Source organism: Fulmarus glacialis, unplaced genomic scaffold (genome assembly GCF_000690835.1).
Source record: "Fulmarus glacialis isolate BGI_N327 unplaced genomic scaffold, ASM69083v1 scaffold28934, whole genome shotgun sequence".
Taxonomy (NCBI): Eukaryota; Metazoa; Chordata; class Aves; order Procellariiformes; family Procellariidae; genus Fulmarus; species Fulmarus glacialis.
In genome coordinates this window covers 1-52,655 of record NW_009209181.1, presented here as the reverse complement: position 1 = coordinate 52,655, position 52,655 = coordinate 1, and the positions used below count along the sequence as shown (strand labels likewise).

At 41.7% G+C, this 52,655-nt stretch overlaps 1 protein-coding gene across 1 annotated transcript; it reads right to left on the bottom strand.

Moving 5' to 3' along the window:
* Positions 1 to 7,942: 7,942 nt before the first annotated feature.
* PTPRB (protein tyrosine phosphatase, receptor type, B) lies at positions 7,943 to 45,603 on the bottom strand (the record flags this gene model as incomplete). The annotated part of the gene is made up of 30 exons (XM_009576751.1): positions 7,943 to 8,013; positions 9,073 to 9,193; positions 12,311 to 12,446; positions 13,703 to 13,866; positions 14,082 to 14,204; positions 15,300 to 15,434; positions 16,239 to 16,315; positions 17,531 to 17,621; positions 18,082 to 18,163; positions 18,269 to 18,286; positions 18,404 to 18,487; positions 20,169 to 20,268; positions 20,835 to 20,941; positions 21,834 to 22,077; positions 23,332 to 23,481; positions 25,422 to 25,700; positions 26,917 to 27,198; positions 27,529 to 27,792; positions 28,625 to 28,888; positions 29,520 to 29,789; positions 30,688 to 30,951; positions 31,673 to 31,936; positions 32,874 to 33,137; positions 34,130 to 34,393; positions 35,718 to 35,984; positions 38,152 to 38,412; positions 40,187 to 40,456; positions 42,865 to 43,128; positions 44,722 to 44,979; positions 45,325 to 45,603. Coding segments are annotated over 30 exons (5,669 nt in total), but the record flags the coding sequence as incomplete, so codon positions are not given.
* Between the last annotated feature and the right edge of the window lie 7,052 nt (positions 45,604 to 52,655).

Below are 52,655 nucleotides of genomic sequence, written 5' to 3'. Positions count from 1 at the left end.
GATCCAGCCTGTCCAGGTCCCTCTGCAGAGCCTTCCTACCCTCGAGCAGATCAACACTCCCACCCAGCTTGGTGTTGTCTGCAAACTTGCTGAGGGAGCACTCGATCCCCTCGTCCAGATCGTTGATAAAGATATTGAACAGGACCGGCCCCAATACCGAGCCCTGGGGAACATGTATAACTAATACTGTCTAGGTGCCTGGCTCCCACATCCAAGGGGCAAAGCAATCATTTCTGAGCTGATAGAAATGCTACAGCTCCACTAGAAGTGGAGACAAGGACTTAATGAACGTACGTTGTTCCCCACAAGAAGGAAGGACCAGTCCAAAGCCAAATTTATGCTCCTAAAAACCCATCAAAGTGTTTTTATGGAGGTGTTATGTTAACCTGATCATCAGCTTTTTTTCTGCCCAGGTTTTGGACCTATGCAGGAGGGTGCACTTGGGCATCACTCAGCAAAACAAGTTTAGTTTCAAGGCCTGGTCCAAACCAGCCCAGCTGAGACAGGTACGTACAAAAAGCATCCATGAGAGCCGTCCTGTGAAACAGGGCTGCTGTGAGACATGTGCCTCCAGGAGGGCCTCACTCCAGCTCACCCTCTATGCCCGTGCCCTGTCTTTCAGAGAGAACAGTGCCTCTCCTTGAGCAATGGGTGAAGATCTGTAGAGGCAGAAATACCTGGTTTCGGGCCCCTTCTTGTCCTGAGAGGACTCAAATTGCAGGTCTCAAGTGGCACCAGACGACAAGGTTGTGTGGCCTCACTGCTGCAGGGAGAGCAGGAAAACTGTGCCTTTACCCTTTGTAAGAGGTAGCTGCTCCAGCTGCTCTCCACTATTGATTTGGCACATAAGCAGGCCTGGGTGCTTGGACAGCAAAGACAAGCAAGGACACGACGTGTAACTTGGCAGGGATTTTGGCATGAGCGCAGGGAAGGCCCTGTACAAAAATGTCTGGTCCAGCCACCGCAGCACTTGCCAGCAACGCTCGGTGCCCGGCATTCGGCTGCTGCACAAGGCCACGGCTGTCGCCCTCTCGGCCCGGCTCTTGGCAGTGGTCTCATGCTCTCGGCCCTCTGGCGCGTGCAGATCCCCACCGTCTGGGGATGGGGGCATGTGGGGGGGCCACGAGGTGTGCCCCCGTGGGAGGGGAGGGAGCGGTCGCACAGCACTGCCAGTGGGCAGAGCCGGCAAGTCCCCATCATGCGCCTCTGCAATCACCCCCATGTGCCGTGGCCCCATAGCTCAGTGGTGGAAGGCCTCAGCATGGAGGGAGGAACTGTGGTGGTGCTGAGCCCCAGCTGGCCTTCCTCGTACTTTCCTCTCTCTTTGACCCCTGAAGCTGTGTGCACCCATCTGGAGCATCTCCAGGGGCTAGGACATGCTCCTGCCACCCTTTCCAGTTGGGATTTGGGTCAGGAGGGGTGGGAAGGGCAGCCAGCAGCTGGGCTCGGCGTGGACCCTCCCCAAGCTGACCCGTCCTGGTCAGTGACAGCCCTCAGGGTGACTTGTGCCTCCTTTGGGTCCCCCGGGACCTCTGCAACAGCAAAGCTGTAGGTGCCAAGGTAATGTTTTGCCTGGAGACTTAAATACTTTGTGGTCAGCAAAAAGCTTTGCCCTCTTGGACCTTGGTGCCTCCACGCCTGCTCAGCGCTGCTGGCTACTCCAAGCCTCTGGCCGCAGGGACCATCCCTCGCGTGAGGAAAACCAGCAGATCAATTCAAAGGGACGGCCATCGGTGGCTCAGCGATCAATACAGCCCAGCCACTGCGGCGGGGACCACGGCATCACCGCCGCCTCCCTCCCAGCGCTCGGGGGGCCGCACGTGGCCCCTTGGCAGCCGCTGCAGAGCACACACCCCCAGCCCCACATATCACTGACACTGAGAACAGGAGAAGTGGGTCTGGCTTTTGCAACTTCTCTGAAACGCGACATTTTCCACAAATTAATTGGAATGCTGTTTTTTTTCTCTTTTTCTTCTTTTGCTGCTGGGGGTTTTTACACAGGTCAGGACTGGTATTGTACCTGAGTGACGTGCAAAGGCTTGGTTAATAACACTTGAAATTTTCACTTGTGGTATTTACTTACATATCAGTACCGCCACGCCACGCCTGCCATAAGACGTCTGACACCAGCAGCTATTTCTAGGGCTTAGGAAACCAGCTGATAGTGAAGATGGGGACTGGCAGAAAAAGGAAGTTATTATCTAGCACTGGTATAGGAAATAACCTACCAGACAAAACAGCCAGCTCACAGGTATGAAGCCCAGGTAAAAATCAGGTCCATTTTGTAAAATTAACGAAGTTAAAAACCTGATTCTGGCAATATTTTAACAGGAACCAACCACTGTGTTCTTGCCAAACTAGAAGAGACCCTGTGTGTTTCAGTTTCCTTGCTGTACCTTGTAAAAACATTTGTATTTCTTCTTGTCTGCAATGCTGGCCATGTTTCTCCTGTGTGGAGATATTAACTGTACATTGTTTTATCTTTATTTCTGCTCTTCTGTGACTACGTTGGCTTCAGGACAGAGCACGGCTCAGAGGTAAGCTTTTATATCACAACCCCCCCCCCAAAACCTCCCTCAGTACACATCCCCTCAGCAAATAGCTCACAGTACAAAATATAAGCTAATAAATCACTCTTCCTTTTAAATAAACAGAATTAACTTGTCCTAAACACTTCTGATGACAAAAAAGGAATAACTGAGACACACAGTGTTGGCAATAAGCACGCTACTGCCCAGCACCCTGAACCCACAAGAATGCTAATGGTTTTTAAGCATTGTGGAGAGCGGGAGGGGAAGAAATATATTTGTTAAAAAACATGGTTCAGATCCTTGGGTGGTAGGCAGTGATGGAGCTCCAGTGCGGTGTTAATTGGCACAACTGTGTGATGAAATGTCTCTAAAATAACAGGCATTCAAATTCAAGATGGCTGTTGTTTCAAATACCCATTGTATAACCCAGATAGTATTTGGTTTATTAGAGGAGGAGGGCAGAGCACCAAGGAGACGAAGGGAACGACGGTATCTTTCCGCATGGGCACTAATCTGGCCAGTGGGCAACAGCAGAGCCCCCTTTCCCCCAACAGGCTGAGACTTCTGATGAATTTAATGTTCTCTGAAGACCGTCTCACTTGAAATCAAACTCACTTATGACCTTTTCTCAGAGCAGCAGGACAGCAAAATCCATAATGCAAAGGCAGTCAAACAGAAGACGAGGCTATGATTCTTTTTAAATGAATGTTTTATTCATTAACTATTTATAAAAATGTGTAAAATACACTCAAATATATTTGATTTGTTGACTGTAGCTAAAAATATAAAAATATACTTAAAAATGCATAAATTAAATTGACAATAGTGGCACAATTCTGTGTTCACCCAGTGTTTGTTAGGAACACAAATATAAGTAATTATAGAGCATATGAGAATGGAGTATGTGCTGAAGATGTTTTTCAGACACTTTACTCCAGGCACCAGCAAAGAATTTATGGCTAGCCACATTTCAAAATGGTGGGTTTTTTCAATACAACATATTGCCCTGCTGTAGAGCAATATATATTTAGCTACTTGACGTTACTTACAGTATTTCTTTAGCTTTCAAATAAACCAAGAAACAACCAAATCATCATGCATATCAATCTACCAGCATCATTGACACTGTATGTGCCCAAATTCCACAGTATGTGCTAAATTTAGCTAGTCCCTAGTCTCCAGTATTTCCTGTCAGTCTTAAAAACCAAATCCCAGTCCGAACTAGCTGTTGATCTGCGAGGTCACTGATAACAGACCAGTTTGCTTTGGCCATAGTGGTGCGACCAACAGGTCAGGAGTTTGACTTCGTCAGCCTGAGAAGGACAGTCGAGGGCACGGGGTCCACAGCGAGCTGCCCTAAGTATGGGGCTCATCTTCTATTCAAAGTTCCAGCCTCCTGGGTCCCAGAGCTCACAGCTCCAGAGCCCGAACGTCTGCGACAGGACCATCAGGAGAGTGGTTGTCATTTTATATTGCATTATATTCACACAAACTGCATGTCTGAAGTACTGAAAGAAAACTGAATAAATGTAAGCACCTGCCATGCCACTCCTTGGTAGGGAAGCTGTGGCTGCGGTAGGCTGTATCTCTGAATGCCAGATGCGTTTCTCCGATCTGTGGCCCAGGGAGGAGATGCTAATGCAGTGATTAGATGGTTATTGTTCTCATCCCTCTAGCCCATATATTAACTCCCAGGCTGAGTGCTCATGTACTCCTATCTGTCTAGTATTTAACTTTTTGCTTTCAAAGTCAAAGCGCAAATAACCGTATATAATACATAATATAAACTTAAAGCTCACACATTTTCTTTTCTTTGTTCTACAACTGAAAGGAAATTCATAGTATATTGTGGCATAAAATAATATTTCTGGCAATTTTAGGCACGTGTATAAGCTGTATAAATAACTATAGCAGCAGAGAAAAATGTATAAAGTTGCACTTTTATGACATCTTCACAGTATGCCTATTTCTCTCACCCACTTTTGTGTTCCATTAGTAACAAAAAATATCATTTATCAACTCCAGCTATGCAAAATCTCCCTACAATCGGTAGTGGATCTTGTAATTGTATTGCACAGATTAAAAAAACATTTATTACAATTTTTTCATTATTTAAATAACTTTCAATACAAAAATTTGAATTAACCTAAAAGCCCAACCCTGCAAGTGCTTCAGAAGTGGAATGATATTCTTCAGGCAAGCGTTCCAGTTGACTTTCATGGAAGTACTCAGGTAGCTTTGTGGACAATGCAGAGATTCACAGGACTGGGCTCCAAGTGTGCAAATCTTAGCTTATGGATCAGCGGCAACACTAGCCTTGCTTTATAACATTATTATTGGGAAACATCAAGAAGGCAATTCTGAACATCATTCCTGGACATTCAAAAGAGAAACATCCTCTTCAGTGGAGGATGTCTTTTTCCTTAAGAGCTCTCTTTGTTCAGTACATAGGCTCCTTCAAGTTCATTCTTATTATATTAACAACTTCCCATCGGTCCTGTTATTCAGCTTAGAGGCACAGTAAATACAATTAATTAAGTAGGTGTCTTATATTAACAAAATGCTACATAGATACTTCTTACTTATTCTCAGTGAATTTACACTGGTTTCATACGACCAGAATTGGCTAGAAAATAGAACCAAAGCGATAACGTGTGTGTACAGTCTCACGTGTGACCTGGCTAGGCAGAGATATGAAGCTGCTCAAGAGCATTGTGCCAGAGTGTTTAAGGTCATCTGTCATGTTATTAAGTGATGAGGAGGAAGAGGCTTATGAACTGTGTCCATTATCAGCTGAGAGAAAAGATGAAAATAGCTGTCTGCTACAACATCATCATTTTGGGTGCAGATTTGTGAACTGTGTGGGTGCGGAGGACGGAGCTGAGAAACAATGATGTTAAAAGAAAGTGCAGAACGATGTGTGTCTTTCTGAAAACGATGAACAACGTGCATACATAGTATACAATCAGACTTTTGCCCTCAGATCATATATTATTGAGCGAGTTCCATTTCCCTCGGCATAAAAAATGACACAGTAATATATAGTGTGAGATAATTTATAGGGTACATTTGGTACGTCTTCACAGTGTAATTGTACTGCTGGTAACTAACATGGTGATCTTCATTCCTCAGCTACCGCTGCAAAAAGAAAGGACTAAATGCAGCGCACATAACACAATGGCAATTTTCATGATGCCCTAAGTTCAGCTGTTATTAGCAAGGTCAATGATCGATTTAAAGCTGCCACGCTTGTATGTCCTTGCTTGCTAACCTACCATCTATCTAGCACAGGAAACAGAAAAAAGGGGCCTGCAGAAAATTCGTACATTTCTTTGTGGTTTTGCTTAGATTTCCCTCTGTGGAAATGGCTTCCACTATAATGCTAGTTCCCTCCTTCTTCAGATCCCATTAAGGGTGGTGAATCTTGAGGTTTGTCTGGGGCCAAAGAGGATGTACAAGAGGAATGAGCAGTATTTTCATACAGAGACACCTAAAAGGTTAACCAAGCTTACACGTCCTGAGTAGCTGTGAAAGCTGATATGAAGGGTGGCTTCTGAGGCACGTGAGGATATTGGGTCAAGAAAGGATTAGACTCCAGATGGAGTAGGAAGGAAGAGGGACTATCAGGATGTTTCCTTCTCTCTAGGAAAACCAGAGTGACACGGATGTGCATAGTCCTGCTGGTTCTGCTTTGTCAGAACTGCCTTGCAGATTTCTTCAGAAATCTGTCAGAACTATGTCAGAGCTGCCTTGCAGATTTCTTCAGCTATCATCAGGCAGATGTTCCTACTGCAAGGAGAGTGTGCCTCCAATAAGTCATGGTGAAATCACAGTAGTCTTGGCCCAGGGCCACAGCAGTTCCTTACTTAGGCACTTAAGTGTATTGGCTGGTTCTCTGGAGGCCTTCAGAAATATTTATTTTTCTCCAAAATAAAAGTGGACTTTAGGCACTTGTCTTCAGCAGCAGGCTAAGTTTTCTCTAGGTAAAGTATGTGTAGATATAGAAAAGGAGAACTATCAAGCACTTCCTCCTTTTTGTGATGGAGAAGAACTGTGTACTGCCTCTTCTCTATTTGTCTGAAGAGCATTTTATAAAGACAAAGAATATCTGAACAGTGTTCAAATCAGTCCCTTGGATGAGAAGTCTCTCTGCAGAGGAGAGACGATATGTCTAATCCGCTTGGCTGGGCAGGATACCCGGTGAGTGCTTTTCGATTGTACTTCTTGCTAATCACTAAATGCTTTGAGTCATCCGATGATTAGCACAGCCCTGCCAGCCTACATCCCCTGGTTTACTGATGAGCCTTTCTCTATTTCAGCTGCCCTTGTGGTGGTGACATCAGGCAACGTCTAAGTGGAGGAGTCTTTCTATGCGGGCATGCTGGGGCCATGCTTTCCCTTTGTGAAAGCAAGTGGTATTTGAAGGAGACCCCAAGGCAGCTATGCTGCAAGCAGCTTAAGGCCGAAGCCATTCGTGTAAACTGTGGGATACATACCTTTATATGTCTTTATTTCAATACATTTATAATCTCTCTATTTTTTCAGCTGTCATGGTACAGCATTGTTTTTAATCAGCTATGGAAGTTGCCAGACTTCACATCCTTACAGGTCTGTTAACATGAATGTCTGAGGTGTTTCCTTGAACACCTTTCTTATTATAATTGTACGCAAGTGAAAATGCACAGACACAGGCTGTGGTCTGATTCTGCTCTCTTAAACCAGTGTAAAGAAATCAGAATGTGACCTGTCTCCCCTCAAAGCATGTGTGTGGGGGAAAGGTCTGCTAGACTTCACGGCAGCGTGTGTTGTTTGATATTTTTCTACTACGTCACATTAGACTGAAAGAGTTGCTTCCAGTGAGGTGGACCCTGTTTTGCTTGGCTGTTAATGAGTTCTGTAAAAGGTATGTCATTGTGTTATGGGTTATACCCATTTTTGTCAGATCACAAGCAGTAAGTTTAAAGTGTAGAGTAGCATTGTAATTCCTATACAGGACTACTGTTCCCTTGCTTAATAGTAGCTTATTTCATCTCACAAACACTGAACTAGTTAAAAAAAATGAGGTTCTCCTTATAGGATTTTTCCTGTGTGTTACATGCCAATACATAACCTGCCCCAAACGCAGCAGTCCTGTTAGCCATACAATTTAAAAAAGTTTATGTAGAACAGTTCATAAAAACTGTGATAAGAAAAAAATAGTATTATCTGAAGCTTAATATTAATATAAACAATATAGAAAAAATACATATTTACATAATGCCAAAATACAATTATATACATTAATATCTATTACACTTAAATTATGTATCTTTAAAAAAAATCACCAGACCAATAAATTATACACAGTCTCAACAGAAAGGTCTGGCACCTTTCTAGTGCATGAAATACATACATAAAAAACCCCAAACAAAACCCCTAGTTAACAAATGTGGTCACAAAAGCAGTTGCCTGTAACATTCTTAGTGCCTTGAATAAACAGCATCTGAAAGCAAGGAAAACTGAGATTAGAAAAAATAAAACAACCCATGTGGCTTCACGTTCAGCTCTGCCAGCCGACTACAGTGCTCTGAAAGGTGGTTGTGTGGCAGCAGCGCTGGCTGGTGACTGATGTGACAGCTAAAGAGCAGATCCCACCTCTGCTTTTGCTAGCACTCCCAACTTGTGGAACCCCGGTTATTTCAGTCCCTGGCCTCCTCCAATCCTGCTCTACCTGTTGATGACAACTCTGATTTCTACGGGCTAGATCAAGAAAATTTTTTTGATCTCTCATCATATAATCTCAATTCCCAATGTCCAAATTTTGAGGAGCTACTGAGATTCTGCTGTCTGACTCTGAAAACTTCTACAGGCCTTAGGAATCAGCTCTACCAGGACACACAGGCCACCTCTGCTTACAGCTTCTCCAGACTGGTCCTCCAGCCATGAGAACAGGAGGTGAAGGGCAGTGCTAGTGCCAGGTTTGCTACTCCTGCAATTCTTATCCCCAGGGGACTGGACACAGGCTAGGGAAAAGAACCTCTAAGGATGGAGAGCTGGGGGAGGAGGAAAGAGCACAGCCTTGGACACCTACACTACCCAGTCAAGGCAGATAGGAAGTCTCCTAAGGCTGCTACACAGTCAACAGAAAATGAGAGTGGTTCAGGACAGAAATGGACCACCACCAATGACGGAAGAGCCCAGCGAGCCCAGCCAGTGGCCTCAGCGTGCTTAAAAGTGGATGATGTAAACACTGGTGAGGTAAAGGAAGCCAGTATCATGATAGGGAAAAGGTTCAGTTCCCCCAACAGCACAGACATCATGAAGTGTGAGACAGGGAGAGCATGAAGGTAAGGTAGGAGCAGGAAGAGACATTATAATGACTACTAATGGAGGAAGTAAAGATGCAATTGCAAGAGTGACAAGAGCAAAGCAGTGAAGAAATGAAGGTCCAGGAAGAGAACAATTATTGACAGCAAGGGATAGCACAATTTGCCCCCTCAATTGCATTGTTAATGAGCTATTACATTTGAAACACTTTCGAATTTGATAAACTTGCACTTACCTCTGTGATACTCTGGATTCACATTTTCATATATTGGAAACAAGGGATTTTCTTGTTCACTGCGAAGTTTTCTGGCTCTTAACACATCTCTCACACATTGATGTAGATACACATATTGACACTGCAAAAGAATTTTTTTTAAGTCACTCTGGTAAATTTTGTAATTTAATTTTCTGTACTGTGAAAAATCATTACAGGCTAACTCCCTCACACAAATCAGAGTGGTGTTAAAAATGAAAATATACTTCTAGAATTAATCTCCTTTTCACACTAGTAATATAGTAAACTTTTGTGATCACCTGTTTTTAGAAATGCTACCAGTAAAACATAAATGAATATAATATGTTTTGACGGATCGTGTCATGAGTGAGAGCTCTATCAACTGTAAGGCATAATTTGACATGATGCTGTGTTGGATAGCTACTACTTCTGAATGCCTTGGTATAAAGTACGTGTAACAGAACTAATATGTACAGGAAAGCACACAGAGGAGACAAACAATTTCCTGTTTTTTTTTTCTGAAAACAAGTATTTTCCACAGAATTTTATCACAATATATAAATATTTCACAGAACTTTGATGAATCCAAATTTTCTGGCAAAACCAGTATTTTTTTTTGATCCAACGTACGTTATAAGATTGCTTCTGACTATGCGGCAAATGACAGACTGCCTTTTCAGAACAGTGTCTTTCATAGAAGGGAGCTGGGATGACATTCGCAACCAAAGTAGGGAGGGTCAGCATGTTATTGACTATTTATCAAACTACCTTGATAGAATAGATTGTTAAATCTCTAGGCTTTGCTACTTTTTGTGGTTTATGACATGGGTCATTATCATTTTTTGATTAGTGTAGCATGGTAACCCAAAATGAGGCTGAGCATCTTTATATATCAAGGTGTACCTTTTTAGTATTACTGTATCTCAAAGACATAATTTCTCCAATAAGCATATGCATTTTCTCCCCCCACATCTTCTACTTGTTTTTCACAAGAGCTATTGCTCTGTGTATTTTTCTTAGTGCTCTGGGAAAGTGAGGATGCCTGCTGTTATGCACATATGGCTGCTGTCTCTGGGGAGCAGAATCCTGCACCCCACCCACCAATTCAGTGGAAAGTTGGCCAGGGCATGGAGACTTCCTTTGGCAGAGACTATTTGGGACTGAAATGGTGGACAGCTTCTCTGCCCGTGTTACAGCTGCTGTGCTGAGCCCACTGCCTTTTGAGCTGACAGACAGAGTTTTCTGTTACTCCCCTGCATGTCTCCAGCTGCAGTCTCTTCTCTTAAACAGCTTTCAGCCAAGTCTGAAGCAGGGGCAGTGTTTTGTTGCTGCTGTTTTACTGTGACTGCATAATGTCAACCAGGATGGTGCTGTGACCTTTGGCTGGAGCATCTCATTGCAAACAGTCCTATCTGCTGGTCTGTGCTCCCCAGTGGGATTTGGCTTCCACCACATCAACAGATGGGGACCTAGCTTTTATTTCAACCCCCAAAAAGATTGTGGAAGCCAAGACATGAATGATAACACCAGAATTAGGGTCTTCACACACATCAAATGGAGTTTGTGGAGCAGATCTTTTCTTCCTCCTCTCCCCACCTCCTTTACTTTTCCTTAAAAGATGTGTACAAATTACTTCATAATTCACCGCTCATTGCAAACTTTGAATCATCATAACACTCCAGGATAAATTTACTTCATATTCTTGCAGAAGGATGAGAGATTGTATCGCTTGTGCTCCAAGCTACCTTGATGAAAGGCAGTTCCAAATCAGAAACCACGTACAGATGTAACTGACAGTTCAGATTAGTAAGACTTGCTGAGAATACTGCAGCTCAGTGGCTGTGCACTGACACAGCTACATGGTCAGTCTACAAGCATGTTACAGCTCAAGTGGGGCGAGTATGTGAGAGCTGCAAAAGCTTTCTGTCAACCTGCCTCTGGGATGCTGCTTGTGAATTCTTCCAGGGGCAGGACTGGTTACAACAGGGATCTGGGTAAGACTTGAGCCACTGCTGGTTCGGGGCAGAACTGCATGTAGTGCTGGTAGTGGCATAGTGGGGTGTTTCTCACAATTTGCTTGGGTCTGGCTGACTTAGATGTCATGTCAAGCTAATGCCAAACGTGGGTATCACAAAACTTTAGTTGCCTATAAGCCTGGTGTCAAATATAGGCTCTTGAGGTAGTTGCCTCTTTTTTCTAGCTAGGGAAAAAGAGCCACCCTCCTGAGACTGCCTTTGCTGACTACAGCTGATGGGCATGTAGAAGATGAGATGGATCTGTCTCTGAGGATGCCCAGACCAAGCTGAGAATCTGTCTCCCCTCCAACAGGAGGTCTTCTGTGATTAAGATAGTTCCACAAAATCTCTTTCCATTCCCAGTTGAGCCTCTCTTTATACCCATGTGTGACTTTTATATCTATCAGGAAGTGCTGTCACTGACATTTTCGTTTCCAAATTGCAACAAAGAGCTCCATTAGTATCAAGCTACAGGCAGACCCATCAAACTTGTTCTGATTCCTCTATTAACAGTTCACAGGGAAAATGTAAAGACTGCCTCCACAACTCGCCTTTTTAAATCAGCTCCTAAGTGTTTAGCTGCTAGTAGTGTAAAGTGATTTTCTTGTAGTTTTAAAAGCACAGAAGGAAATCCCAAACACATACTTTTTCTGCACTTTGAGAATAAATGTACTTGCTTTTGCACAGTATGTTAGGAGAATGCTGATCAACTTTCCAATACCATTAATGAAAATGACAGAGCAGCTCAATAAAAAATGAACTGCAAAGCCACAAGGTCACAGTGCTTAGAGTTTTAAAATTATGTACATGTAATTTTCTCTGCCCTCCATTCCTTTCCTCTATTATGTCGACCTATCTGTCTGGTTTAGGCTTGTCTTCCAAACCCATCCCTGAAGGACCTGTCTCTGCTCAGTCTCCATTTACTGGACACTGCACTAACACAACAATGTGCTGTTAAGTGCCTGCTGCATAACACTGCTGGGGTGATTGTGGGCTAGTGCCAATAGGAGAAATCCATAGGAAGCACTTGTTATGGTTTAGACCTGCTGCGTGAGAGCCAGTGAAAACAATCCTGAACTAAAAATTCTCACAGAGCTAAAATATATCTAACTAGTATTTCACAGTGGAGTAACTGTGAAGTGCTTTGAGAGCCTTTAAGATGAGAGACTGATTATTACATACTGCAACTGGTGTTGCTGTATTGTAGGCTATCCAGAACTTACTTCTGTCTGAACCATGTGAACCCGGTGAAGCCTTAGATCATGTACTGCTGCATAAATGTCAACAGTGTCCTTTGAATCCAGCTGCTGCAGAATTCGGTCCAGTGCAATGAATGTGCCAGTCCTGCCAACACCAGCACTGGAAAAGAAAACAACCCAAAAGATTTAAAAGGAGATGGATCAAAGTATTCACTATCTTCATGTGATACTTTCGTAAAGTTCAGATCTCCAGGGTGAGAAGCTCATTGTTCAAATGGCATCTCTGGGACTTCAAACACTTTATAGTGGAATTTGTTTAGGAAGGAGGAAAGGATGGCGATGGTAGAGGTACCTCTGCTACTGCTCATACTGCTTTCTGCTTTGGATTAACTCAGTCATCAAGATACACTGAGATTCTGCACCTGATTGTAACTTTTAAACCTCTTCTCTCCATGGATGAACCAGTAGGGTTGATTCTAAAAGATAAGTTGGCTTGTGCCTTATGGAAGGGCAGAGTAAGGCAAAATATCCCAGAGTCCCCAGTAGCTGAAATGCTGGGAGGTGGGGTTTAGAGACAGGAGGCAGGGAAGAGGAAAGTTGACCTGCCAGTAATACAGTAGACATCTGACATGTTGCAGCACATGATGTACAGGCAGACACCGGTGGGATCATGTAAGACACATGCCTCAGCCCATATAATGGGTGGAGGGGTCAGATACTACATTCAGGTAGTACCAGTGAGCATATGGCTTTATCAGAAGATACACACAGCACCACACTGCACTCTCTCTCTCGCTCTGTAACCCTATATTCTGCTGCAGCTGGCCAGTGGATCACGGGTCAAGCAGTCCGGTTTTGTCTCTTTTGTATACGTGTGTACGGGTGGATCACGGAGCAGAGGAAAAACTGCAGCCCTATGGCTGCCAGAGATGGCACAACAGCAGAAGAGCATAAGAAGGCAGTAAGGAGATGGAGTCTCAGTCAGAATGGGGGAAAGAATGGATCTGCAGCTAGTCTCAACATCCATATGCAGCCAGATTCACCCCTGGGTATATCTTACCTTTTCAGAACACCCCTTTGTGATGCAGATATTGGGCCACAACAGCAGCACACAAGCAATTTAAGAATGCAAAAGCTTATGAGCAGTAGCAGCTGCTGACACTTTTAGTGCTCTCTAGTGGTCCCACAGAGACACAGTGGTTCCGAGAATCATTTCTGGGGCATCTCCAGGGTGAGGTTATAAGCGAGTGCATGTGCTTCGGGAATGCTGCTCTGATGCCCATCAGCTCTTAAGCCCATCAGCTATCTCTCCCAGGTTCTGTGGCTGCTCATGGCCTAACAGGGATGAATATTTGGGATCTCCCCAAGGATACGCACAAAAGCTCTGTACCACTGACCTTTTGCTGCTGGACATACCTGCAGTGCACGATAGTTGGTCCTGTGTCTGGGGTCCTGTTGATATAATCCCTTACAGTTCTGACGAACTGGATCAGGGACTGGGTGGTCTCTGGCACACCATGATCTGGCCAGACAGTGTAGTGGAAGTGACGAATGAGCCTCGTTGAGTCAAGCTGCTCTTCCTGTTGGGATACAAGTCAGGTCATCAGGACAGATGAGAGAGGAGGGGACACACATAACACGCACCTTCAGAGCAAATGCTACAGCTGCCACCAGAGATGAGCTGGGCATGATGCAACTGTGCTACAGGAGAAGAAACCTTCCTAATTTAGCCTTGCAGGTGTTTTCAAGCCAATTAATTAAAAAAAAAAACCAACACAGATGAACGCAAACGTACACTGCAGATTTTAAACTCTCGTATTGTCCATTCTGGGAGCACTGATTCAGACAGCATCTCAACAATCAGGTCTCCATAGTACAAGGAATCCTGGTCAAGGGGCCAGTAGTGATCACACTTCACCTGCAGGGACACAGAGAAAGATAGATTCAGTGTCAGTAACAGCTGTAAACAATGCCTCCATCCAGCACTGGCAGAAGCAGACTTCAGACCTCCTGTGCCAGAGGATGAAGGAAGAACGGCAGCAGCTGAGTTCAGAGAGAGATGCCACCCCCTGCCATGTCAGCTCAACAAACAGGGCCTGGGATGGGAACGGGCTAGGATGGGGCTGGGAAGTAGAAGTTCTCATCATAGGTGTTTGTGATGGCGGGAACGGGAAGCACTTCACTGATGCTCTCTTGTGGATGCCACAACATTTTCTGCACCAGCTCTTCTCAGAGCTCTGCTTGGATGACAGCTAGGCTTCCAGTGCCTGCCTCCCCATCTCTTGCTGAGACATGACAGTGGGGTCCCACTCAGAGCCAGTGAGGTGCAGGGGGAGACAGGTGGCTGCCTGTCCTGCATCGGCTTTCGTCATCTCCTCAAGAATAAATGGTAAACTGAAAGGAAATATCCCCATATACGCCACTAGATGATCACTACTTAATCTTGGTTTAATTTTTTTACAGATCTAGTCCATGTCTTACAAAGGGTGCAGGATGTGGTCATATCTGGGGAGGTGGATTGCTGAGACAGCTAAATAACCTACCTACACTTGCACTTAGTAAGACTATTAAGTGCGTGAGTGGTCTCTTTGCTTACTACATCAGGGCTTATGCATCAGAGAGAATTCCATGTATTTAATGATCAACATTTGCTCTCTAGAGCTTATATCTAAAGTAGCAGTTGATTGGAATTGATGTGATAAACAGACATTTTTTGCTGGTGGTTGTCCTTCTGCATGCTTAAGTGGATTATGTTAGTACTAGTGAGCAAAGTGCTGGATTACAGACCAGAAGCTGTTCCTAACTCTATCCTTGACATGCTGCATGATCTTGGGATGGTCACTGTATCCTCACTTCACAGCCTTAATCTGTCTCCATTCTTTAGATTATACCTCTTATCTCTTACTGTATATCTCCTTGTCTGGGGCCTTTGGCATTAGTGTGATGCAAACAAGCATAAACTTTTAATAGATGTTAAAACAGTCATTAATAATAAAGAAGAGTCACTGCTCACCCGGCCCTTCTCAACACACTGGGTTACCATGACAATATTGTGAACATTTTGTTCCCATGCCATCTTCCAGAACTCATCTTTGGTACCAGGCAAAGGGCCCTGAGTTGCTATGTATTCCCTGCGGAAATTATTGCCCTGCAAGTAAAGAGAACTCCATTAGTTTCCATAAAGGCAGAAAAACCCCCAGATCTTCTAGCAACTGTATAAGCCATGGGGTTGCAGCCAGGGCTCTGCAGCAACAATGCCCTTGCTGGGACAATAGTTTTGAGAGCTAAATTGTTGCCTTGGACCTGGAAGCAGAAGGCTGGCTGGAGCAGAGAGAGAGGAAGAGACTGCGGCAGTGTATCGAAATACTGTTCCTTTGTGGCAGTCAAAGCTTTTCATTGTTCTATTGTGTTCAGCACAGTCTCAAACAATTTTGGAACTACTAGGGGTTTTTATTTACTGTATTTAATGAATTAGCTGAGTTCTGGCTTGAAATCTGGATTGCCACTGCTATTATCAATCACAACTCTCTGGCAAAGGGCATTATTGTAATCTCAGCCAGTTTCACCATCCTGCAAGGTGCCAACACTGTCAGGATGAGCTACAGCTCCACAATGAGGATGCCACCTGCAGTGATAGCTACGGTTGTTGTGGACACTGTATAAAATCAGTGACCTTTAAAAATGTGTCCTTGGCCAATTAGACTTGCTATCTTACAAAACAGCAATCCAAGAATGTGTCCTTAAGTGCTGGCTAAATCACTCACAGTTAACTTAATGGCAGTCAGACACAGCCTTTCAGCACACCCACAAAATGAGTTCTATGAGTTTTAGCTCAAGTGAATAAATGAAGCAGGATGGGAGCCTTAAGCAACCAGCTTTATATTCAGTTTTAGATGAAGGACAAATTACCACTGGAGGGAGGACTGTAAAATACCATCCTTGAGTCACTTACTGGTATGTAGCTTGCATTAATGTAGTCTGAGCAAGGGTCATCGTCCACATTGGAAAGCTTCACTCTTGATGTATCATCTAGGAAGAAATTGATTACAAGAGGCTTATGGCTAGGTCTTCAGTCCCTCTCCCATTTACAGAAATGCATTTGTGAAAGGACTGGTAGCATTATTACAAGGATTTTATATGGAGGGCTAATTTAGAGGAATAACTGTTTGTATTTGTACTGCCTCTTTCATCCACGAGTGCTGTGGAGTGTTCCAAAGACTAGGAGATGGATGGGTGGGTGAGAAGGAAGCAGTGAATATCCAAAAATTCCTCCGCTGAGTTGCATAGGATTTGTTATGGCAACGAAAGAGCCACAACAGCATCCTCCTTTGATCCTGACAGCAGTGTGCTGCTGCACTGGAGAACAGTCCCCAGCGCTGCCATTGAAAGAGCAGCAGCGCTTCAGTGGTCTGCACAGCTTCCAAGCTAACACATGAGAGCAGGCCAACTGTCTTCCCTGGGACCAGTGACATCTCCAGTATTACAGAGCGGTACAGAGTGCCTAAGCCACCAGGTCACTGATTTGCGAGATAATGCCATGTTGGATCTCAGTCAGACATTGTTTCATGTACATCACGGGCATGCTCCCCAGCCCGGCACGGCAGGCAGAACACAGGGGATGCTGTGAGGCTGTGCTCCAAGCACATACCACATCCAGCAGCAGGGCAGCATGTGGAGCAGCGGTCATCTGGTGTTCCTCCTTGATGCATAGCATGTGTTACCTCCAAAACTGGCAGATAGGAGATTAAAGGGGGAAGCTCTCAATGACAGGTCTTGCCTCAGGAGAATAGGGCTAACCTCACATGTGTGTCTTACCATGCAGAACCACACTAGGTCTACATTGTATAGGAGGTTTGCTGTGTCCTCTGAAGAAGAAAGATTTGGCGAGGTTGTCAAAAAGCACTGAATGGATGACACCCTATATGTAAACAACCCTACTGTTATTTCTACCATCCTTGTTATCAGCAGTGACTGAATGGCCATAACAGCTGGAGCTTTTTCTCTCTAGACTGAATGCTAGTCATTACATCTCTAGTGTGAAATGAAATTACTGGTCTGGGTGAAACCCTTCAGGGCCATACATCATCTCCCTCCAAGCACCAGAACCTGAGCTGGCAGAGGTATTTCATCTCTGACAGGATGGAGGGAAGGGATTGGCTGTGCTCTCTCTTCCAGTAGGCTTGCTGAAAAAAGTGAAAAATAGCTGTTGTGATGTAATATTACACAACCAAACCTAAAACTCACAGGGCAATATATTATTGTATCGATTTTTCCCTCTGTTCTCCGGCAGAAGTGCTATGTCACATGTCTGGTTTCGACCCACATCTTTTAAGTCCTGCAAAAAAAAGTAGGAGTAAAATGTGAGGTGAAAATAATTAAAGGACGTGACACCACAGGGGGACACAGTACTTAGCAGCTCTCAAAGGCCATGGACAGAGAATGGGTGTTTTTTTAAAAGAACAAACTGAAACTAAATAGTTAATCATACTGGTTTAAAGCAATCACATGGCTGGCAGGTGCTTTCCATGCTTTGTCACACAGATGTGCCACACAAATTGATGTTCCTGACCTCAGCCAGATAGGTATCAGGCAGAGGCTGCCAACCAGAAGATGCTATGCCAAATGAAGAGCTGTTTTCTGCATTAGGACAAGTGGAGTTCAGGTGAGACTCTCAAACCTACTTGGATTTGTGTGAGTAAGACAAACAAATGCAAGCCTTTCTAATGCATTAACCCATCGACTCAGCCAGCCCGCCCCTTCATAAAGCAAGTCCTTTGCCTACATTAGGATCCCACCTCATACTCCTTGGACAGGAGGTAGTTGGAGTCTGCTTGAAGTTTGGTGAAGTGTGCTTCAAAATGACTGACTTTGATCGGACTAAAATATTCAACAGGAGGAAGAAAATTACAGGATGAATCACAGTCATAATTTATCCAGTTGGTTATCAAGAAGCTTTTTTAGGTATTAATTTTTTCTTTTTACCTGCAAGTTTTCCGGTTCCTAGAAATTATTTCAAAAAGAAAAAGAAACACTTCATCAGTGAGTGACCAGATGTGACTGTTCATCCATGATGCCATGTTAAAATAGTGCTCTTAGAAACAAAACTTTTGATTTTACCCTTTTTGCCCCAAGTTCAGATGGACTGACAGTGGCCTGTCCCTGCGAATGCTCAGCCTTGCTGTAGGTCTTTCGTGGCCATTGCTGGAATAAAAAGGAAGGTATTCTGTTTTAGCATTATGTTCTGATACTGATAAGAGCTACCAATAACGTAACTTACATCACTAAGTTGAAATAAAAGAATTTGAGAAAGTCTGTTTTGATTTAAGGCTCTGATCATGTGACATTGCTCTTACCTGTGGCACAGAGTTTTCTTGCATTTTAGTTTGGTAATAGTGATGCGGAATGTATGCATGTGCACAGGCCGTAAGACTTTTTCTTGCTCTGAAACACTCACAGCCCAGCCTATCATTAAGGAGGCTGTCCTATGTTAAGATGGGCCCTAAATTGGTTGATTCTCTACATGCAGAGAGTAACATGTTGGTAGAATTTCAGACTCTGCAGACCAGGCTTCTAGGAAATGCCCAGGTTCATGGGAGGAGTAAGTGGCAGCAGCACCACAGTGGGCTTCGGGAAAGCCGCAGAAGTGGTACTGACTCCAGTTAGTGTTGCCTTTCATCCTTTCACTGCCATCTCCTCCTTCAACACACCTCCCTTAGAGAACACTTTCTCTTTACATATGATAAGGGAAAACCATACCGGTACTTGCAGTCCTGCTGGCTATATAACTCACCACAAGAAACCACACTCTATCTGAAGTTTAACTACACTAAAAAACCGCAATGAGATGTGCAAGGTGGAAAACACATCAGTCTGCACTCTATTCATGCTCTATATGTCACTATGTACTGAGACAGTTAGGAGTGCACAAGTCTATACATGCAAAAGCAGATTTTATTTACTACTGCTAATGATTTATGCCTCTTTTTTTTTGGATGCCATGTAGAGGAATACACTGAATTTGTTCACAGAGCCTAAGAATAGCATTGCTAAAGGGTAAATCCATTCTGGCTAAAAGCTAGAAAACAGGTCTTCTTCAATGTGAAATTCTGGCATCTGAAAAGCACATTCAATACAAAATAGACCTAACCTTGTATCAGTAAAAGAAATGAATTTCAGATTTTCAGAGTTTCCCATGTAATGGAAATGTTGAAATTTTTTTATTTCAGAAACCACAAGGAATTTCATATCAATAATGTCGTATCTCTTTCAGTCATGTAAAATGGTTCAAATGGATAAAGCTTTTTTCAAAATTGAGACAGAGTATTTCACTTTTAAAAAACATATTTAAAATTCACTATTTAAGATTCATCTATAATGTGAAATATACAACTATAATCGACAAAAAAATGAGAAGTAAAGTTTAAACTAATCTTTTGGACACTGAGGTAATGTCACACCTTAAGATTTTTGAACTGAAATGATAAAGTCTAAACGAACAGTTTCAAGAGCTTCCCATCTACATGCAGATGAAATTAATTTGAAACATTTCGTTTTTGACAAAAGATACTCAGTTTGAATGATAAACCAGTTTTTCAGAAATATTCAGACTCCTACTGAAAACTAAAAGTTACAAGGATCCTCTATGAGATAATTCTGACTAACATCAGTAGGTATTTGAATCAAGAATATATAGATCTCTTAATATGTAAGTCATTAGTTCTATACTTAGTGTGTACAGATGTTGGGGGACATAGATTTTATCTGTTGAATAGTTCAGTGCATTCCTCCAATTTTACAGCTATGCTTTAAATATCGTATTGCTTAAATTAATATAATTTGACCTGACTTCAATAACAGAGACTGACAAAGGGACTCAACTTACCTAACTTTTTGTCTGCAGACAAATAAAGCAGTAACAGCCACTAACATCACGATCAGAAACAAGCCAGCACTCACACCTTCAATAACTCCAAACAGAGGCTCTAGAAACAAAACAGTGTATTTATATACCTTGAGGAAAAGATATGAAGAATCAAAGAATCAATAACTTTCAGGGGGTATGTTATTATCAGCTAAAGAAAATGGTTAAATACAAGGAAATGTAAGGAATTTAAACACTTAGCTAAAACCTGGCCTTGATTTTCTGTCCTTATTTTTTCCAAACGTTATGCAAAATCTTTCACTCCCAACCACAGTAAAAGAAAGCACAGCCCCATTATATGGGAGTTTGTTCTCTTGCATTTTGAAGTTTTCTTGGTGTTAGGCTCACACTCATGGTTCTCTTGCACTTTGAAGTTTTCTTGGTGATAGCTTCACTGAGCGTTCACCCTTTCCTCTACTGTCAGCAGCTCCATCAAGCAGTTCTCTGAATTTTCAAACTAAGGCTGGATAAGCCATGGCTCCAGCCTCATTTCAGAGCAGCCTTCAGGACATGCACAACAATCTGTTTTTGTTCCACTCCTTGCAAATAGTTCTAGATACCAGAGTGTTCTGAGGCACAATATATAATCATGTGCTACAGTCACTGAAAAACAAGTCTGAAACTAACCTGCCTCTGTAGTGATCGGTAAAGAGAAGAAGGTGTCTGCAAAGAGTGGTTTAGGGAGTTCCTTCGGGTCTTCACTGAAGAGCTGGGTAAAAGCCCGTATGCTGATCCTAAAAACACAGTACTGTTATCATCAGAGCTCATCAGATATTCAGAAACAACAGCAGAAAAGTAAGAACTCATTTGCCACTCAGCGATAACTAAAACCTTTCCACTGACCACAGCCAGTTCTTAATACAGGCACCTGAGTTAAATATTACAGCTGGGAGAGCCCAGCTAGTACAGGTGGAGGGCTCTGAGGTACCCTGGCAGAGGTAACGGATGGGGCTCTGGCTGCTGGCACACATGATGTGCACTGCCTGGCACGTGCCTTCTGTCCATGTGGCTGTCCAGTGAGCAGCTTGCAGACCTCTTGGGAGAGTGTTTGCCTGCAGGAGGGGCCTAACTGAGCCGCACTGGTGCTCAAGTTTGGTCTCACAGTAACTGCTGAGCCTGGTCTTGGCAGTCACCCTCTTCCACAGCCTACAGCTAACCCGGGCCTAGCTCTGGAGCCTGGGGATGGTGCCACAGGTTAGAATAACCTCCAGGTTTTTCTAGCTTGTTCCAAAGAACTGGTGTGGGGTAGTGGTGCCAAACAGACTGAGTGAAGCATCCTTGCCTTCTCCTGTTAAGTACTCTTCTGACTTAGCTGATGGTCTTCAGTCTTTCCAAAGAAAGATTTAGCAGCTATAGGAGAGCTCCCCATCAAATTGAGGGAAATAAATAAACCTATTCACTGCACTGAGTTTTGTGCATAATTAATTGTATCATTCCCATGCCAGTGAAGGACTGGCTCATACCTATGGAATGGGGGCATGGGTAAAGCTTTTATAAATTCACAGTGAAACACAAAGAACATCGTACAACCCAGTTATTAATCTACAGAAGCTCAAGTGTATAAGGCATCCAGACAGCACCGTGCCTAATAATGTGACAGAGCACAACTACCAAGATAAATCTAACCTATAAGCAGTCCGAGGCTTTAGAGGTCCATCGCAGAATTTTTGCTGATCTGGATCACACCTTCCTCCCAGATTTTCCATTTCTCCTCCAAGCTTAATGTCAAAGCTTTTATAGTCGCTGTCAGGGTTTTCAGCACATCTACTGGCAAAATAATTTGTCTGGTAGATGCGTATAGAGTCATTGTGTTTGTACTCCAGGTAGGAAGGTAATGGGTGCTGCTCATCAGGCTTTGGTCCTTCACTACCTACATCATGTGCAGAGAAAGACAGAAGGTTTACCTACCACAGCCATTAATGTGATGCAGTTTATAGGCTCAAGCTGTTGACATATTCTTATCCAACTTTCCAGCATTCCTTGGAGGCTGCACAGGCCACCTTGTGAATACAAAGCTACACCGGTTGGGGTACCTTGTTTCTAGTACCAATCTTGCTATTATTTTTCTGGACAACTTCAGACAGATTTCCTCGCAAGACCTTAGCACAACTTTTCCAGATACAATGCTGTAATAGGCATGCACAAGTCGAATTCAATGCGAAGACGTTTTTTCCTGTGCTGTTGGTGGGAATCTCTGTGATCCAGAATTCTGGATGCTACCACCAGCTATCTCAAAAAGCAAGTAAAAAAAAATCCACACACTGACAAGTCTTTTGTATAGAGAGAAAAGCTGCAATAGGAAATGACAGGAGTGCCCTGAATGGAAATTCACAATAATGTGTAAAAGACTCAGGTAGGCAAAACCATGGCAATGAGTAGTCCCTTTCGCAAACAACTTTATAGTCTGCACAAACATGACAGAGTAGGCAGTGGAAATATTATCTATGCTTTTTTTCCCTAAGGGCTGATGGACAGAGAGATTAAGAAACTTTCTCAGGGGTCACAAAATATGTCCTGGCATGCCAGTAGATGAAGCCACTTCTAAAAACAAGGTATTGTTGAGACATCCATCTGTTTTGTCACATATAGGTCAACTGCAAAAAGGGAAGTTTACATACATGCTACAAGGGCAATTTCTGTTCTGTTTCACAGTGCTGTACGCAAAGTCATTTTCTTCAGTAAGCAAACACCACCTGGGAGATGCTACCTTTGCCTTCTCAACATGGCTTACTGAGGTTCTCCAAAAGAGTTGCCTTAGTGTTCCCACATAACATTTAAACTACCTTTTCAGATCTGTGCACAGAAAGGCAGTTTCTTCTGTGTCCACTGCCAACAGTATCCAATGTAAGTCTCCTACTGTGGAAATCTCCTGAACATACATGAGACCATAACCTAGAGTACAGAAGCTAACTACTGCTTCTGGCTCTGCGGTTGCTACTGACCCTTTGAGGAGAAGACTGAGTTCCTAAGTCCTCAGGCTAGGGAGCAGGTATAGATCCAAAACCTCTATGAAACTCAGCCACTAGATGAGGACAAGCTCCTTTGCTGTGTAGTGATGGGGGTGTACCTCTCCATGTAACTCCTAAAGGCTATAGAGAGAATGGTATTAAATCATGACACTTACCATCAGCCTCTCTCACAACCACAGTAAAGTACTTCACAGCTCCATTAGTATCACTAAACCAGCTGCAGTTAAAAGTAAAGTTAATGGAGGATTTGGTAATCAGCACCTCTTTTTTGTTCACTCGTATGTCTGGAGGTGGCTGAGGGGGACCTGAGTAATAAAAAAAAGAAAAAAAAGAAAAAAAAAAAAGAAGACAAAAGCATTATCTATGTATTTGCTGTGAGCTAGACCTAGTAAGGGAAATGCAATTCTTAATAAAGCTTGGACCCAAGTCTCTGATTCTATTCTCTTTGCAATCAAGGAAGTGTCTTCACCTCCCACAGGGAAACTGCCAAAGGACAAAACAAGCCAGCAGTGAGTTAACGGTAATAACACTGGCAGCTCCTCGGTAGGAATTCCTGCAGAAGTCCACATAGAAATGCATTAAAGTCTTGCTAAATCTACAAAATCAGAAATTGTAGCTGCTAAAAATGACACAGGTTTAAGCCAGGTATTTGGAGGCCACGTAGCACACTCACTACAGGAAGTTACCTATTTTAAGCATCTAAATTTCTGCTTCCTTTTCCAGAGGAACAGCCCTGAGTCAGCCAGACACAGCATTCAACTACAGAGTACCATCTTCCAAACTGACTGCAGAATTTCCATAGGAAATGTTCTTCGTATGATCGAAAGCTATACCTCAAACAGTGACACAGTAGAACTAAACCGGAAAGCGAAGTACATAAGGACAAACCTTCAGAGAACCAGTGCAGCAAAAGTGGGGATTTTAAGGACCTACCTTGCTGAATCTTTTAAAAATCTGTATTACTGCAACTATATTGCATGTATGGGAAACATATCGAATACGTAAACAGGTGGCTAAACTTCAAAAGGTTTTGGATTGCAAAAAGAACCAATAATTCTCACATTTATATGTTGTTTAGCTAAACTTCTTACATCTACAAAGCCTAGCTGCAATTTTTTGTGTTCCCTTGAGGTAGGGCGTCCAGTGTTAACCAGAGCTTGGGAAGGCAGCAGCATTCAAAACAAGTAAGAACAAACGTGAAACAGCTAACCTTCAAATAGGACTCAGTCTCACTTCTTGTGACATGAGTAGGTAGTTCTTACTACATCTGAATTCATAGCATCCTTTGTGGTAGAGGAAGGAGATGACATGGTTGCAATTAAAAGGCAATTGATGCGGGAAGAGAGAAGGTAGGTTGATGACTGAACTCTGTAGATTAGCTCAGCTCACTAGCTCCCAAACCAAACATAATTTTTATGATGTAGCATTTCACACAAATGTGGCTTTTAATAAGCTATAGAGGCATCCCTGATTAGGCCTCCTGGCCATCCTGTCATTTTTGAGAAGTTTAGCCCTAGAGCTGTTCAGGCCCCTGTGTTGTGCTGTGCCACTGAATCCAGAGGTACTGCAAAAACCGGAGCAGCTCCAGGGCCAGCAATGGCAGGCTGATGACCACAGTGATGCCTGGCAGTGCAGAGGCACCAGCAGATGCTGTCACTACCCTCCACTCAGCAGCCTAAGGGTGGAGAAACTGCAGAAGCTGTTTCAAAGCACATGCTTTGGAAATCTGTGATCTTCCCTCAGGTCTAACTCCTACAGGTGATTTGGTCAGGTAGCATCTCAGAAGAGTGTACAGAGACCCCAAAGAGGACTCAATGCCACAATTCAATGTCCTTACTGAGGGATCTTTTTGCTGAGGATGGCTACCGTCTGTGAGGGGAAACAGCCAGGCACAGGAAGCCAAGCAGCAAGCATGAGGACAATTAAAGGTGTGGGATAACAAGGACATCTTTGGTGCTGAACATCAGAGTGACAGAATAATCTTTCATGTTTCTCAGGCTGTATTTCATGAATGAGCCAAATAAGCAGGTCTGGCAACGTAATGAGAGGCAATATAGTTAAAATCCTGCATTGTCCGTTACAACAGGGACCAAAGGACAGCTTCACCCTATTTTGGCCACCAGATTACGAGTGCCACACACTGGCAACTGTGGAGTTCAGAACTCCTTTTGCTGTCTAACCAACAAAAGCAATTGCTTATTGCTGCTCACTGCCTCCCTTCACGGGAACTCTGAATTCCACTTACGGTCGATCATTGTGATGGTGCTGTCTTCAACTACTTCACTCGTCATGTCTGCAGAATGCACCTTGATGGACACAAGGTACCGCTTGTGGGGAACGAGGGTCATGATATTAAGCAGAGATTTGTCTTTTTCTATCCTTTTAGAAAATTCCACTTCACGAGTGTCCAGTTTTTTGCATTCGACGCTATACCCATCAAAGTCAGAATCAGGAGGAGTCCAGGAACACGCAATGGCAGTAGAGGTTTGGGGCCGACAATGAAGACTTTGTATCTTGTCTGGTTCTAGAGGAATGTTGAGAAGTTGAAGCTCAGTGGGAAAAGGGACAGGCATCATGCACATCATCACCCCGCGGCCCCTAGATTCTGCATCAACCATTTGATCAGAGCAGGAGGCTGGGAGCCAGAATTCCCACCTCTCTTGCAAACATGTGCTGCGTGATTATTAGGCAAGGCAGCCTTACTCATTTTAGCCATCTGAAATTGGATCTAACGGCATCAGCCTCATCGGGTTTGCAAAGCTTCAGTAATTGTGAAAACAAGCAAAAACAAAACTACTTGCTGAAGTCTTAACAAGAACAGCAACACTGGAAAGCAATGGATTTCTAGAACTCTGTTACAACTTATTTGAGGTTACACGTGGTCAACAGTATCAGTGAGTACTAATACTGTCATCTCATGACTGATCTGGTTTCCTGAGTAGCATGTGGTGTGTCCATATTACTAAAGCATACCGCAGAAGTATGCTTTATCCATGTAATATTGGAAGATCATTTATAACACGCAACATGTAACAAGGATGGGATTTCACTTTCAGATGGCAGACACCTACATTTAAGTGGTTAAATACACGTGAAAGAGGTAGCTATGTTCTCATTTTAATTAATATGCTGAATGAAGTCTAAAGAGCTACTCAGCTTACTAAACATAGATGCCAATTTGGAGCTGAATCTCACTCGAAGTGACATGAGGGTTTGCCAAGGCTCAGTTATTTTTACAACTCCAGGTGACTTTTTCAAATCAGCCTGCTACTGAGGTTGCTAGAGACAGCTAGAGACGATGTGGATCCACAGTCATTGACAGAAACGCAGAGCAGTGAAACACTCATGATTCCAGTTTCAAATCTAGTACAACAGGGTTTCATTCATCCTTCCTGTCTGATCGTTTAGAAACATTTTGATTATTTCAATATCTTACTGTCCCTAATGTCAGAGAATTTTGGATATTCAGCCTTATTTTACCCCTGAAACTGATTGATTCAGGCTCTGCAACCAAACAAACAGCCCCACTGTGGATGTGAAGATTGCAAATGTATGTCCATTTTCAATCTTTAAACAGTTGACCTTGCACACAGCAAGGGCTTACTGTCTAGCTGAATTAATCGTCAGTCATTCATGAATTTATTAACGGAAATTACTGACTGTGAAAGGAATTGGTAAGATTTAACAGCTTTGCATCTCCTCCAGCTGAGTGTTAGGGTGCAATGGAAATTGTTACTTACTCGTTCTCACACTTGCAGACTGTGACTGACTGTATGTCTTCCAGCTGTCGCCACTGACTGTTCTGACACTGAACTCATAGAGTCTTCCTGGTCGCAGGCCATAGATGATGCGTACTTTTGATTTGCTGCTGCTGTAGGGATTGAATACTGTGAGGGGATCTTTTGGAAGCCACTGCAACTCAAAATCGTCATAGTCTGTCCAGTCTGGAGGACCCAGCCAAGTGATGGATAAAGAAGTATTTGCAACATCAGTAAAGGATACAGTGTTAGGAGGGCTGGGTGCTACACAGGAAGGGGGGAAAAAAAGGGAAAAAAACCAGATTCTTAACAAATTTTTACACAAGACAAGTAAGATCAAACATGCATTGTTTTCTTCATGCATCACAAAGTGGTTTATATTCTCCCGTGTATGCAGCCAGTTACTGCATCAGCGCTGATGGTTTAATTAAACTCCATTGGTTTAATACCCTTAAGGATAGCCTTTATCTTTACACCTGCAGTGATTCTTATAATAAATCCTCCCTCAGAATAAGTCTGCTGCGTAGTTGTGAACTAATATGAATTCTGACAGATGGGACAAAATAAAAATCCCAAAGCTTTTGTGTCTTTTACCTGTTCTTCCTTCAGCATTTGCTGTGTTGGTTAGGTCACCACTGTGAGTCACCACAATCAGAGTGTACTTTCTGCCAGGAATGAGCCCCTGGAAATGCCATTCTTTCAGGTCTTTCCTGTGCCATGCTTCTTTCTGTGTCCCATTTGGGTTGTAAAGATTCAGCTCATAGAAGTCAACATCTCCTGCTGCTGGACCCCAGGTGAACCACAGACTGTCTGTCATGTTTCGGTTGGATGCCTTGAGACCAACAACTGGAGCTGGTACTGAAAAAAAGGGCATGAGTATTACCTTATGTAGAACATCTTTAGGGTGAGGAGAAGCAACCAGGCCAAGCAGACCTTACACTTACACTGTAATGACAGCCATGTAATAAACTAGGCAGCCACCACAGCTGGCCAAAAAGCCAGGAAGCGTCAGGAAGTATATCTCAAGAGTTTCCTGCCTTATTTTGAACTGCCACTGTCCCCAAAAGAGGCTGAAATGTTTATAATAGATACTTTTGCAAATCTCAAGCAGCTTTTTCCCAGTCAGCATCTGGAAATACCCAATTCTGAGGTAGCTGAAGAAAGCGCAGAGGCAGTGGTACACAGCAGTAACTATATGGTGCCTCAGAGGATAAAAAAAGGTTTCACAGAGTGTCAGGGCTGCTAGAGTTGCTTAGGAAACTCTGCTTCCCACGTGTGGCTAAACAAACATGGAGCTGCAGCCAGAGGTCCCCATGGGAAACAAGTTTTACTTCACTGGTAGATTGTCTACCCATTAACCCTACTTGCTTTGCCTTTTGTCTTTTCCACTCATAGACCTATATTGCTTCTAGGATGGGAGACAGCTGTTTTCCTTTAAATCTTATGCAGCACACATTGGGATGTCCTTCTCCTGACCTGAGTACCTGGGTACTATTGCTTCATTTTTCCTCTTGTAACCACATTATTCAGAATTTACCTTCTTCTTCATCTAATGCTTTTCATGTATAAGAGCCAATTTTGATATTTCTAATAGTTGCTCTAATCTAGCATGAACATCAGACAGACCAGCTCACTGGTGTCCCTCATTAGCATCACACAGGAGACAGATGATTTTCTTAGATGTTCTTGCCTGTTCTTCCAAAGACAGATGACTCATTAGTGAGGTCTCCGCTGTGGGTAACAATCACCATTCGATACATCCTGCCTTGCCGCAGGTTCTGGAACGAACACTGCTGGAGGTGCTGCTCTCCTGAAATCCTGTCATGAAGGGACTTGTCTGGGTTGTATAGGAAGATGTCATATGAATCAAGCTCCCCTTGTGAGGTGGTCCAGCTGAAGGACAGTCGGTCAGTGGTGTTCTCCGTGACCTTCAGATTTGTGACAGCTGCTGGAACTGAAAAGAAGGATAAATGCAAGAGTAAATATCAAGGTGTCTAGCCACTAAGCTGAACCTTTAATAAAGTAATAACTCATGACTGGAATACATTTCAGTTAAGCCACAAGTAGCTAAGTAATGTCATCATCAACTTTCAGAAGCAACGGGAAGGCATTTATGAGGTGCCACTGAGTCTCTCCAACACAGTGTTTGTATTTCCCAGCAGGCCTGGTTCTCCAGCCTGTGCTCACACAGAACTGTCCATTAGTTTCTACAGGAAGCTTTAATTGAGTAAAAACTCTTGGCTCTAAGTTTAGAGGTGTGTATTAACGTCAAATCCTGTGCTAAGAGCCTTGAGATTGTGAATTAAAAACTTGACAACAATAAAGCATTCAGGCGGTTCCATAACAGACAGACTGGGAGAAGCATTCAGCACTTTGGTTCAACATCCTTATTATGAACTATGGCCACATTATTATGCTAACAATTTTCAGATTCATACACCAAGCACATATCAGGAAAAATGATGCAGAAGTATCTGGAGTCTGTTCCTGCTGGAATCTTTCCAGAATCAGGATATAAAGACGTTTCATGTATTTAATGATATCTGACTGAGGGAGCTATAAATAAACTGAGATGCTCTAATTACCTGTTCGACCAACAGTTTCCGCTCGTTTACTGAAGAGCCCGCCACTGACTGTCAAAACTTGTATTTTATACTTCTTGCCAGCTAATAAATCTTCAAATTTGTGCTGTTTGGCAGTAGCTGGCTCTGATTTGTTGCTCAGGAGGATTCCTTGCTCATTCAAAAGCAGAATGTCATATCTTTCAGCTACACCAGGAGCTTTCTGCCAGGTTACTAACAAGGAATGACTGCTGTAAGCATGATGGGCTAATAATTCCTGGACAGAGGCTGGAACTGGAAGCAACAATTAAAGACAGGACATTACCAGGTGAAATACGGGCCATTCAATACACAACTGTGAATGGAGTAATTAACAGAGAATATCTTTGTACATTTGCATGTTCACTTGTGGGAAAAGGGATACCTGTGCATGTGTTTGCACAAGCAAATAATTCCTAGACAAATAAATACCATCAGATGAAGTTACAGAGCATAATGGACATCTGAACTGGGCATGGAGAAGCAAGAGATGTACATAAACCATCATGAAAAGAAGGAGAAGGAGAGTGATATGAACTGACCAAAACAGTTAAGAAAGGCATGTGAAAAAGAACTGAAAAATAAAGAAGTGGTAAACCAGTGCAAAATAGTGGCACAGAATAGAAAACATTAGCTAGCAGCTGTTGCACAAAAGTCAAGGCCACAGCAAACACACGCGGGTGCTAAAGAGAGAGGATGGATTAAAAACAAGGTGTTCCACTGTTTGTGTGTCCTAACATGCAGTATATTGGGGCAATACATTGTCTAACAAGCCTTGACCATGCAATGGGCTCTGCTAGAACACAGTATTTGACTACATGGAGCCCTGCAGATGTATGTGTCAGATGGGTACAGGCACAGGACTGGGGAGGGCTGGAACTGCATTCATCCTGTAAAGGCACACTTTGGGCTGGGGACCTGAATTCCACACACATTTACCCAGGTAAAGCTACTCACATGACAGATCTCACTGGTATTAACAGAGAGATGTCTAAGTGTTTGCAAGAGTGAGGACTCACACTCTTTAAGATAAAAACTTCTTGTGAGTCTGAGTCTCCCCATACCCAATGGTACGTTCATAAACATTACTAAATAAGGGTCAGCTGCTGGTAAGACATAATGCAACTTGCTCTTTGTCTCAAAAGAAACGTACTTGTTCTCCCAAAAGCTGCTAAACTGTTGTGCAAAGTGCCGCTGTTAGATTGCACCACCACCCGGTACTGCTCCCCAGCTTCCAACTTGTGAAACATGTGCTCAGAGACGTGTTTGGAGACACTCTGGGAATCAAGCTGATGGTTTTGCTGAAATATAGTCACTGTGTAGGAATCAACATCTCCACCTGCAGGAGTCCAGCTCACTTTCAGGCTGTTTGTCATGCCGTTAGGTGACACATGAATGTTTCTGACCGCACTTGGAACTGGAAAAAAAAAAGGAACACAAAGGCACCTGCTCACAAATTTCCTGTTTGATTCAGACTTTTTAATTCCTACCTTTTAACAGCCATAGCAAATGATTCAAAGGACAAAGAGCATTTGCAGGTACAAGCAATTTCACTCGTGGGTAAACACAAGTAAAGCTGAAGGCATTTGTGTAGGATTGTGCCATTTTAGAAAAACAATTCTATGTATTTACAGGAAGAAAAGAAAATGTAAGCTAAACAGGAAAAAAGTTTGTATATTCTTTTACCTGTATAACCTCCCTCTTCTCCGAATGATGCTTTAGAAATATCTCAGAAAATCAAAGCTCTTTATGTACACTTACTTAGGCATTTTGCAGTTATAATCTCACCCATTCATTTCAGGTGGGTAAACAAAGGCGTAAAATAGCTTAAGAAATTTAGCTAGAGATACTAAGCAAACAACTGGAACACATGGGAATAACAGAAACCCAAACACTGACATCTCAATACCATTCGTATGCAACAAATCAAATTATCTGCCAATAATAAAATATGCCTATGACATTTGTTTATTGAGCACAGATACTGAAGTACTACTGTGATTTTCAATGAGATCTGCTATCTTTGTACCAGTGTTACAGGAGCTTAAATAAGATCATGGTTCTCCCTTGATTTTCTGTGTCTCATTCTTTCCTCTAGAGAAGCCTCGACACATTTTAAATACCACGATATTTCTTACTTGTCAGGCCTTCTATGAAAGTAGCACGTTGTGCATCTCCACTGATTGTCAAGACAAGAATTTTGTATAGACGTCCTGGAGTCAGAGCTGTGAACCAGTACTCCTCAATGGTGTTCCCAAGGAAAATGGGTGGGAAGATCTTCATATCATTGAAGAGGAGCTGAATCTCATATTTATCAACATCCCCCTCAGCCTTTGACCAAGTTACCTGCAGATCTTCTGTGCTTCTGTTACTAAGAGTCAGTTCTTTCACTGACTCTGGCACTAAAGAGGTGAGAAGAAAGATAGGAAACTTCTCAGTACGTATTACCAGATCACAGTAAAAAGATAACATCTCTGAGGCCATGCTCAGTTTCCTAGGAAAAGCAGTAGATTGCACTTATTTGCAATGGTTGCTGTTCGTGGTTTGCATCATATCTAATGCTGGAAGATCCCATTTCAGAACAGGGAGTCCACAATCTATCAGCATAAAAATAATAAACGAATAGTAACAGAGCCTGCAGGGAGTTTGCACAGCCAGCAAAAATTGTGTAGGATCTGCATGTACAACAATGCAGTGCAAAGAGGCGTGAACTAGTGGAGACCCAAGGCAAGCCGTCTATGTGTTGCAGCACAACACTGCGCAGTTCCCAGCTCCTGCCAAATGCAGGTCAGTTATTTTTGCCCAGTGCTACATCTGTGTTAATAAACTTGGTTTCTTAGCATGGCTCATTAGCTTACATGTGGTGCTAGGTGAAGACAGGCAGATTGCATCCAGATCCCTGCCAGCTCACAACTAGCCACCTTACCACTCTTGCCCCATGCTCTCCAACTCCAGCTCTTGGGGTAATTTGAGTAGAGTGAGGTCTAGCCTATCTTCTTCCTTACACATTTCCATGACCAGAAAAAACTGCCTTGTACATTCTGGCACAGTTTAAGCATAAATACTAAGTTTATATGGAAATCTGTACAACCGTTTTTCAGTTTTCCACGTTTCAAGACTTACTTTCCAAGTTCACAGCACAGGTCTCTTCTTTCTGTATGTCTGTAACTTAAACACTGGTCATAAACTAAATACTGCTTTCCATATTTGGAGTGACACGCATTCGAAGAGTCACACTCAACATCCTATTTTAAAATCATATGAGATTTTTGACCCCAGCTATGGTAAATAGAAAAAAATCCTGCAGTGTCTCAGGATGTTTCTGGGGTATTTACTTACTTGTTCTGCCATAGACCCTTTCACTAGTTTCGTATTTCCCACTCCTTGTGCTGACTGTGACGCTGTACTGCCTCCCCGGGACCAGAGTAGTGAACACACATTCATTTTCATCCTTTGGGACACTTTTTGTTTGGATGAAATCATTGTTGTTCTTGATGATCACTTCATAATTATCAAAATATCCAGAGGCATGTAACCAGGACACCTTCAAGTAGTCACTTCTGGCTGAATTGCTAACAGTAAGTCCCTGAACACTTGAAGGGACTGAAAGAAAAAACACAAAGATTCAGAAAGCAGTAACTTCCTGAAGTAACAGGAGTTGCTGTAGTGGACTATATTTGTGGTAATTACCAGACTTTTCTGAGGAAGTTACAAAAAGACCACAACGTGGATTTAAGCAATACCCTACCCTCTAAAACAGTAACTCTACAGTTTCCAGGCTGCTTTACATCATATACAATAGTTTGCCTTTCCAATTTTTGGTCTTTTGGAACTTGGTCAGTTTTGCTTATAGCAGTGAGTTCCACAGGTTCACACTAGTTCTGAATTTGCTTCTCCTCATTTAAATGGCTGTCCCTTGGATTTTCAATTACATGATGAGAAGACTAAAATTGCACTAACTTGATACTCTTTGTTGTTTTAACACCCCTTACCATCTTTCTTTTATTCTGCTGGTTTACCAAGTGTAAAGTCTCAGTCTTTTCAATCTTTGAAGAAGTTTTAAAAAGTTTTCCATCATTACTGCCACCCTTCTCTGAAATTTCTCTATTCCTGTTATAATCTCCTTGAACACTGCATGCCCAAAACCATAGACATGGTTGTTACATGACCAAAAACAATAGATGTGGGTGTTACTCATTTATGTGACACCTTATTAATCTTTTAGTAGTTAGCTCCTATCCTGTTCTTTCAGTGTTTGAGTAACTTTTTGGGGGGATGCTCTGCAGGATATACTTGAAGAGCCAGGTAGAGGGGTTAAGGGCAGGAAAATGCATTTGAGCCAAAACAGATACATGATTTCTGCTCACTCACAAGGACTGACACATGACTTTTATTCATGCTAAAGTAATTTTGTATATGACATAAAGCAGCAGCAGGGGCATAAGAATAGGACTAAGTCTGTAAAGCTGTAATTTTATGGTTTGACCCTTCAACCCCTACTCACCCATCCCAGTTTGGTCAGATATTGATAGGTTATTGACAGTGGCTATACAAAGTGGTTATGGCAACTGTATTCACTCAGAGGCTCTCTTTACCTGTTCGTTCCTGGCTGAAGGAATAATTTTCATACTTCCCACTCTTCGTGGTTATCATCACATTATAAAGCGTCCCAGGAGTAAGGCTGCTGAAGGAGCATTCACTGAAGGATTTGGAAATGGTGAGAGTCTGAACAATCTGGTCATCGTGAGAGAGTGTTACCAAATAACTGTCTACATCTCCAGAAGCTGGCAGCCAAGAAACACTGAGGTAGTCACTGCGACCTGAGTTATTTACTGTTACTCCAGTCACGCTGGAAGGAACTGTGCAACAAAGAGGAAAAACCAGAAGATCTTTAACTAGCCAATTCCTATTGTGAGAATGCCTGGAATGCCACCCTGCAAAATAAGCAGTCTGGGATTCCTGAGAAGCTCTGCACTGACTCCTACTCAGCAGAACTCATCAGCTTTTCGGAATACAGTGAAGGAAATTGTCTTTGGTGGCATTATCCCAACACTTCTAAAATCCCAGGAGATGAGTTATCCTCTCAAATTGCCATTCATCAGTAATAGCAGTAACTGCTGAGGCTTGTATGAAGTTGAGGTCCATAAAGAATGTATTTCATTTACAGTGAGTTCTCTGACGCCTAGTGGCCAAAACATGAATTTGTTTTTCAAGCCAGAAAGGTGAGCTAAAAGGCTCCACATTGCCAGAATTACCATCAACCAGGTACAAAATTATCAGAGTTATTACAGGGGCAACCTTAATCATAATGAACTGCCACATTTTCACTGGACTCTGATGCACTGAACTGACTTACCTCAGTGGTAATGGACTTACCTCTGATGGGCAGCCCCATCAGCTGTCAGAGGCAAAAATATTAGAAGATTTTACAAAATATGCCTATGTACTTTAAGTCTTTTAGTGTTACACTTCTCCAATTGTTTTTCCTTTTTTTTTTTTAACCTGAAAGTAGTTGTTTTCAAGGAGAACATTGGAGCAAACTGCAGAATGCCTGGCCTTTGCCAAATTCAGATAAAGGGTGAAATTGCTCTGTGTCGTCAATTTTTCCCTCTATTTAAATATCCAAAGGACTGGTACTACATTTCATGAATCATTAAACTTACAGAATTTGATGCAATAGTAAATCCTGTCCTATACAGTATAGAAGGGCCTCATAACAAGTAATTAACCCTGGTCGACATTCTTTAATGTTGGACTGGAGAAAAGGAATGGCTCATGAGAGACTGAGACACAAATTCATCCCACCACCTTTAGGCAGCTAATTTGCACACTGAAGTAAGGAGCAATCACCCTATGCTGCCATCTAGTCAATGGAACAAGAAAGTCCCTTCCAAGGAGTGACTCACCCACCACATCTGTACATTACTCTCTGGGCATATTTTTGTCTTCACTACAGAGTGATCCTGCTGTACAGAGTTCCTGTTGTAGGCAGTTAGCTCCCTAAGCTACGTTAACATGAATCTGGACTTACAGTGTGCCTGAGGTCACACACAGGAACTATATGGCTGAAACTCCTGTATTTCTGAATTCTCAGTCCAGTAGTTTAATCATAAGACCATTCTTTTCAATAAATTCACCTTTTAGGAACTGACAAAAGACATGCTGGAGTATTTTCCTTTTTACCTGTCCTCCCCTCTGCGATCGTTTGCCTTGAAGATATCCCCCCGCTGACAGTCGTGACAACAACTGAATAGAGTCCTCCAGGTTTCAGGGGATAGAAGTGGTATCTGTTGGTTTCACTGGGAACAGTCTCATTTTTAATGACCACATTCTCATGAATCAGTAGCACTTGGTAGGAATCTACATCTCCCAGCGCTCTTGTCCAGTTGGTGAGCAAGCTGTTGGTTGATCCCTGACTTGCCACAGTCAGACCAGTCACTTGGGCTGGCACTGCAAAAAAAATTGTCATAATGTTACTGAGGAGAAACAAAATAAACCAAAACAAAATCCCTCAAATAACCCAAGTTTAGTCACACTGAGGAAGTGCATAAAAAGAACATTCCAATTTGCAGCCAGACTCAACAGGACTAAAAATAATCTAACTGTGGACTGCTTCCTGTCTGATGGGATACGGTCTATGGGAAACTATCTAAGGCAGAGAAAGGTCTTGCAGGCTTTAGCACAGCTTTTCTCAGTCAGACCAAAATGATTCAGGATCAGTGAACGGGAAGAGATGGCATTTTATAAATACCATTAAACAAAAGCCATCAATTTAGGAAATCGCTTGGTTTTGTGATGACTATTTCAAATACAGTCTGTGTCTTTCATTCTTCCTTTCCTCTCCTATTCCCCATCTCTCATTCCTATTAAATGGCAAACTAGTTTGCTGATGAATACCTCAGGCACAGTCATCTATACCTCAGAGAAGTGTTAGACCCTTTAATTTTGGGGGTAACTGAGACAGATGGTTTTGGTTTTACTTTTTACATCAGAAGATCTGCAGGATAATAACTTCTCTAGCGTCAAAAGATGAATTAGTTGTTAAGCTAACATGACATTTATCAAAGTACAAGCTGGTGAACTTAGCCAGACCAAAAAGGAAAAAGAAAGAACAGAAAGGAATGGAATATCTAGCACAAATTTTACCTATTTTTTTTTTTTTTTTAATTTGACAATATTTGGTCTAAGCAAGGAAATACAGCTACTTCTTTCCAAGTATTTCTGCTTACATGACCAAGCACAACTGAAATAAAGAACCCTTTAACTTTACAAAATGTGATTGCAAGCTTCATCTCATTTTATGTCAACCTTTTTGTACACATAGTACTGGATTAGCAATCATTAACAAGAGCTAGAAATTACGCACATAGCTGAAAAAACGTAACATTCATATAAACCTGAATCAAAAATTCCACCCATTTTACAGTACTGTCATAACATAGCAAGGTCCAACAAGAAACAGAAGTGCCAGATTTCTATGCGAAAGGCACTTTCAGTGACACCTCAGGCTTTACTGGAAGCTGACCAATCTGGGAAGCATGTAAGACCTATTTCTGTCATACTTACAGCAATATTTTGCAAGCTTAGTAGGTTGTCCTACTGAAAAGAAGATTCAGAGGTCTGGAATGCTTATTAAAACCTACGTTCAAATTCATCGATGTTTGTTCTTTATCACTTTGAATGTAATGCTGACACACTATCCCTGTCTGATGTGTTTTCAAGCATTGATTCATACTAGTGAAGTGGGACACTGTAACCTTTATGCCTGAATAGGCCCCCTAAAGGGGCATAAGGCAGAAGGAAGTGAAATCCCAGCTATCTAATCACATAGCAGAGAAATGAAAGTGTAAGTCAAACTTTTCAGGCCTTGGAAGGAGTTACAGCATTTTAGTAAGGACCATTATCAAGCCATAGGCATGATTAGATTCATACACTAGCAGCTTGTTTTTCCCTGTGCTGTGCCAGACCAGAGCTACATTTTAAGACTTTGCTTGCACTGGAGAATGCATAAGTCAAGCAGAGTAAAGCAACACATATGGTTTAAAACTTGTACATGTGCACAAAATTAGCACCCTGCGGGGGTTGGGAATGGGACCTTCCTTGCGTCACAGTCATCATCCTAAGTAACAGATACAGATTTTGGAATCAGAAGAGCAGAGAGATTCAAAATACATTTTCAAGGTCACATATGTTTTGTGTCTGTCAACCTTGGAATGTTCCCCCTAAAGCAACATTTTCCTGTGTGGTGGTGGTGGTTTTTTTTTCCAGATGATGAATGCTTTGAATCAAGGAAGTGACCTTCCTGAAGATACCCAGTGAAAATTGTTCTTCTTATATGGAATCTTGTGCCGATGTAGATTGATCAGATGTGACATAATATTACAGAAAACTGTTTTGCTAAGAATTACATATCCATTTCCCCAAAACTTTAAATAAATACTGCAACATAACTGATAGAAATGAGAGACTCAGAAACACAACTCTTCTATTGAAGAAACAAATGTAAATTCAAGACTTTTGATATTTAGACACTGGGTTCATTCAGTTCACTACAAAGCAAAGAAAGTTGTTAATGGTTAACAGAAGTAAAGATTAAAATAGTTTGACAGGATGATACCTGTTCTTCCTTCCACTGAAGTCCAGTTGCTTAAAATCCCACTAATGGTAGTGATGGTAGCTGTATATTTTCTTCCAGGTACCAAGTCAGTGAAAGTGAATTCCTTAGCTTCTTTTGCAAGCCCTTTTTTTATGACAGTAAGATCCCTGTCTCCAAGTGAAACCACATAGCTGTCCCATTCCGCAACAGGGGTCACCCACATGACACTAAGTGAAGATTCATTAGCATGCTTCACACGGAGCTGGAGAACAGGCTCTGGAGCTGTAAAAGTACATGAATATCACAACGAGAACAGGACTTTGTAGTGAACACACATGTCATATCTCAAGCTGCTGTAAGGAATGTGTTCTGTAAAACAGAAATGTGACAGCAACAGAGTATTTGTAATCAAGAGGAGATTCTTTACCTTTGTCTAGGAAGCCAATCTTACAAATCTAGTATTTGCGCTACTCTTCCAGTAAAGGGCTGTAGCAGCAGACTTCAACAATGCATTATGGCTGTAATGCTTAGGTTTAAACTTATGCCAGGATATATATTTTAGTATGAACGGAAATGCAGTGAAATCAGTGAGCCTCCTCTTGAACTGTGGGTGCTAGTCAGGGATATAAAACATTTGTACCATAAAATAGATCTACACCAACTTAGCTGTAACAAACAAGGATGCAAATTACAGGGTCAGAGTGACATTGATTTTGCACTGGTTCGTATCTCAGTGAAGTTGGGAGACACTCCAAACTTACAGTGGTACAAAAGAATTTGATCAGTGAACTTCTGTGTGTGTTTGTGTGTGTGTGCATGTATGCACACAGAGGGCATCTGTTACCTAACGTAGTCCTCAATCTGATTTTGTCCCTGTTACACTGAAATCCAACTCACTTTCCAAGACTGTGGGTTTTCGTAAGAGAAAATTAAGTCAGAATAGGGCCTAATACCTATGCTTCATAACAGGTACATTATGTACCTGACTATGGGTCAAATACAGTTGTGATACACCCACTGCTGGCTATTTATTGGACTATGTTCTAATCACTTAGCTGTGTCAATTAAAAGTAACACCATAAACTTAAATTATTTGTAACGTATATCAAAGTAAGCAAGATGAGAATCTGCCTTCCTCTGATCAAGTTGGCTAGAGAAAGCTTCAGTTCTGTAGCATCTACTGGTCTTGCCATTGTGCGAAACCAACAAAATGAAGCCCTCGGGGAATGACAGGTAAGGGCGTAGCAGGAAAGGCAGGCACCAGGAAGTGTAAGAATGAAGTAGGGTGGCCCTGTCTTTTCTCACATTCTCCTGTGAGATAAGGCTCAGGCTTGAGCCTTGCCTGATACGCCCCCTCCAAGTCTTCTTGTCCTCTGAATTGCACTTATTTTGCATTCACACAGCAGAACTTTTAACAATTATATTGCAACTATTTTTTAAGTTTGAAGCAATCAGATGTGGCTTTGACTAGCATGCTCCAAAAGAATTCCAGTAATGTCACTGCAGTGTATATGCATTTCCTTTGGAAAGGCTGACTTGAACTGGCTAACCCCATTTTATTTTTGGAGCACAGGAACAAGAACTGGGACGTTATGGAACAGCCATACTAATAAAGACCTCAGCCAGTTTTGGTTAACACTATTGATACTAATTAGTTATACAAGCTGTCAAGTAAACTAGTTTGCCACTGAACACACTGATGAACAATCCAGGAAAATCTATATTGCTCTCTGTAAAGAACTATATAGGGTGCCTGCAGTCAGCTACAAAATGTAGCAGTGAAATGTTATACATGTAGTGTTATGCCTCAGTCATGACAGAATGGTGATACAATTCCCAAAACTTTCACTAACAATATATTTACCACAAAAATAACCCTGAAAGTTTTCACAGAACTGCTAAAAATAATTATTTCTGTTTTTCACAAGAGAGCTCCTTTTTACTGTATTAATAGTGAAATTCATCTGTGGATTCCCAAGTACTATTTCTTTCTGATTGTCCACAGAGCCCCGCTGAACATTTTGCACTTTCACGCTTCCCAGATGAGCACGCTGACCTGTTCTCCCCGTGCAGCTAGTTTTGGTCTGCAAATCGCCACTCTCCACAACGACGTCCACATCGTACTGCCTCCCCGGGATGAGGCCCACGTCGTGGATGAGGTACTCCGTGGTGTCCTTCTCGAGGGTGGTGTTGAGCACCAGGGCTGAGCGGTTCCACAGCAGCAGGTGGTACCTCTCCCAGTCTCCCGCAGGGGGCAGCCAGTTCACTCGCAGAGACCTCAGCCAGCCACCGCCACTGGCTTTCAGCTCAGAAACTTTCTGGGGAACTGAAATACAGAGACAGAGAGAGTAAATTTGAAGTGGGTTATTTCTGGTAAGATGTAACTGCAGACTGGCAAAACCTGTCTCGCAGCATAGCTATTGTAGAAGTACTTGGATCAGTTAGAGCAACGTGAGGTATCTTGTTACAAAGGTTGGCATTCATTTTAAAGATAACTTTTTACTCTTCCCCGCACAAGCCACTCAGTTTTTCACTGTTGGTTTCTGACACCAGAAATGGGCAAGCCTTCTTAGGGCAGGCAAAATCTCCCCCATGCACTTCTCGGATGCATCTTACAGTTTTCAGTTAGCTTCCCAGTTGTTTCCTGGACTTAAGTTAACTTAGAAACTGTCAATCAATTTTTCAAAGCTAAAGCCAAAACTTCAATCGCTGTGGGCCAAATTCTGGTCTCAGCAGCAGAAATGCAAAGGCTTCTTCCACAAAGGCCTTGTATGTCCTAGGCCCTCCCAGCTGTAAGGCACCGAGGTTCAAGCTGAGGTTCATTAAAGCATCCACTCCGTCCTGTCTCCACTTCAAGGGTCCTGAATTTACATGCTCAACCTTCCTGCCCTACTGCTGAAGGTCACACTGGACCACTGAAGCTTTTCTGATTTTCATGGAATAGTTAAATATTAACCACACCAAGCGGAGACTGGAAGACAGATGCAGACTCTTAGGTTAGGATACCTATAGCTTAGTGTTAAGATACTCAAGAGATCAGCACTGGAGCCCTGAGACCATCAGCAAGTATTAACTGTAAACTACAAGGCTAGAATCATACTCTCTTGTTTTCTCTGGCTTAGTTAATATTTAATTGCTCAGTACCTAACAGAGGATTGACAGATTTCTACCAGCACCACAAAATAGTTAGCAGTTTCACATCCCACAGGCATAGCTGGGTATCAAACCTATATCTCCCAGATGCCAGTGAATATGGGAGATACGTTTCAATTGCTGATGTACTTATATCATAACAGATAAAGTTCAGCCTTGTCAGACTGGCTGGACGTCATTGCCCTTATGGTACAAAGTTTCAGTCCCTGAGATGTCCATATTCCTTACCACAACATTCCTCAGCAGGTTCTGCTGCCGTAGGCACCCTCTCAATCCACAGCGATGTGGATTATGTTCCTGGGCGCCTGGCTCTCTCTGTGAGTTACAGAGGGATCCTAAGAGTCTAACCCCTTCAGTATCTGTAGACCTTACAGCCTGGATTTACAAATTTATCTTTAGGCCACAAAGCTTCTGCTGAAGTGATTCTGTTTTCAAAGCTCTTGGTGTCTATGGAAAAGTCAAGGGAAGGAATTGCACATGATCAGCATCCTTGGAAATGGGACTTCTAGATCCCCAACTTCGAAAGTACTGGGTCTAGGTCACAAATCTGGGGATCAGTGGTTTGAGTGAGGGCCTGAAGCTCTCCCTTCAGATGGAAATGGTAATCTTAAAGTTCTTTAATGGTAGGCTAAACAAACAAAAAAGACATGCATATAACCAGTCCAGCTTTGTACTTACTGGACATGAAAGGCTTTTCAGGTCTTTTCCAGCCTGCACTGAGAATGGGGTAGCAGCTAGATATGTCAAGGATGTGCCTTTCACACGAAATGTTTAGTTGTAGATGATAGTCTCTAAAAAAATATTCTGCTGTCTCTTTCTCACACACACACATTTTATACTTTTTGGCTCCGAGTCCACTAACAATTTATGTATGTATTCTTCACCCACTTATATGTTTTTTCCCATCTAAATTCTTCCTGGGCTAGGCTGGTGTGGAGAAAATGACACACCTTTGTGGCCAGTAATGCTGTGGGAGAATTATGCCAGGATTTTTCAGGTTCAGAACTCATACAAGAGATACCTGAAAGAAAATTATACTTCTGAAAGAAGATTAAAAAACCATAACCCAGCTCTACGCAGGCTGCCACATGCCTTCCTTAATCCATGCTGTTGGTAGTAAAGAAAGCCGAGACCTAATCTTTTCCTATTTGTAGATTTGTGTCTGGAGCAAGGGATAATATTAGACCTTGCAAAATTACTTAAAAATCTGTTAACAATTTGACTACATGCAGACTTCCCCATAATGTAACTCATTTTATACACTATGCTGAGTTGAATTCAAGATAACAAAGTTGGTCAGAAGCGCAGTAGAGTGGAACAGTTTTGTAACAGACTCACCCAACTATAAGGTCCAAAATGCATTATTGTTTCCTGCTCCCAAGCTATGCTGGAGCTGCTTTTGGCTGCCAGATTAACTGTTGCCAGAGAGTCAGGAAGGGGTACTCCCGGAACAATATTGCGCTCTTTATCTTATTTTGCCTGGAATCCAAATCATTTTGTCTCCTACAATGATTTTCTACAAGGCCAACATAGGCAAAAATAGCATTGGCTACAGTGTTCTTACTGCAGCAGAAGACTTACATGTCCTGCCAGTTGCCATCCGATCAGTAAACAGTTCACCACTGATTGTGCGGGCAGTAACCTGATAAAGACGTCCTGGAGTTAGCTTGTCAAAGTGAGTCTCTGTGACCGGTGGCTGTAGAGTTTTGACTTCTTTAACTGATCCAAGATGAGACAGAGTGATATTATAGAAATTGAGGTTTCCTGAAGGTCTTCTCCACTTAACTTTTAAAGCATCTAAGCTGTCATCGTTAGTCACAGTCAAATCTAAGACTTCAGCTGGGGCTAAAAAAAGAAAGTAAGAAAGAGAATGAAATACTTCCACCATAGAACATATAAGACCTGCTGCCTCCAAACGGCAATAGTTAAGTTTTGCTTTTGAATAGTTATATGAGATGGAGTATGAATGATTGTGCCTGAACAGTGAAAGGGCAAAGTCTGCTCACAGCGAAACTGAACCCAGCCCTGTTTAAGATATTCTACTGCTGAGAGTGACACCTCTTACAATACCCCACTCTTGTTTCATGGAATAGAAAATCTGTTAGTTATGGCTGCACTCACACCAGTCATTTTGACTATAAAACAGACCAGGCACACGCTCCTAAGAACAGAGATGCCTGCGTACATTTTGGTAGAGCACTACAGCATCATTGGAGCTATGCCTGATTTACACCGGTGTAGAAGGGACCTTTATTCAAATGCTCCACCAAAAGAAAAGCATAGCTGTCCTGGTTTTGGCGGTTAAAGCATGACAATAGCCACGTCCCATATCTTCATTTCTCAGGCTTGGGGCACACTATGTACTGAAATGGAGGACCATGCTGCGAGCTAGATGGAGTGCTTTTATGTTCTGAGAAAACCTGTGAGATTTAAAATTTTTGCACCCGACAACAGGAAGAAATAAAAAATTCTGAAGAAATAAATGAAACGAGTATAATCCCCAGAACAGCCAGTGCTAGGTGACAACAGCATTCATCTGTGTGCCCTAGAGATCACAATATTGTTCACTTAATATTAAATTATTTTTACGTGGTGAGATTTCTGTAGGAGAAACCGCACCTTACGTTTCCCAGAAGTTAAGGAAAGCAAAGGCATGACCCTGTTTTTGCTTACATGAGTGTTTTAACCACTGGATTCTAGTAGGATGTCAACTTATCTTTCTATGACCACAGAACTCTATCCTGAAAAACCTTCCTGAAAAAAAACTTCATTTCTAAAACTCTGGTTCTGTGAATCAATACTTCTCTGTGAAAAAAAAAAACCCACAACATTAAATTTTAAAGTTCTTAACCTGCTTTACATTTTTTTTTCACTTCCTTTTCAGAAGTACAGCTATTTTGCAATCTGGAGGAAAAAAGACCACAGAAAATATTTTTTTGCAAAACTCACAGGCTCTACATCACCCATTCAGCTAAGTAAGAATCATGGAGTTAAACTGTCTTCAGTACTGTGAAATAACCAGACTACACACTGCCTCAATTCACTGAAGAAGTTCATACAGGAGTCAGATGAACCTCTTTCACAGATATGAGGTGATACTAGGGCACTTGGGCTCAGATTGTTAACACCTAACTTTACATGTTTAATGGAGCTGCCCACATTAAGCAGTAGAGCTAAGTTAGCTGCAGACACCCTACAAGCTAATGTAGCTGCTAACTTTGCTGCAGTGCTAACTTAGGGAGCTAAATAAGCTTATGGTGTCTCTAACTCCCTCTATAGCCTTTGGAGAGAAACACCTGCCAAGGGTCATTCAGCCACTGACGTCTGGGAATATACACTTGGAACACAAATCACTTATTATTCTGAAATATGTCCTGTAATATTAGTAGACTATGGCCTTAGCTTCTTGTTCTGTTGTGACGAATTCTGAAATCATACCTGTCCTGACTGTTTGAGAACTGCTACTCTCCAATCCTGCAGCCTGGGTTATGATAGAGAGGTTATACAGGTGGCCCGCTGTAAGTCCTGAAAAAGTGTAGGAGGTCAGAGGATCTTCTTGGTGAATCTCATGAACTGGGACATAATTATCCAGTAACCCCAGCCTGTAACGATCCACGTGCCCAGAGCCAGGAGACCACGAAGCATGGATAGTGTCTGTCTTGACACTGACCTGAATATTTCTCACAGGGGATGGCACTGTTGGAATAAAAAACACATGCTTAAGGCCTAATGGTTACCTCCTCAATTTCAGCAATTTTGAACAGATTTGCTTCTGAAATATGTTGAGTGTCTTTAGGGTTAGTGAAAACCCAACCCCAAATTTATGTCCAAATACACCATAACAACATGCCTCCATTCTTAGCAAACAACTCTTTATGTTAGTCAGAGATTCATGTTTTGTTTATTTCTACTTATAATCAATAGATACTTATATATCTTGCAAGGTAGAAGAATTATATATATTTGTTAATTTCAAAAGGCAGAACTGCAAAATACCGTAAGTGGTTTTATTTAGATGAACTACAGTAGAAGAAGTCCTACCAGTAGATCCACTTATGTGAAGTTCCGGGGTACTCTTATTTCCAGCAACTGCACTGAGGACAACATTGTATTTATTCCCAGGGATGAGACTGGAAAAAGTATTTTCTGTTTTTGAAATTCTTCCTGGTACAGAAACTTCTTGTATCTTTTTATTATTGTGATCAAATAATACTAGGTTATACAAGTCCACCTTTCCTGAGGAAGGATCCCACTGAACCTGCAAGGTTGTGAGTGTAGTTTTTTCCTTATTAATTTCAAAATGAGGTGGTGGTAAGGGATCTGTAGTTAAAAAAAAAAAACAGAAAACATAAACTAGTATTTCTTGCATTGGGATTGTCTGAAGATTTACACAAAAAAACCTTCCAAAACTCTCCCTTTATCATCATCATGCTGCCACTGCTTTTCAAAAAGTCTTTTTCTTTCCATTTATAAACATCGTATCACTGAAATCTGTCTACAAGAGTCCTGCAGAATTCAGAAATGTTACTTGTGTATATGTGTACACACTCATTCACACACACACGCACGTAGAAAAACACTTCCAGTTGTGGATGTATATAACAAGCTTGGAAATCTGCTGATAGTAAAACTGTAACAACTTTAATAAGAAACAGCAAACATGAAAACCCAGCAAATTACACTCAATGCCTCAATGTAATGTAGCTTTATAGATACAATGGTACCAGTGGTTTTCATTTCCTAGCACTCATGCTAAACACTTTATCACTAATGGGCATGAGCATTTACACAATTTTAAGGGCAACAATCCTCTGTTTTTAGTATTAACTTCAACCGCTTCAAACAGATTCCGATAGAATATGCTTCTGCTCTGCTGTAGTATTGTTCATATAGATTTAAAAAACCCCAAACCGTACATTGGATAAACTTTTAGGAACTATATTTAATTGGGACTATTTCTCTGAGAAATTCTCAGCATTCATTATGTTGTTTATTAAGGAGCTCTCAAGTAAAATCACCTGTAAAATATGATACACTCTAAAGGGATGGCAAACATTGACCGAAACAAAAGACTGTGGTTGCTTGTATTCTCCAGGTGTATTTCATCGCTCACAAGACTTCATGCAAATTAAAAGAAATGTATTACATGTTGATGTACTAAGGTATTGACATTTATGCCTCCCAGTAAGGTTAAGCAATTGCATATTGAAAAGGTATCATAAAACAACCCAAAGCAGCAAAATCAAGCATTCACAAGTTGGGGAGTTAAAGAGTAAAGGTTTCCCAACAATTTAACAACTAAATTTGGCTTCCACATGAGTAGACTCTCTGCTACTCTTGCCTAGCATCAGGCAGGGAGCGTATGGTGCATCGAGGCTGAGAATTGAGGTCTGCATATGAACAGTGCCTTAAACACAGAAGAATAAGACCGTTTTTCCAATGCAGTCATTGCTGCCTTGTTCCCTGAACAATTTTTTTAAGAGTGTGAGACGACATAATTAAAAACTGCACTGTAAAGGCTGAAAGGACAAAGCCGAACCTACCCCCACCCTACGAATACAGCGGTAGGAGTACCATGGGGCTAGTAGCCTTTAAGTTGGTTTTTCTTCAAAGCCTAGATGGTGCAGAGGGTTTAATTGCTTCTTACAAAGCTCTGCTGAGAACATACTGGTGCCAGGTTTTGGTGGTATGCTCTGTCAATCAAGTATATTAGGAATTTCAAAGAAATATCTCCCCCCTTGGAGACATTCAAAAGCTGTGTGGACATGGTCCTGGGCAACCAGCTCTAGGTGGCCCTGCTTAAGCAGAGGGTTTGGACCAGATGACCTCAAGAGGTTCCTTCCAACATCAACCATTCTGTAACTCTGTGAAAAACACTGTATCCCTTTGAACCCAGGTCTCTGCTTAAATTCAGATTCTTGCTTCGGACCACAGAGACGCTAGTGTTCTTCCGAAAAAGAGATGAAAATTAAATTAACAAAATCAACAAATAAAAATAACTGTCTTCTTTTCTTGACCTCGTTCTTAAAGGCCCAACTAACTCTACTTACATCTGAAAAAAAACCCCAAAACCAAAACCTAAAACTCAAGTCAAAGACCAAGCACATCAGACTTCAGGCCAAATAGTTAAAACTTCACCCAGTTACAGCAATTGAAACAGGAGGTTTTAATGAAAAGTGTCAGGAAATCTTAACAATAGGCTTGACTACCAGCTCCACCTATAATATATACTGAGCCACTAAAGACTATTATGTTGGCAAAAGTGAATAGTGGGGATATAATCTTGTTCCTTGAAGGCAATTGTTCTAATCAGAAAGGTCAAACTTTGGGAGTCAGAAATAAATTTCAGCACTATATATGGTCAGATGCACAGCCAGCTGAAAAGGTTTTAATTTGACTGATATCAAGAGAACAGTCATGATTACTGTCAAGAAGTTTAACTCTCTCTCTGACAAAGTTAGGGGAAGGTTGACTGCTCGTTAGTCCTGCAAAAGTAATCAACATTGTAATCTGCATTATTTGCCAAATTCTACAAAAGAAGACATCTCCTACATTTTTAGAAGTGCTTATACTGTCCTGGGTAATCTGTCTTCCAAGGTGCATTAGCAAAGAAAAGAGTTGCGTGCCTAGAAGGTGAATTTCAGAAATTCAGACTTTATCTAATCTATCTGGTCCAGAAAACAAAACACTCAGTGCTTTGTACATCCGCTAGAACAAAGGAACAATGAGATTGGGAAGTGCCTGGGCTGAAAGAGCGCTGGCTGGAAACAAACACTTAAAAAGCCATTTACATTGTTATACAAGTCTCTGCTGGCAATGATACAACACTGATATATCACAGAAATAAAATATTTTCACAAAGATATTTTTATACCATTTGATACTATATGAATTAATGTCTCCTGGTCTACAAACGAATCTTCCAGAAGATTTAATGTTGTTTGAATTATACTGCACTTCCATTTTCACTTTTTGGGAAGAGGATATGCTTTGTGTGCACAGCTGCTACAGATACATTTTATAGAAACGATAGATATGGTTATGTCCAATCCCAATGACATGACTCCCAGATACAGCCTGTAAGCACAGAAACACCCCTGCCTTATGCAGAAGAAAAAAAATAACTGAGAGATATGAGCCCAGGACTGAGTAACAGGGAATTCCTGCCAGTCTCAGCCATCTTCCTACCAAACTATTCATTTTTTTTCCTAGTTTTCCCTATTCATAAAACAGTACCTACTTCACAAGGACTTTTCTGAAGATTAAGTAAAAAGGGTTGATTTCATTGTCCTTATTAAGTACAAATATCCATTTCTTTGGGATGATATGCAACCTAGAAAATCTTTAAAACATGGTTATTTATTTTCTTCTTGTACTCTGCCTTTTGAGACGATGATCATAACCATTACGTGATTATAGATGATAGGATTACACAGCCTATAGTCAGAGCCATGTCACAGTATTTATTCCTACAGATGGCTTATAAATCAGATTTGTCCCAAATAATTTGAAATTTACAGGAGTGAACACATGGCCAAGCCATGCTTCTGGCATTTACAGAGATACATATTACAATCGAAAAATACTCTATCAGTCTGTGTCTTAGAAGGTGGAATTTTTAACCTCTTTTAATTCAAATATTTAGCAATTTTTGTGACAAAAATTTATTTACCTGTTAGTTCCCTCAGTACAGGTGGCTTGGATTAGGCAGTAACATAATACATCACTGCAATATTTTTGTAGAAAACAATGTTGAAAATGGCATTTATAAGCCTATTTTAGAAGATATTTTTGAAAGCAGTGGAATTGCCAAGTTGTTTTTCATGGCTCTCAAGACCAGTACTTCAAATCTGAATTTCAGTTCAAAATTGAAATTCATAAATTTAACTGTAATTTACGATCTGTTCATCTACTATTGTTTTTAACTAAAATTTTAATTAAAGACCTAGTCAGTCACTGAAAATACACTACTGAAATACATAGTTATGTTGGTGCACAGACATTTGGAGACCTGAGAACTTAAAAAGTATTTCATCTGAAATCAAGAAAGACACAACTCTACCATCTTTGGTCATAAAGTAGCTCTCAGTCACAGAAGTAGTCTTCCTGAGAACAATAAAGATAACATGAAAGGACCAACAGTTGCATGTGTTGCCCCAGCTTTACAACATGCTGACTAGTTGTATGGTTTTATGTGCTGTTTTATGTATATATATTCAAAAAACATAAAAAATGGTAAATATTAATGTGAAACAAATATACAGGCTTGTGCCTACTAGCATCCGTAATCTCACGTTTGCAGTGGAAAATTTATCTGTAGCTCAGAGCTGATAAATGGTGTTATCAGCTTTTTCTTCATTTCCTATTCTACCAAAATAGCACAACTCCCAACATTGTATCTGTGTTTGCACGCCTGTGTATACCTGGCTTATACAGTGCATATGTGATTGTATTTTCCATCGTTTTGGAGCACCTATTTTAGTTCTGCTCTAGAGGATTAAATACTTGTCATTTTAAATTGATAACCCATAGATCAAAATTTCTTGAATAAAGAGACTCCACCTTAGTGGACTAGTGTACCAGCATTCCATACATTATTAGATTTCAGGTCTATGCATCCACAAGTGAAACAGAAACTGTTTCTCTAGTCAAAGATTCACGAAGGGTCTGGTGTTACTTGAGAGTTTATGCAGCCTTGGTGAGCTGCGCACTTACTCTATTGGAATATCAAACTTGCAAACAACATAGACTTAACTCATTGTCATAACTACAATTTTAATGTGAAATTAAATACTGAAAAGGCCAAATTAAGTTAGGGATTTGGTCCTCTCCAAGCCTTCACATTACAACTGCAAGTATGGTACGCATTATTCATCGCTTTCACCTTAAGTCCTCAGTCAGAATAGATCGCACTCAAAATTTAACAAAATATTTGGATTTTATGGGTTTAGCTACTCCATCACTTTGTATAAGGAACATGATGAAAATTGAACTCGTAACAGGAACGAGCACATGAAAATTTCAACAGGATTTAATATGAACAAAAAGTTAAATGTTTCTGAACTAGGTGTATAAACAAATCTGCAACTTTCTCTGTGTACATTTATTGTATCAAGACAATACAGATGTTCAAAACCTCATTTTGCAAAAGTAAACACATGAGACAGGATTCCTCTCACTTAACTTCAACCATCTAAATTTCAGGTGCCTGGTTTAACCTAGGCTCCTTTTATAGTCAGTGGAGAAACCTGGGCAACTCCAAAGGACAGCTTAGCCCATCTTTCTTAGACAAAGAGCTCAGGAAGGGAACCTCACTGAGTACCAAGGTCAGACATCATATTTTTAGACGGCCCATGATAGCTCAGTTCCGCTACCATTCAAATCAGTGGGAATTTTGTTTACAATATGGCTGAAAATATTGCTCATATTCACAGGATACTTGCCAGGGACACATGCCTATGGACATTCAGGCTCAGTAGATCATAAAACAAAACTACTGACATCAAGTTACAAAGCAACAGGTGAAAAAGAGCTTCCAGAAAACTGGTTTAAAATGCTGCCCCTAGTGGAAACATACAGAAGAATAATCCTCCCTCATTCTGCATTGAAATGCATAGTATTGACAGTACAACATGGATTGTTGACAGGCACAACAAACCTTACATATTCTTTAGAAAAAAAATTGACAAATTTTGGAGCTAATTGCATATTTTGAACACCATCAAGCAATGCAGCTGATGTGATTGAATCAAGGGAAGCAAGGAACCACAGAGCAAGCTGAGTAGCTGTCCTTGCAGGAAACCTCCACGGTTCCTCTGTTCTTATTTCATGCTTTTGACTGATCTCTGCTGTCCAAAATCCAAACATAAACCTCACTTCAACTATGGTCCACTAATTTGCAGAATTTCAACTTAAACTTTCATCAGTCTTTCACTCTGAAGTCAGCTACATAATATGACTATAATCATCAGTTGCTTCCAATCACTTTTATCTTACAGTCTTGCAAAATCTATTTACTGATAAAAAAGTCATAAATGGCATGTACAAGCTACTGTCTAAATGATTATGCATTAATCAAAATGGGGTCTAAAGTGGTATCTTTTTCTCTACTTCTACGCAATATTCAATAATACATCTTTACTATGCAGTAACGATGGTGATTTATACCTGTCACTCTGATAACGATTGATTTATTCTTTCAATTTTCAAATTACAAGTCATCAATATTAAAAACAGTTGGCATGATGCATGGATTTAAATCACTGTCTGCATAGAAACCATTACTCATTTTTACCAAGTAACATGACTTGTGCTTAATGTATAGCTATCACACCATCAGACTTGTCACTAGACTTTTTTTAACTTGAGTTACCAAAGCAAATTAATGGAGGGTATTTAGTGCATTTGTACGGTTAATGCAGGGAAAAAGATCTGACAGTAAACGATGTCTCTGAACCGGTAATTATTAAGTAGTTGGCTGCTGTAATCTTCAATACTAATACTGCAAAGTACCTCTCTGAAACTAACACTTCAGGAGCAAATCAGGGAGGCATTTAATGATGGACCTCACTTAAGACATGTCTGTTTTGAGACTGGTGTTACCACCACTAAGAGGTTGGACAATACTATATTTCATCATCTTTAAAAAAACACTAATACAGGTAGAAACAGTTCTGTTCTGTCACTGTAGCCGGTGGCTCTATGTCGTTCATTGCTTCACAGCTGAGCTATTCACATGCACGCACAAACACGCATGCAGAAAGGGAGCTTTCCTTGGCACTTTTTACAGCCAGTCATGGATGTGACACTGTAAGTACGCTGCACACAACTGTACATCACAACACCTCCTGGTTGTATTCAAGGAAAACATACAAGCAAGAAGTTTCGGCCTTACTTTCTGACTTTTAGACTCTGGTTAGACAGAATAAAAGTATAGAAATGGGCTGAAACAGTAAGTTATCCTTGAACAGGATCTCCCTGCCATGAAATAGACTGTATTTTAAACACAGTAAATAAGCTGTCACCTGAGGAACTATGAAGCCAATAGGTTCGCATGAGCACAAAGGATGTTACGGGCTACTACTTCTTAAAGCGTTCTGCTGGATGGCAGCTTAAGGGAGCGGCACAAACGTACTCCCAGCGCTGACCTAATCTCCTCACAGCACCTTCTCCTTTCAAGCCTGCTGGGTTAACTTTTGGCAGCGGTTATTGCCGGCAGCGGGGTAAAGAGAACTCAAGCGCAGGACAGCTATGTTCAGCAAACACTGTAGGTTTACAGTAGCTGTAAATGCATCGCCCTCCTCCTCTTACAGCCGGCCGAAGCAAGGGGACAGGAAGGAAAAGCCCGGCGTCCCTCCCCGAGCACCTGCCGT